We start from the raw sequence: 72,089 nt of genomic DNA, 5'->3' as shown, positions 1-72,089 counted from the left end.
CCTTAAGCAAGCCCCTAGGGCATGGTATGAAAGATTAAGTAATTTCCTAATTGAAAACAAATTTAAGAGAGGAAATGTAGACAAAACCCTCTTTATTAAAAGAAAAGGAAATGACTTATTGCTTGTACAAATTTATGTGGATGATATAATTTTTGGTGCTACTAATGATAGTCTTTGTCAAGAGTTTGCCAAGCTTATGCAGGAAGAATTTGAAATGAGCATGATGGGTGAGCTCAACTTCTTCCTTGGGCTACAAATAAAACAATCAGAGGAGGGCATCTTCATCAGTCAGTCCAAATACATCAAGGAAATGTTGGAAAAATTCAAGATGAAGGATGCAAAGGAAATCAGCACACCCATGGGCTCAAGTTGCAAGCTTGACAAAGATGAAAAAGGTAAAAGTATAGACTGCAAATTGTACAGAGGTATGATAGGCTCTCTACTTTACCTTACTGCTAGTAGACCAGATATATTATTCAGTGTTTGTATGTGTGCTAGATACCAAGCATGTCCTAAGGAATCACACTTGCAAGCTGTTAAGAGAATTTTTAGATATCTAGTAGGGACATCTAATGTAGGCTTATGGTATTCTAAACAATCTGACATAAATTTAATTGCTTATTCCGATGCTGATTTTGCTGGGTGCAAACTCGACAGAAAAAGCACAAGTGGCACATGTCAATTCTTGGGTGCCAATTTGGTTTCTTGGTTTAGCAAGAAATAAAATTCAGTTGCCTTGTCCACAGCTGAGGCTGAGTACATTACAGCTGGAAGCTGTTGTGCCCAAGTTCTTTGGATTAAGCAACAACTTGAAGATTTCGGTATCAAAATGGATAATATACCAATTAAATGTGATAATACAAGTGCAATTAATTTAACAAAAAATCCTGTCCAACACTCTAAGTCAAAGCATATAGAGATTAGGCATCACTTTATTAGGGATCATGTGCTGAAAAATGATGTGATGATTGAATATGTATGTACTGAAAATCAATTGGCTGATATCTTTACAAAGCCCCTTTCTAAAGATAGATTCAATTTCTTGAGGAATGCTTTAAGCTTGTATGATCCTAGCAAATGAATTGAATTTGTATTGCATTGCTTTGCTACTCAAACTAGTAATCCATCTCAAGGTCAATATAAGTGAAAGCATGAATCCATCTAATCTAAATGACGAACTGTTTGACTTTCCGGAGGATGGTTACCCTCCCTTGGACTCTTCATAGAGATATTTTCAGAGCCTATATCATAGGTATTCGAAATTTGGTCAAACATTCCTCATTTCAATATTAATAATTCAAAAATCATAACCAAATTATTATAGGGTGTATTATTAATGGGGAGGATCACAAACAAATTCACTCTGTGTTTATCAAAAAAAATCATGTTGTTTAGGGCGATTAAATAAAAATTTGGAAAAAGATAAAATTCAGTCTGAAATTTTTCAGTGCCGGAGACGTCTCTGGCAAGTCGCAGAGACGTCCCCCCAGGCGAGACGTCTTGCCTTAGTCGCGGAGACGTCTCGGGGACCGAACTAGGGTTTTTAAAATAAGTGAAACAGCTCGAGCCGACCCGAGCTATCTTCTCTCATCCCCGACCAAAAACGAAAACCCTAGCCTCCATTTGTTCTCCATCACAAACCCTAGCCTCCTTCTCCACTTTTTCTTAGGATTTCCAATCATGGCACCCAAAAGAGCTAGGACAACCCGTGGAAGGCGACCTAGGGCAGCGGCCGACGATGAGGAACGGAGGGAAGAACATTCCCCGCCGTCTCCTCCGGTTGCTCCGCCAACCACGACTATTTCCTGTGCAAATCGCACAGTCACGACCGGAAGGTACATAGATTTATCATTTTTAGATCATGAGGGGTTCTCTATTGGAGAGAGACTCCGAGCCCAAGGGTGGGAGCACCTTTGTACCCTAAATACCTCGACCTACCCCGGCCTAGTTAGAGAACTTTTTAGCAATATGGCCTTAGGGGACCAAGGGTACACTGCATATGTCCGGGGGACATTAGTAGAAGTCAATGAAGATGTCCTATCCACTGTCTTACAAATCCCTAAGGACGGTGAGGCTCCAACCTCACATTCCCAAAGGGAATCAGCCCTAAATCTACTTTTAGGAAGAGAGGACTGTGGCCCTCTTGATGTTGTCAATTCCCAGGACCTAAATGCAGAGATGAGACTTCTTTTAAGTATTGTCAACCGGGTCCTATTTCCCAAAACCGGTCGCTTCGATTTTGTTTCGGAGCGAGATTTAGTTATAATGCACCATATCCTACTAGGGATACCCCTAAACCTCCCTAGACTTATGCTAAACTACATTGCCCTATGTCATAGGTATTCTAGGTTTAGTTTACCCTACGGCATGATCTTTACCTTAGTTTTCAAACACTTCAAAGTTTCCATTCCAACAAATGAACCTGCAAAGCCCTTAAGAAACACCGACTATTATAATGAGGGCACAATGAGAAGAATGGAATTTCATAAGATAGATGGGTCGTGGGTGAAGGTACCAAAGAGAAAAGCCCAAATCCTAGAGCCCGAGAACCCACATCATGAGTCTGACCATCACTCTCCTCCACCTAGCCACTTGGATATCCCTGATATACCCTCCAGCTCAGCTGGACCTTCCACATCCATGCCACCACCTCCTCCAGTTAGCGGGCCCTCCTTTCTTTCAGAAGATCAGATGCGCACCCTAGCATCTGCCATTTGCCAACAAATGAGGGAGGAGATGAGATCCATGATCTCTACAGAGTTGGCCCCCTTCAGAGCTTCACATGAAGTGCTTCTACAAGAGCTGAAGGACATTAGAAGTCAAATTGAAGCCACAACACATGAAATAATTGGTGTGGATGCCTCCCAAAAATTCAGATCAATAGAGCTCAAGGACAGCTTGAAGACCATTTCCAAGAGCCTCAAAGAGTTGACAAGCCCAGGAGGCAATGTGGGCACTTTAGTTGCCCAACTTAGAGGGAGGATTGAAATGGCAACTGAAGAATTTGAAGCACTTGTGGCAGCCTTCCACAAGTCACAGGGAGATCAATTTAAGACCCTAATGGATTCAATCAATGCTTTTATAAATGCAGCTTGTAGGATTTATGAGCAACGTCGCCGATAAGGGACGCTTTGTAAACATCTAGGAATCTTCTTTTTGTAAACCCTAGGCTATTTTGAAACACTTTTTGTATTAGAAATCAATACTTGTAATGATTTCTTCTTTTGACTATGTACTGACTTCAAAGGTTTACAATGACATATGAATGACATACAATCTCTTTTGAAACCCTGTGTACATTTCTAACTCTGTGTATGTGATTGTGTATGTGAGTTTGTGATGTGCCATAAAAATCTTATCACATACCTTGAGTGTTCAAATTTGATACAAAGAAACAATGCATATAAAACAGAGGGAGCACATCTTGTGATAACTATACTAAACAAAAAGATGAGTCTGAAATGAATTCCAAAACAAAGGGGGAGTGATATGAATGACTGAATTCATTAATAGAAATGACTTGGACAGGGGGAGCACAACTTGAATATTCTTGAGTCGTTCATGGAAATATGCTGAATCTTACTAGGAAGTATGCTTTAAGCACCTACAGATAATTTGTCCCCTTCATTGTTGATGACAAAAAGGGGGAGTAGAACCATAGAACCAATATGGATAAGGGGAGTAGAACCAATATGGATACATTGGAATGCAAAATACAAAATTCATGCTTAAAAGTTGAATTGGAAGAGATAAAATTGAAGAATATTGGCTTTAAGATAATTGCCCTTCTGGAAAAGAAAGGGGGAGTCAAAAAGAACTTAGCTTTCAATTATCTTTATACCTGTACATCTGAGCAAATACTGTGTATATGTTTAAATTTCGAATTTTGCATATACTCAGTGTTTTGTCATCATCAAAAAGGGGGAGATTGTTGACCCCCTAATGGATTTTGATGAATACAAAACACTAGAGTATAATTCCATTTATCTTAACAATTTAATTGAGAAATTCATGTGTTTTATTAAGAATATTGTTAAGAAATGTCTAGGCAAGTTTCCATAATTTTTATGAATTTATTGAAGAATTTTTTGAGATGAAAGAAAAAGTTCAGGGACAGCCGAGACGTCTCCTGATAGTCTCAGAGACGTCTCTGGCACAAACAGGAAGAACTGGCACACTTGGAGACATCCCCGGCACCTGCCGAGTCGTCCCCACGATAGCGGAGTCGACTCTCTCAGTAGCGGAGTCGACTCTCTCAGTGGCGGCAGAAAGGCAGTTTTCAAGAGATATGCGCGAGACGTCCCCACCGCAAGCAGGGTCGTCCCCACAAGTAAAAAGGAGACTTCTCGAGTCGTCCCCAAGATAGCGGAGACGGCTCTCTCAGGGTTTTCCAGAGAATGATTTTTTCGGTGATAAGGCAGCGGAGACGTCCCCTGGAAGAGCGGAGTCGGCTCTCTCAGGGAATTCCAGAGGACATGTTTTTCGGAGATAAAGAAGCGGAGTCGACCCCGAGACAGCGGAGTCGTCCCCATTCAAAAAGTGCAAACAAGCAGAGTCGTCCCCGTAAAGTGCCGAGTCGACCCCAGACAACGTAAAAAGTAAAATCTTGTAGCCAAGACGTCTCTCGTTGAAGCGGAGACGTCCCCGGAACGCCTGGGACGCGACTGACAACTTTTACAGGTTTGGTTTGAATTTCAAATCTGTTTTACTTTATCTCTAACGGCTATATTTGCTTTTTGGGCTATAAAAGGGAGCTCTTAAGTGCTTCAAAACAACTTTTCACCAACCCAAAAGCTAGATCATTTAAGAGAGAAGCAAGAGAGAGAAGTTCAAGGGAGTGAGTGCATTCAAGTGAAGAAATCAAGTGCTTTCAAGCTTCCCAAGTGATTTCAAGCTCAACCACTCTCTTCCGCTCGTGCATTCAAAGCTTACACTCAAATCTACGCGATCCACATCGGAAGAATCACCATTTCCCACGCTTCCAACGGCAAAAGGATTCTTCCGGGTTCTATTGTTCATCATTGCCATATTTGCTTTTCTAGAGCTTTTCTTTTCTGTGTAAACTCTTTCATTGTGGTGCTTGTTCCAGTCAAGGGACTTGGAACAAGGGAAAGGCGTCCCAAGCCTAAGTGAAATTAGGGGTGTTAGGGTTTGTTGTGAGCCCGGTGTAAAACAACGAGTTAGGTAGTGAACTCGCAAAACTACCGTACTGTAATCTTGGATTATAGTGGAAATTCCCAAAGGTGATTTGGGGAGTGGATGTAGGAGCAGTGGAAGCTCCGAACCACTATAAAACCTTGTGTTTGCGATTGACCTTTCTCATTCCTCCTTCTTTACTTTAGTGCATATATTTGTGTGTTTTATTTTTAATTAGGCGATAAGTTTTAAAACACCCAATTCACCCCCCTCTTGGGTGACCATCTCTGGGCAACATAACCCTATTTGATTTTGATGAGCTCAAAGCATCTGAGTATATCTCTTGTTTACTAATGAATTCAATTGAGTGTTTCAGTGAAAATCTTGTCTAAAGTATTTCTAGACTTGGTTCATAATATTTTGGATAAGTTAAGAAGTCAGTTTGAACCAAAGTCTGAGACTCTAGTCGACTCCAGAGTATTACGAGTCGACTCCAAGCGTATCAGAATCACTGGCACGGGCTCGAGTCGACTCCGGATCATTACGAGTCGACTCCGACTGAGAACAGACAGACGAGCAGAAAGCATCAACTCAAAACCTGTCAGCGAGTCGACTCCTGAAGTGCGCGAGTCGACTCCGATGTTTACCGAGTCGACTCCGGAGTAGTATGAGTCGACTCCAAGGAGTTACAGACAGAAAAGTCAGAGAGCGAATTTCGACCCTGAGATTCGAGTCGACTCCTGTGGAATGCGAGTCGACTCCGATGGTTGGTAGGTCGACTCCAAAGAAAGCGAGAGTCGACTCTCAGTGGTTCACAAGGCAAAAGTCAGAGAGCAGTTTTCGGACTCTGAGATTCGAGTCGACTCCCGCAATGCGCGAGTCGACTCCGAGACAGCGCGACCCCAAAAAGACAGAAGACCGAATTATTGTCTCTGAGAGCCGAGTCGACTCCCAGACAGCTCGAGTCGACCCCAAGGCAGCGCTACACCAAAAAGGCAGAAGGCCATGTTTTGGAAACTGAGAGCCGAGTCGACTCCAGAACAGTCTGAGTCGACTCCAAGACTGGACGAGCCAAAAGACAGAAGATCGGGAGTTCGGGCTCTGAGCGCCGAGTCGACTCCCAGGATTGTCGAGTCGACTCGAGTGAGCCAGATTGAAAATTGGCTCCGTGGACTTCATGGGATGAGCCGACTCCGAAAATGCCAAGTCAGCTCCAGAAGTTGGCGAGTCGACTCCGGGTCAAGTCGAGTCGACTCCCAGTCGAAGAGGCCACTTTAATTCAAATTCGGAACAGTTGCCGAGTCGACTCCAGAAAAGCATGAGTCGACTCCCGCTACAGCCGAGTCGACTCCTGATCGCGCGAGTCGACTCCGACCCCCAACGGACATATTGTCAGGTTGTGCAGAGTGTGCAGAACGGGCAGAAAAAGGTGTCTAACGGCTAGTTTCCGTGGGGGATGGCTTAAATAGCCACAGAGGACTGTAGCAAGGCAGAAAAGCACCATTCCATTCAAAGAAATCAAGCATTCATTCTCTGCATACTTGTCTTCAACGAAAAGAAGGAAGAGCGCCATTAACTCCATCCAACTTCCTCTTCCCAATATTTTAAAAGAAGCCTCCTCCTGCATTCAAGTCGACCAGACATTCCAGAGGAGACTCAAAGTTCAAGAAGCCCTACTCTACTCCAACTCAAAAGTGTTTGAGGGCTCTTAACTTCTCTCTAGTTTATATTGTAGCAAATCTGCTTTTTAAGAAGCTCAGTTTTTCTGTTTGTTTCTTATTCTTTCCATATTGTCTTTGCTTGGTTCAATCGGAGGATTGAATCAAGGGTGTAGAGGTTGGTTGGTGAGCCGAGTGTAAAACCAACGTGTAAGGGTTCGATTGTAATTCCGGAAAAACAATCGGGGTGGTTCTAGTCGGTGAGCCAGGGAAAACCGACCGAGTTCGTTGTGAGCTCGTAAAACAACAAGTTTGGTTGTGAGCTTGTAAAACAACCGGCTGTAATCCAAGGGGTTATAGTGAATTCCCAAGTGAGACTTGAGGAGTGGACGTAGGAGCAAGGGTTAGCTCCGAACCACTATAAAAGCATTGTGTTTGTGATTGTTTGTCTCTTTCTTTTACTCTCATTTCATTCACAGCACATAGCAATTAATTAACCATCTTGGTAAAGCATTAATTAGTCATCCACAACGTTTTAATTACAAAATTATTTTAAAACCCAATTCACCCCCCCTCTTGGGTTGTCTATCTGGGCAACAGTTTGGGATCGCTCTAAGGCAGCCCATCCCTTTTAGAAGAGATACCGATGGGGCCTTATTCTACTTTCCTTCTTTTGTTGTTTAGAGTGATTCGATAGATGGACCCTCTCTCTAGCCCAGAAGGAATAGGTCTAGGACTTTCAGTGGCTTGTTTACTCCCCCAGTTGATGGACTAGGTTGGGTGGTTGATTCTTTCTTTCCCCCACCTTGGCCCATTCAAAAAAGGGAAGATCGAAAGTCTAAGGGGAAGGCTAGGATTGGGGACCCTCTCTAAGGCATAGGAGGACGAGGAGATTCACGAACAAAAGAAGGCACTTCATATAGGGAGAAGGCTCACAACTACCTTTGGCAGAGTGTATCACTACACAAGGGTTTCTTTCCTTTTCATCCTAAAGAGGGGGTACTCCTCAAGAAAAGGTGAAGAAAGAAAAGAGTGAGATTGGATCGATCCAAGTTCATTCGAACTGAGCCAGCGGCGGAAACAGAAGGGAACAGCTATGTATAGGGTTTAGCATTACCAACAGAGGGAGGGTGGGTGGCGGATGAATCCAGAGATCTTCTTTCCAAGAGTTGGGTTCGAATCCCCTTTCATCCTACGAGGAAGACTCTTTATAAAACATTTTCTATGTCTGGCTTCTTCCTCACTTCTTCGTCACGTAGACTATCCTGCCCCAACCTCGAATCTCTTTCAGTCGGCGACCACTACTCTGACCTCTCCTACTTGGTGCTTCGGCCCATCCTCTGGCTCATTGTAGATTCCAGCCGAGAAGACCAGGAAAAGGAGAAGGATAAAGAATGTCATATATCTCAGGAGCTAGATCAGTTTCCGATGAACAAATCAGAATTGCCTCAAAAAAAATGGATGGAATTGGACCTAAAAAAGCCCTGGTATCACCCTGTGAAGCAAAGTCAGACAAGGAAGAAAGACATGGAATTGATAGGGAACCGTAGCCAAGTGGCTAAGGCAGAAGTCTGCAAAACTTCTATTCGTCGGTTCGAACCCGACCGGTTCCTACAGCGTAACGAACGTGAGGAGCGAAAGGGGTCGGCTACAAGCCAACGAGCGAATGAGCTAACGATCTGACAGAGCTAAAAACCTAGCAAGACTACCAATAATAGAATAGTGCTAAGGCGGATACTTTGGATAGCAGTTATAGCAGAGAGTTTTCAAAGTTCCAGTCCTACTTAAAGTGAGCAAGCTTTAATTACTTTTTTATATATCACATTAGAGAACAAACCTTTCTCCTTCCGAATGCGGCGAAGCGAGCTAGGTTACCGGGATAAATCCTCTTCCCTTTTTTTATGCTAATCGATTGAGTAGTCATAGGAGTCTGAGAGAGACTTGGGGATTAAGATAGAAATCCTTAACATCTCGCTCTCGCCCCTATTATCTCTTAAAGGCCTATAGGATCAATCGTAGAAAACCTACTCTTTGAGAGAGAGTAAAACGATCCCCTGTCAAATTTTTCTATTAATGAAAAATGAATAGGGCCTGTCCCTGCTCAAGAGAATGAAATGTGTCCGCATCAATCGGGTTAGAAAAGAAAAAGGTATTTCTTAAACTGGAAATGTGCTCTATGCTTCAACCACCATATTCTCCCTTTTTCAAATTGGAGTCAGCCTCTTACCCATTCCTTTGAGGTTGGTGGGCCACCAGCTTTCCCCCCCAAAAAGGGGAGATCCGCAGCTTACTGCTCACGGAAACATCCGACCTTATGGTCAAGTCGTCCGCGTATCTTTCTGATCTCCTTCTATTCATCAAATTTTTGGCTTTGCCCAAGGTTGATGGTGTTGGCTAAAAAGGGGAAGAGAGGAATTGATTAAGTTCAAAAAACTTAAAAAAAGTATAGGGGGGTTAAAGGATAGGAATAGACAGGATGCATTTCAGACACAGTACAAATAAAATTCAATCCCTTTTTATTTCGGAATTTCGCTTTTTCTTTTATATTTATTCTATTTCTTCACTCTTGCTTATGTTACTTTGGCCCCCACACGTCCGTGTGCACGAGATCTAGCTTTTCTTGCTTCCGAGGTTTATCTTCTTTGTTGAATGAAACACGCTTCTGCTTTCCAAGAACACAATCCTCACAAAAGTCCATCTCAACACTCCTGAGACCCTGCAGCTTTTCCAACTGGTGCATCACCTCCAGTCCCTGATAACTCATGTGCCCAAGTCTGCAATGCCATAACTTGGCGTCCACATCTGCTGCAGCAACTCCAATAGAGTTCTCCGTGCCGTTGGCGACATAAAGTGTCCCAACCTTCTTGCCACTAGCCACCGTCAACGAACCCCTGGATATCTTCCACTGATCAGCTGTGAAAGTAGTCTTGTACCCTTGGCTCGCCAACTGTCCAATAGAAATCAGATTCCTCTGCAGTTGAGGCCCATGCCGTACGTCCTCAAGCTCAAGTGAAGATCCAGAAATCAACTTCACTTCCGCGCTTCCCCTTCCTTGTATGGTGCAAGGCTCTCCATCCCCTAGGTAGACTTTGCCGAAGTCTCCCTTCTCATATCCTCCAAGAAGCTTCCATTGGTATGTAGCATGGAAAGACGCGCCCGAGTCTATCACCCAAGACTCGTCACAGGTAGATAAAAATAGAACGAGGGCATCCATGTCACCGTCTTCAGCAAGATTTGCCAGATCCTTACTGACTCCTTCGGTGTGGTCGCCTTGCTTCCCTTTAGGAGATTCGCAGTCCCTCCTAAAGTGCCCCGTCTTTCCGCAGTTCCAGCACTTCGCTCCCTTGTTCTGAGGTGCTCGAGATCTGCTGGATCTCGACTTCTAGTCGCTTCGAAATCGACCGTCCTTCTTTTGTCTTCCCCGGTCAGAGGTGTTTAGTGCACTTCCAGACGACTCCGTAGCTCCAGAAGATTTCCTTCTTGCTTCTTCACTCAGAAGCACTCCCACAACGTCATCAAAGATCAACTTCCCCGTCGCCGAAGAGTTGCTCACCGCCATTACCAGGCCCTCCCAGCTATCAGGCAATCCGGAGAGAATTAGCAATGCCCGAATCTCATCGTCAAAACTAATCTCCACTGACTCCAACTGGGCCGTGAGTCCATTGAACTCGTTGAGGTATTTTGCTACGCTGCCGCCATTTTTCATACGAAGATTAAACAACCTCTTCATGAGAAATACCTTGTTTGATGCTGAGGATTTCTCGTACATCCGCGACAATGTTGCCATCAACTCCATCGTCGTCTTCTCGTTTTTGATGTTGAATGCCACTTGGGATGCAAATGACAATCTAATGGTGCCTAGCATCTTCCGATCGAGGACCTCCCAGTCTTCATCGAGCATCTTCTCTGGTTTCTTCGCTCTACCTCCAAGAGGTAAATAGAGATCCTTCTGATAAAGGTAATCCTCTATTTGCATCTTCCAAAACCCGAAGTTCGTGCCATTGAACTTCTCAATTCGCAACTTTCCTTCATCCGCCATCGCAGAATACCAATAGCTCTGATACCACTTGTTGGCAACGCCTGTGCCGGAACCCACTCATACCGGCACCACCACCAACGTTGGACAAGCAAAGAGAGAATAAACGGAAAAGCACTCTCTCGCTTCCTCGACACCGGACTCAAGGATCACCTCTTCGCTCCGCTACGAAGGGCAAAAGATTACCCCTATTATCAATAGGGTAAAACACTTGAGCACCGCAGCGGATTATCAAAACCAAAGGAAGAAGAAGGAAGAAAATAGCAAAGCAAACACAAAGATATAATGAGATTCGGCTACAAGTAGCCTACGTCCTCCACCGCTCCAAATCTCAATTAGGATGAACTGATTACAGAGATAGCACATACCCGAACGATCACAAGCGATCGCTCTACAAGAGATTCACACAGAATTCCCTTTGCACAAGAAGTAGGATCCCAATCCTCTTCTTCTCTAGAATCCTAGCCACACAAAACAAACAAGAGTCTCTCTCAAAATATTGGAATCATCTCCCTAGGGCTCTCATGAGTCCTATATATAGTCTCAAGACCTTCAGATGATCATAGCCGTCGAAACGCTATCAAAAAACACCAAAGGAAACTCGTCCGTCGACTCGGGCACGTCTGGACAAATCCTAGTATAACTGGCACGATCTCGGGTCGACTCGACTGTAGCTCGAGTCGACTCGACGATGCTTCGAGTCGACTCGACCAGCCTTCTAGTCGACTCTTACAGTCCAGACAGAAACATGGTTTTCTCAGTCTTCTGGCTTTTCTCCTTTCGGGTCGACTCGACGGGCCTCGAGTCGACTCGACTTTAGCTCGAGTCGACTCTGACAGTCCACCAGACAGAACTATGCAGAATTGATTCTCCTTCAATTCTCTTCATCACCAATGGTCTCCACATACCCCAACACTCGGCTTAGCTCGATCCTCCTCTAATGAGCACGATCGCTGGAAGGCTTGACCCGACTGACTCCTTTAATTGCCCAGAAAAAAAAAAGATAAAAAGTATAAAGTTGAAAAGTGGAAGAACTGTCGGTGGAAGAAACTCTCGGGAGACAGAGTACCACTGAGAAAGAGAGAGATTAAATTGGATAAGGATTAATCCTGGAGGAGACTATTTATAGACTCTATTTGGAGACTAAAAAGACACGATGGTTTCGAAGATACGTAATGTTTTGGAAACACCGTATCTATTCAGAAACCAATGTTCTCTTTTGAAGAATCACAAATCTTCCGAAAGAGAAGTCTCCCAAAAAGTATTTTAAAATATTTTAAAACAACTAAAATTTAGAAGATAAAAAAAATTAAATCTTTTTTTAAGATAAAACTTCAACAATCCCCCACAAAAGATTTAAATTTTTTTGAAAATCATAATGTAGAATATCTGGACAACTTATATTGTGTAATAGGTGAGGTGTCCTACGGACTTGAACCTTATTTAGTATTGATAGTATTTATCTGAAGGAACCATAGTGTATTAGACCTTGAACTGGGTCCTTTGACTCAAACTTCTACTTATCACACACACACACACTACATATCAATTGGATCTTTATGCGGTTAGCGCCATTTAAAGGCCTTGCATTTAGTACCTTGATTTTTCATCAAAAGTTTATTAGAGTTAGCCCAAACCCCTAGTCGCGGCCTATAAGACACTTCTCACATAGGTAAGTCCTTCAAGGATATTTGTGACCTAATACCATGCAGATTTTCTATATTGGACTTATTAAGAGTATAAACTCAACCTTTCTAATATATATTTTTATTATTAATAAGAGCACTCATCATAGGAATGAGAGGAAATATACTCAAAAAAAGTGCTCTGAGACGATCACTCAATCAGCTTCATTTCTACCATATTGACCTCCTTCATGGGATCTCCAATCACGGAGGTTGGGTATCCACCGTCAGTAATCAAATAGTGGGCTTAAACCCCATCCCCCTCGATGAATCTAGGACTCCACTCCTAGACAAACTCTTAGTTAATTCAAGTGCCAAGTTTTTCTTATACTTGACAAATTTCAAGAAAATGACATTACTATTTTTGAGTTTCCATACAAATTTATGACAAATCTAGATAAGCAGGTTCATCTTTTTGTTAGTATTCTTTTGATTCGTAAGATTTTGAGTTAGATTATAGATTTTGAAATAAATGCAATAAAGAGCAATAATATCAATAAAATTAAATAACCACACTAAGAAATATAACCAGTAATGTAATTTTATAATTTTTGCACATTTTCAAAGCAACAATATATATTTTGAGAACATCTAATAATAAGCACAGTTTTTAAAACAACAGTAATTTCTGCACAGCTTTTAAAAGTGTAGGATTTTTCTGCATAGATTTTAAAGGTACAAAAATTCTACATGACAATTAAAGATTGTAGAAAATAGATTGCAGATTTTTAAGTTGTAAAATATCTGTTTGGATTTTAAAACTGTAGTAAGTTTTCTACACATATTTTTAATCTAAAAAAAATTTCTGCACAGACTTTAAAATTGAAGAAAAATTCTACAAATATTTTAAATTTACAAAAAAAATTTGTACAGTTTTTAAAGTTGCAAAATATCTATTTGCACAATTTTCAGAGCAATATGACTTTCTAAAAGGGTTGATTTTTGTAAAGAAAAAAAAATTTCTCCCTCTTCTAGATGCCCTTATGAATTTGGATGCTGGTAGTGCGATTTCAGCAATGCCTTATAATTGTGGATCTATGAAAAAAAATTGTGTTGGCATTGTCTTGCACTGAAAAACTCATGATTTTTATCTCCAAAATATTTCTTGTAATTGCAGGTTTCTATGATATGCATGTAAGATTGCTAATAGCTGCATATACTCGTATTTTGTTAGGTTCCCTTGAGCCTCTTTTGCTTGTAGTTGCAAAAGCTTTTCATTTAACTGCCCCCCTTCTGAATATATTCCTTATATGCTTTTTATTCCATCCATGGACTACAGCCTTTGTGTTATAGAGCATTAGTGATAGCCTTATCCTTGAAGAATGGTTGCCCTTACACTTCCATGCTTAGGGAACCACCTTATGGGTTCCTTCACATAAATCAAGAAGCCTCAAATCAGAATGGCTTGGGGCCTATTAGTTTAAGATTCAAGATGGATGAAAGGACAGCACAGTGGTCAAAAACAAATCTAGCTCAGAGATATACCTTTGATTTGGAGAATAAATCTAGCTAGTGGTCAGAGGCAAACACCCGATCCAATCTCCCCCACAGCCAGGCTATTCCCCATTGGTTATTGCACCAAGTATAAGTAAGTCCTTTAAGCCCCAAGTTGATGAGCCCAATTGATTGGGTCTAAACTCACGTATATTATGATCTACCCTAAGCAATCTTCCCCCTTTTTTTATGCTCTAGATGCAATATACAATTAAATTGCCCACAAAAAGGTATCAATCACCCTACTGACATTACTGTGGTAACTGATTGCTAAATGATCTTTTAGGATAGACCATCGGTACTAGCATAAATTACCCTCATAATCCAAGTGGGAACTGTGTTTGGTGTAACTCTTCAAATATTATCTATCTGTCAGAGTGAGTAAAGCTAAATTTCCTCATGTTCTTTTTCGACACAATTATAATTCTCTCCCCTCTCCATCCACACCCCCCCCCCCCCCAAAAAAAAAAAAAACCAATCCTTCTGCTGGCACCATGTAGACTTGCCATACAAGATCTAACATTCGGGGTATGCAAGGTAATGCTCATTCTAATAATCTTGTTTCTAAAAAACAATAGACTTCAGAAAATATATATGCAAGGTAATGCTAATTCTGATAGTCTTGTTTCTAAAAAATAATAGACATCAAGAAACATATATGCATAACATATTTTTGAGGTAATTTACAAAGGAGCATTTTGCACCTCCTTTATAATTACAAGATATCATTTTTCATATTTCATAGAGGAGGTCAGTTTAAATGGACTGTGAATCTCCCTATGTACCTCTACCCCTTTCTGATCAGAGTTAGAAGGTTTTATGGTTAACTATATTTTTGGTTTGTATCGTTCCTCCTAATGACTTAGTTGGCCCTCCTCCCTATCAGTCCCATTCTTTATTCATCCCCAATGAAAACTATAATTGGCCAAAATCCACCCTTATTCATTCTCAATGAAACCTATAATTGGACAAAATATAATAAATGTGATTTAAGAACTTTACCCTTGTCATCAACTTGCTCAGTTGCGATATTTGTGGGAATGCCTAGATCAGGCCTTTCGTTTGAAGGTGGTGGGTTGGTCACTCTCCTACAGTTGGCGCCCTCAATCGAAGTTGTATTGGCTGAGTTGACTTCAGTTATGGAAATTGATTGAGGCACTTGGTGGTCGTCATGGTGAGCTACCACCAGGACCTTTGATTATGGAGGGGACTTAAAGCCTCTATTATGTCTAACACCTTGATGTTTTTTTTTGGCATCACTTTTTGCAGGCTCTTCAACCTCCAAATGTGTAAACTTGGAATCTCTTGTGTGCTCCATATTCCCTTCCTTGGCCAGAGCATCTTGGAGAAACTCTGTTTGCTAGCTTGCATGGTAGAGCCTATCTTATTGACTTTGCCATTAAGGACTCCATGACTGATGAAGTTTTACAGTTTACTGCAATTGGTGCCACAACCACAAGATCCCTAGCAACTCAGACCCATGGACAATGTACTAGCTTTGATCCCGATGTTTTTCTCTATTAGTTGGCTTCATAGGCTTTCTTCATATGGCCCAGCTTTTCTTACAAATAGAAGAGGTTCAGCAGTTCTTTGTAAATAAATTCCTAGTAGGCCGTTCTTCCTTTGATTCGAATATTTGTGCTAGGCTATTTGGGACAAGTGAGGTCGATTTGCACCCATATTCAAGTAAAACTAGCTCTTACATGCCTCTGCCCATTCACCTAGAAGCAGGGATGCTCTTGTTACAGAGGCGATTTAGATGATCTTTTCTTTAGGCATGTATAGCCATACCGTAGCATACCAAATATCATCCCTCCCTGGTTAGAAGTTGGGTCTCTAGAGATCTAGGGCTAATAGCTGGGTGGCCAAGAAATAGGGACCTCTAACCATTACCTTGTCTCACACCTCTTTGGTTGGGAGGTTAAAGAGGAAAATTCCCTCTAAGAGCGGCATGACTTGGAGGTCGCCCTCCAAGCCCCACCTAGCCCTCATCTCACGCTAGACAAAGTCTAACTATAAGCCATAGCCGGAAAATTTACCTATTAAAGCCAACATCCACTTTGAGCGAGCTCGATTGATCTCCTTGTTTGAGAAGGCTACCACTCAAGTGAATCTCTTTTGGGGGACTATTACTTCTTCTAAGGTTGACCGTAGTATCTTCCACCAAAATTGATGTGGTCCTTGGATCACTTGCAACTAAGAGAGGTTAAACCCCATGCCCCTAGGGCCAGCACGGTCCAAAGATCTTTAAGGAGGTGGCGAAGCAGCCTCCCTTTTTTCTACTACCACCCGAGTGAATCTCTTTTCGAGGACTACTACTTCTAAGGTTGATCGCAGCATCTTCCACCAAAATTGATGTAGTCCTTGGATCACTTGCAACTAGGAGAGGCTCAACTCCATGCCCCTAGGGCCAACATGGTCAGGAGATCTTTAAGGAGGTGGCGAAGCAGCCTCCCTTTTTTTTATTCATTCATTCCCATAGATTATTTGTCAAATCAAGGTCCATGGCAGACCTGGATGCCCCGAATTTGCTCTCCGGAGGGGCGACAATGAAATTCTTACTCCTTTTCCTTTTTTGAACATTTCTCTCTACTGATAGGACTATTGATAGATATTAATATAAAGAAGAGCTAGGTAATAAGAGATATATTAAAATATTATTGTTGGTTTTCTCATACGATAAAGAAACTATAGATAGGTCTCCTTAAAATGATGAATATGTGACTAGATTTTTTTTAGTGTTGTTAGCTTAAAAAGATTAGAGTATCATTTTCTATCTTGGCCTTCCATCTTATAGTTTATGGTGAATTTGGTATATTCCTATTTTGAATTTTAGTATATTCCTCTTTAGATTTTATCTTCTATCCTTTTTAGATGAAAATGCCTTTAGATATTTTTTAGATCTACCAACATCTCTTCATCAAAATTCAACAAAAACAATAACTTAGCCAACTAAATTGACATTTATATTTTAATTTTTTTATCCTTATTGTTATTTAGTTGAGAACCTTTCTTTCCAAAACTAATATTATTTCCTTTTACATCTTTCTCTCCTAGCTAGTCATTTTATAGAGTATTATTTCTTTATTCAAAATAATATCAACTTTCATAATTTATATAGAGTGTAATTAGAAATTTATATTTATATTTGTTAATATTCATACGTATGTTGAACATGTTTTTTGCTTGTTTATTAAAATAAAATATAGTGATAATAAGGATAGGATATTGACATTGTTTTTTTGTTTGCATGTTTTCTTTCTTACGTGTTAGATCAAATGGTGAAAAAATTAGAAATTAATAAGGCAAGGCTTTAGGACATGCAGCATTGTTATCTTTTTTATGACTTTATTCTAGAAATAGCAACGGATAGGATACTTGCAAAATTTGCCCTTGTTGTATCTGAACCTCATTAAAATCCTACTATGTAAACCCATCCCAAATTTTATAAAAATTTGCTTAAAAATTTTAGCCGATCCCATCGAGAAATGGTAAATCCATTAGCTATCCAAACCTACCCAATTAATCTTTGTTTGGTTGGGATTATTCGGGTTGGGGCAGGTACCTAACATGGAATTACAAAAAATACATAAAAGGTGGGGAACAGAAGGAAGAAAATATTTTTTCAACTAATTACAAGCAACAACTTCATCAAAATCTTTTTAAAGTCATCTACTTTCAAGCTTTTATCCATTAAGAAAAGAGATCCAAACACACTCCTCCTCCATTTTCCTTCCTTGAACTCAATGGATCCTAACCCACAAACTTTTAGTGCTCAAACCGCTCATCTGGCTTAAATAAAAACTCTCAAAAGTCCAACTTTTCTCTATTTTTTCCTCCAATCAAGAGGTTAAGAAATGGATAGTGATCCAATGATCAGAGCTATTTGCCAAATAATCAAAAGAAAGCAAGATAGAAAAAGGAGAACGAGAAGAAAAGACATGAAAAGAAAAAGAGAATCATCAATTTATGTGCAAAAAGGATCTAAACTTTCAACTTTTTTCCTCTATTTTTTCAGTCCTCAACCCTCTTAATCAGACGGTGGCAGCTGGAGTGGTCCATGTTGATTGTGAAGGATGGTTATGGTTTTGGAATGTACACAAACACACACATATATATATAAAGTTTAAATTTAAATTAGTATAAATAATTTGGCAAACAATTAAATACAAATAGGTTTTGTACTTAGTGGTAAAGGTAAAGGTAAAGGTTAGATGTTCTAAAGTTTTGGAGTCAAGTCCCCTCACTCATCTATCATATATGTATTTTTATAAAATTTTATAAATCAACATATATTATATATAATTAGTTTTAGGTAACAGGTACCCAAGGGTTCAATCTCAAACTCATTCCAAACCCTGACAAATTTAGTTTTAAATCCCGACCTTTCTAAATTCTATAGGGTTTTGCTAAATGAGTCTAAGTAGGGTTCAAGATAAGTACAATACCCAAAACAACCCACCTAGCTGCCATCCCTAGTTAGAATTTCATCTTGTGGGTTTAGATTGAGCTTTCCTTCTTTTACTTATTCTTCCCTTCCAATTTTATTTTGTATAGACTAAAAATTCCTAATGAAATGTATTATCTTTATTTAAATAATTTGGGCATCATGCATTGTTATTGTATTGCCCAGGTATCCTTAGATATATAAATTTATATTGGTTGAGAAAGATACAAGGTAATATTTGACTATGTCATATGAGTGGGTGCTCAATTCCAACAAAAACTGGTATCTTAATTGAGATGAAAACTTTTGCCTTTTCTGTAATTAAAGTTTACTTATGTCATGCATTAAGTAGCTAATAATAGCTACAACATTCAAATTAACCATTAGGTATCTTTATTTGAAAAAAATTCATGCTCATGTGATTAACATACCGTGCACAATGAGTGATCCATGTAGGTTCAATTAGTGGCTAATCATGCATCACTAAATTGGCACTAAACTTGCTCAACGGGCATGCCGGGCTTAGCGCAAGGTACTATATCATTTAGTCAAGCCTGGGCTCAGCCCAGTCTGGCGTTAAAGTCTACTTTCCAAATTCAAGCTCGCTACTTATCGAGCTTCAGACTTCTAGCTAGGCCCTCGAGCATCTAGTTGGGCCGTTGGACTTCCTCTCTCTCTCTTTTTAGCTCATTGGCTTGGCCTCAAGCTCTTGGGGTCTCCATTGCATAAGATCTCTGGCTTTGAGGAAACCTATTTGCAACAATCACATGCTTGCAAGTAACTGTTACAAATCTAGTTTCAAACCATTCAAAAGGGCATAACTATTCTATCTGAGATCATTTATAATCTATTAAAGCAATTGTGAATTCCTTGACAACTATTCAGATGTAATGTTAGAGCAGTTTTGGGGAGAGAACCCATGCCTGCCGTGGGACCAAAACTGAAGGCTCTTGACCTTCGCAAAGAGCATGATAGCCTGGTAGATATCATGATTGTTATCAACGGCATGGTAGTCATGGCCAAAGAGGATGCTGCTTGAGCGGAGCAGAGCATAGGCCATGTTGAAGTCATCCCAATCGAAGTGGAAGTTATGGTCGACGTCGACCTCGCTGAGATTCACATCAACGCCTCAATCACAAAGGGCGGTGAGAATAAAGATAGTGGAGAAGTGGACGGGGATGACTCAATTAGCCTTGTTGGCAGTGATAATGGTGAGCGAGCATGACCTGAGGGAGGGGGAGAGTATTAACATGGAGGAGAGGAGAGAGAATATTACGAGTGAAGCAGCGACAGAAGCTTGGCCAACCATGGAAATCGTTCAGGCATAGAATGAGGGAGGGAAGGGAAAGGTTGCTAGAGAGTGGGAGGAGGAGGAGGTGGTGGTGGAGAGGAAGCTAAGGGTGTAGCCAAGGAGAAGATGAGGGGGAAGGAGATGGCTCTCAGCCCTTGACTTAAGAACGAAGACCTAATGAGAGGAGGAGCTAGCTTTCGTGATATGGTGGTTCGCTAGATTTAGTGTAGGATTGAGGCAAGAGGAGGTAAGATGGTGAGGAGCTCGGTGCTTAATCTAGCCGTTGCCTCCTCCTTTCCTCAATCAAAAATAGGCTTAAGCTGTGGAGCATGGGCTATGGGCTTATATTATATATAGGGTCGATGTAAATCCGAGCTCGGCTTATTTAATGGGTGCGCTTAAATTTTAGGCTTGCCCGATTGTCAAATTTAAAAATCAGATCTAGGCCCATTCGAAATGGTCCAGATGCAAGTGGATTGGTTGGGCTACCCGACTTTTGAATCGGACACAAATGATAGCATGCCTCTACGAGCATGCTTGAGCATTGAGCACTCTTATTTTGAATGAGAAAGGATTATGATTACCATTCTCAGTCTATCAATCAAACTTAGTTACATTAATCTTATGGGGAGAATTTTTATCTTTTATTTCTGTCGAGGAGCCTGATTTGTTAAGAATACAATAATAAAAAAATATAATACTCGACAAATTAGTATTAGAACAGGAAAGAAATAAAAAGAACAGGTAAAGTAGATGCAATGAACCATGATAGATGCAAATTAACCAAGAACGTCAATGCAACTTAAAGGTCCAATGAATTGTGATGCAAATCAACCAATGAAATCAACGAATGGAATAGATCTACATTCTCCAGTAAGGCATCAACGGCTGCAACGACATGGGCCGGTGTTACCCATTTCCAAGGGGCCGCATGGCCCGCATCTCGTATTCGGCATTTCGGCTACCAGGTACAGCACATGTCACATTCGGCTGCCTATTATTGTAATTATATATACATATCGATGAATCACCAAGGGACTCTCTCGGCTCTGGCGTCCTACCCCGAACACCGCCGCGGCTAGTCTCCTCATCTTCCCTTCCTCTCCGCTGATCTTTTGCCACCACATGCACACTTTCTCCAACTCATTTTTCTCCTCCTATTCTAATCGAAGCAACTACTATTGTACAGAGATTCACACATCCATCTCATTTCCCTCTCCTTCGCCTTATATATGCTGTTATTAGGTTCGAGATTGGGTTAGGTGGGGTTTTGGGAACAAGGAAAAGGAGTAGCAGAAGGGCAGTCCTCTGCTCCCTTCCTCCCCCCTCTCCTAATCCATGGGCCACCGGAAGCGTAACCCTCACCAGCGACCCGCCCGCCCCACATCCGACGCCACCGCCGTCGTCGTCGTCGCCGCCGCCGCCACCGACGATGCCTCCCCCTCCCCGGCTGCCGACGCCCCTCCCCAATCCGATTACAAGGAAGCGCCTTCTTCTGCTGCGACTGCAGCGGCGGCGGCGGACGATGTTCCCGCCGCCGTGAAGGCGGAGTGCGAGCGGGCGCTGACCGCCTTCCGGCGAGGGAACCACAAGAAGGCCCTCCGGTTGATGCGGGACGCCTGCGTCCAGCACGAGTCCTCCCCGCTCCTCCACCGCGTCCATGGCACCGTCCAGGTGAAGGTCGCCGCTCTCCTCGACGATTCCAACGCGAAGCTGCGGCATCTCCGCGCCGCCATCGACTCCGCCCGCCGCGCCGTCTCCCTCTCCCCCTCCTCCATCGAGTTCGCCCACTTCTACGCCAACCTCCTTTACGAGGCTGCCACCGACGGCCGCGGCTACGAGGAGGTCGTCCAGGAGTGCGAGCGCGCCCTCAACATCCTGGATCCCATCGACCCCGCCCGCGAGAGCCTCCAGGACGAGGCCGCCCACAAGCTTTCCTCTCCCGAGTCCCGGATCGAGCAGGTCCGCCAGGAGCTCCGCGCCCTCATCCAGAAGTCCAACATCGCCTCCATCTCTACCTGGATGAAGAACCTCGGCGGTGCCGCCGGCGAGGAGAAGTTCCGTCTCATCCCCATGCGCCGCCTCTCCGACGATCCCATGGAGGTCCGCGTCGTCCCCGCCGCCCGCCGCCCCAACGAGATCAAAAAGGCCACCAAAACCCCCGAGGAGCGCCGCAAGGAGATCGAGGTCCGCGTCGCTGCCGCCCGCCTGCTCCAACAGCATTCCCCGCGGCCCGGGGGCGAGGATGACGCCCGCGCCGGCGACTCCCCAGTGTCCTCATCTTCGGGAGGCCACCGGCTGGCCGAGCGCCGCAAGGCAAACTCCCGGAAGCCTGCCTCCTCGACCGATCGGATGGATCAGATCCGGGCCTACTGGAACTCGATGAGCATCGAGAAGCGGCTGGGATTTCTTGCGGTCAGCATCCCGGCGCTCAGGGCACACCACACCTCATCATCGGCCAAGGACAGCTTCGCCTCCGACATCCTCTCGGAGGCGCTGTCCTTTTCAGAGGCCAACGGGACGTGGAGGTTCTGGCTCTGTTGCCGTTGTGACGAGAAGTTCACGGATTGCGATTCCCACATGCAGCATGCGGTCCGGGAGCACATGGGCATCCTCTCGCCGAAGCTGCAGTCGGTGCTGCCTCAAGAAGTTGATGGAGAGTGGATAGAGATGCTTGTCAATGGGACCTGGAAGCCTATTGATACCTCCGTTGCTCTGAAATTTCTTGAAGAGGAGCAGCTGAAGTGCTGCACGCTTGTCAAGGATGTAGACCCGGATGCTGGCAGCAAGGATAAGCACTGTACATCAGAGTACTGGAGTGCTAGAGAAAAATCAGATTCTTCTCCTTCATCCCAGCATGGAGGGTTGAAGGACCAGGATGCTTGCAATGGGTTTACCATGGAAGGAAGGAATGGCGATGCATCCAACTTTGATGATGTCTCCCAAAGATGGCCTTTGTCTGATGATACGGAAAGGAGCAAGCTTCTGGAAAGAATTCAAGGCATGTTTCAGTTGCTTGTCAAGCATAAGAGCCTCTCGGTGAGCCATGTGAACAAGGTGATACAGTTCGCCATGGAAGAGATTCAAGGCTTCCAGTCCGGTTCGCTGCTGCTGAACCACTCTCTCGACCAGTCACCTATTTGTATTTGCTTCTTGGGTGCTTTACAGCTCCGAAAAATCCTTAAGTTTTTGCAGGAGTTGTCACAGTCCTGTGGGTTAGGGAGATACTCTGAGAAGGATAGCAATGCTGGTGATGCAGATACTGCTGGACAGGGGAGTGAAGTTCTTGATGCAATCACTCTGAGTTGTGACTCATCCAATCTCCTTCTGGATGGCCGTTCGTTCAGCAGAAAGATTGGTTCTGGAAATGCTGATAATTATGGCTCTGATGAGGGTACAGAAAGCGCGCCTGATACTAATGCTCTGTTTTCCTGGTTATATGCTGGTCCTTCAAGTGGGGGACAACTGTCAGCTTGGACTCGTATGCGAGAGGAGAAGTCACATCAGGGTATGGAAATCCTTCGGATGCTTGAGAAGGAGTTCTACCTCTTGCAAAGCATGTGTGAGAGGAAATGTGAACATCTAAGCTATGAGGAGGCTCTGCAGACTGTGGAAAATCTTTGCTTTGAAGAGCTCAAGAGAAGGGAACATGGTGGGAAGCTTGTGTCTCAAAGTTATGAGGCTGTTCTGAGGAAGCGACAAGAAGAGCTTGTTGAAAGGCAGAATGATGAGATGTTCATCAGCAGTAGATTTGAGTTGGATGCCATCTCTAACGTTCTTAAGGAGGCACAAGCTCTGAATGTCTCTCAATTTGGGTATGATGATACTTTGTCTTGTATGACATCCCGTCTCTGTGATCTGGACTCTGGTGAAGATGATGATTGGAGAATGCATGACTACTTGCATCAAACAGACACTTGCATAGGCGGAGCTATTCAAAGACAGAAGGAGCAATTATCTGTCGAGGTGGGTGGAATTATCATCTTTTTATCAAAAGGTTTTTACAAGCTCTATGTGCTTGATATCAGAGACTCATCCATTACGTTCTGGTTGCAGCTTAACAAGATTGATGCAAAGATCATGCGAAGTGTCACTGGCATGCAGCAGTTGGAGCTCAAGCTCGGGCCTGCCTCTACCTTTGATTATCGGACGGTTGTTCTGCCTCTTGTAAAGTCTTTTTTGCGGGTCAGTATGCATGCTGTTCCAATTAAATATTTCAAATGCCTAGACATCATGTAACTGATTTTGTACTTACACCTTTTGCTGCATTCTCTTTGTTGGGCAGCTGCACTTGGAGGATCTGGTAGACAAAGATGCTGCAGAGAAGTCTGATGCTGCAAGAGAAGCTTTTCTGGCAGAACTTGCACTGGATGCTAAGAAGAATGTTAATAAAGGAGGTGATTCGAAACAAACAAACGAGAAGTCAAAGGACAAGAAGAAAAACAAAGATTATAAAAAGGCTAAGGATATAAAGGTTGTAACAATCTTGACTCTGATTCGGTTAGTTTTACTGAGGTTATGGTATCTGATGTCTTGTAATGCTCTAGTGCTGATGTTGGTTGATGCTTTCCAGGCTGTGAGCTCTAATGATCAGCTTCCATTTTATCAGGAAACTGCAGAGCGATCGTAAGTCTTTCCTATCTATCACTTGTAAATATGTGGCACTAGTTTGTAATGTTAACTACACCACCCCTCACCATCACGACCAATCTTTGCAACCTTGAGCATCTTATCCATTTTTATCTTTCTTGTTATGTGGATGGTTGCATGCCACTATATGATAGATACTGGTCATGTTGAGTTATTTCTAACTTGCATCTGCATCTAGACAAAATGTGTTATTGATTGATTAATTGCTGCATGGTCTTTTAAGAAGCCCTGCTTCGAACATGAATTTCTGTTGACATGGCTTAAAACCATAGGTCATCATGTGCATCTTGAATATGAAAGAGTAGAGATCCAACATGTGTTTGTGGCTTCATGGTTATGATTTGGTCTTGAATCACAAATAATATTGTTGGACGACTATGCTTGTAATTGGAAAAACTATTATTGAAAAGAATAGCCATAAGGGGGTGCCTCTCTCAAATAATTGAGGGGAGGGGGCGCCGAACCGCCCCATACTGGTGCAAACCGGGTAGTTCACACCTGTAGCGCTCCGAACCATCTAGTTCGGAGCAGTTTGGGTGATTTTCCGAACCGAAGGGCATAATTGTTTTGGTGGTTATGCTTTGGTTCGGTTCGGTACACCCCAAACTGGGTAGTTTAGGGCAGTATCGCTTTCCTTGTTTGGTGATGTTGAGACTAATGGACAACGGGATAATTAATTTTAAGTATATAAGCTTTTAGAGAGCATAATTTTTTCCTTGCTGAGATCAGTCTTTATTCCTTATTGGATATAGTTCACTAACTAGTTCTAGTTTTAGATGAATAAGATGAATGTTGAGTCCTTTATTAGTCAAGATGTCTTGTAGACTCTGCTTAGAGGCAAGGGAAATTGGAATGAAGAAGTAGACCATTTTATTGAAGCAAGAAAATGATTTTTGTGCTCCACAAATGAGATCAGGTATTTTACATGTTCGATCACATCAAGTTCTTGGGGAGCATTTGCTGAATTTCTTGAAATTGATTGGTTAAATGATTTTGGACATGCAAAGCTTTGTTGAAGCGCTTATGCCACCAACCCCGTGTATGAGATGAGTTGGCCTACTCAGCTCAGTAAATTTAATAACATAAGTCTTTCAAAAAGAAAAGGTTATGCGTTGTTTGCATGACTTTCCTATTGTTCTTCAATCTGCAGCCTGTAGAGCATTAGTTGGAATGGGGAATAATAGGAGAATTGCATAGCTATTTAAGTTCTCAATTCTAGAATTCTATGTTATTCTATCTCTTCTTATTTTGCTAGATCATTAAATGGTAAAGCCCCATTTTGTTCAAGGTTATTAAGATGAAAAGGCGCCCTTAAGGCGATAGGACCTCTATGTCGCCTAAGGTGCTAGGCACCAAAAAAGGTGCTCGCCTCAAGAAAGGAAGGCGCTAGTTTAAAAGAAAATCAGTAAATGTATAGAAATAATTACTGTATGTATCTGAAAATAACACAAGCATTATAGGATTAGTCATTCAAGTTTCCACATCAAAAATCATAATTGTGTTGTACATTAGGTATTGTGTTTCACATCTTTCAAAACATCATATCAAAATATTACTTTTCAGTTTTCATATTATATTTTTAAACAAAAGTCCATAAAATAAACCACTGGGCACCCTTTAGTAGCTTCAAAGTTCAAATGTGATAACAAAATACCACTTCCCAAAACATATTTGATATTTCCAAGTAAAATATAATGCAAAAGGCAAATCATTGAACAACAAAGTGTCTGTTCCTGTGTGTAGCGCTTTGGGTAGCAAGGCTTTGAAGTTCATGTGGTTGCTGGGTACTTTTGTCAAGCAGTTGGTGGGTAACCACAATGGCTGACCGAAGTGCAAGGCCGATGAAGGGGTCTTCCGGTAGTGAGGACCGGCTGAACCATGGGCAAGATGAGGACAACCAGACGTGGTCCGGTGTGGTGCAGGGCATTCCTCAGCAACCTACGTGGACGAACCACCGAATCTCCGAGGAGGAGATTGAAAACCTCCAGCGGTACTTCGTGGAGGTTCTGGATCTATCGGAGGAGCGAGTGGAGATGACAAGGTAGGCGTGGGAAACGAGGGTGGTCGTCGCTTGGAGCCTCGGGCGAAGGGTTCCTGTTGAATGGTTTGCTCGGGATCTCAAGATTGGGGGAAGTTGGAAATCATGGTGGAGGACCACAATGTCTTCCGGTTTTTGATGCGAGGATGACCAAAATGCGGCTTTGATCGGCGGGCCGTGGGTAGTGGCCAGGCAACTGCTGGGGACGAAACCATGGGCATCGGATTTCATCCCCAACGTGGATAAGGCGAAGAGGTCGGAGGTTTGGGTTCGGCTACCCTACCTTCCGTTGGAATACTGGGAGGAGTCGATTATAGAGATAGCGGCGGTGGTGGGCCGGCCTATAGTTCTCAACGGCTTCATCGAACATCTCCAAAATCTAGGCTATGCTCAAGCCAAGATTAAGATCAATGCCCTAGAATCGCTCAAACTAGGGATCTTAATCTGGGGGCGAGGTAGCTTCTGGCAAAACTTCATCTACGAGAATATTCCGGCCTTCTACTACTAATGTGGCAAAATCGACACAAAGATGAGGACTGCCTTTTTTCGCTACTGGTGTCGACATTGAGGAAGGAAAGGCGCAATAGGGTTTTCCCTGCCCCGATGTGGTGGAAACGGACCGGGAGGTGGTAGCTTGGATGGAGGAGGGGTCGGGAATCGAGAGTAGGTTGGTGTTTGGCCTGTGGCTGGTTACGACCAAAATCTAGCAGTCAAGGGTTGCCAGGAGCGGGGTGTAGGTGAGAAAAATGGATGAGTCCACCTTAGGGCCGAGCTCGTCCCAGTCTGGACCGAGTTCCTTTAGGAACAGACTGAGTTCGCTGGGTTTGCCACGTAATTCCAATAGATGGCAGATGTCGCCCAAGGTAACTCATTGACGCTCACCAGAGAAGATAATCCTCGCCCCTGAATCGGCGCAAATCAAGGTGAGAGCAAATCAACTCAGCTCTGATCCCGAGTTGGATGTTAAGGCGGGTAGGACCATGGGATGGCCCCAAAGGAGCGGCAATGTGGGTCAGGCTAGTGGGCCGGGCATCACGGACGCAGAGATGACTGAGGCGAGCTCTAGTGTGGGCCAGAAGCCCACCCTCGGAGCGGACTAAAGTGGGCTATGAGGAGACCGATCAAGCTTAGCATAGGGCTATGATACGCCTCCCCCCAAAAGCCCACGCCTTCTTCCCCAAAAGGTGAGCTCGATCGACACCACCGCACTCCACCGACTTTGGCAGTGGCTTCTTTGCCTGGGACGCTGGTCGCCACTTAGGCTAGAGGTAAAGCAGACCAAGCAGCGATGGCTGGGAGGATTAGGGACTCGGAGTGTAGGGGGCGGTGAATGGGGAGCGATGCGATAGAGTTGGGGCCTAGGGTGTTGACGATGACTGGTGAGGCGGCGGAGACAGAGCTGGTTGGACCGGAGATGACGGTCCAGGAGGAGGTGGTCGACGGCCATGTCCAAGCTGTCTGGTAGCTCAAGGCAGCCTTGGCGGTTGGGCTTTAAAACCCGTGCAACGGTGATGAGGTTCAAGGTGGTGCAGCGGGTGGTGCGAGCATGGGCGGGGCCGGCGAGGGGATCGAGGGCGGCGATTAGCTGGAGGATTCTTCTTCACCAACATAAGCTCTTGTTTTGGAACTGTAGAGGGGTCGAGAAGCCTTTCTTCTGAGCCACGTTTAGGAGGTTAGTGCAGTTGAATGAGCTGGATGTGTGTCCTTTTGGAGACAAGATTGTCATGTCGGAGCGTTCAGCGAGCTAGATGGCGATTTCCTCCATTATGGGGCTTCTATGCAATTGAGCCTTAGGGCTTGTCCGGAGATGTAGTGGTGGCGTGGAAATTGGGTTTTGCCAATTTCTACAATTTTCATAGGTGTAATCAGCAAGCTATTATGGTAATTTTCGAAGGCAATGGCAGTCCTTGGTTTTATTTACAGTCTGTGCTAGCACAGATTATAGGGGGCGTGGAGGGTTATGGTGTGAGGTATCTTGTATGGTGCAATAGGGTACCTCCATTGTGGTTGGCAGGCGACTTTAACTGTATTGATGGGTCGCAAGAGAAACAAAGGGGCAGGGTATTCTCGGGCAAGGCCGAGGTCAGGAAATTTCAAGACTTCATCACTGCCAATGGTCTAGTGGACCTTGGGTTCGTCGAGCCGAGGTTCACTTGTTGCAACAACTGCCAGGGTTGAGCGAGGGTTTGGAAGAGGATTGACAGGACTTTTGCTGTGGTAGGATGAATCCAGCACTTTCCGGATTACCATGTATGTCACCTACCCTGTATTGGGTCAGACCACAGCCCTATCCTCGTATGCACGCAGTCCCCCATTTCTTATTGTTGCCTCTTCCGCTTTGAGAAGATCTGGCTTTCGTACACGAGGTCTTGGGACATAGTCAGGGAGGTGTGGTGTATGGCAGTGCGGTGTGACGTGATGTATCGGGTGACTCGCAAGCTCCAGTTACTCAGGCGTCGACTCCGGAGGTGGAACCGAGAGAAGGTGGGTGATATTTTTAGGAGATTTGAAGAGTCTGAAGACTCGATTGCCTCTCTCTAGTCCAAGGAGGAGCAGGATCGGGGTATGTGTTTGGAGGATCTGTCAGAGCCGAGATCAAAGCTGTCTATGCATCACTCTTTCTTATGCCAGCAGAAGACCTTCTAGCAGCAAAAGTCCAGAGTACAATAGATTTTGGAGGGCGATTGAAATACTTTATTTTTCCACCGATCGACAATAATTAGGAGGCAAAGAAATACTATCTAAAGCCTTAGGGACAGTGGTGGAGTGATGACGGAGGATGCAGGGGCCATTAGTTTGGAGCTTTTGCAGTTTTTCAGTTAGAGTTGGTCGACCTAGCCTGAGAGCAGAAATTCTATTTTCAGCCTTATACCTAAGGCGAGAGCGGCTTTCTGGTCGATGGCGGAGGACAAAACGCCCTTATTATGCCTCGATTTTGGAGGGCGGCCTTCTTTAGGAGGTACTAGGCTATTATCCAACACGAGGTGGTAGCTTCTATTAGTCAGTTTTTTGGCACGACATCGATGCCGAGGGAATGGAAGGAGACGTTCGTTACCTTGATTCCTAAGCGGCAAGATGCTACTGAGTTAAGTCACAACAGGCCTATCAGTTTTTGCTCTACTCTATACAAGGCTATCGCGAAGATCATGGTGTTTAGACTTAGAAGGATTCTTCCTAGTCTCATTGGCCTCGAGTGGGGAGCCTTTGTTGGTGGTCACAACATCTCCGACAATATTCTTATTGCTCAAAAGCTCATGCATGATTTGCAGAGAGCCTTGTGTTGATGGAGTCTCATGGCTGTCAAGCTGGATATGGAGAGAGATTACGATTGGATGAGCTGGTGCTTTCTCTCTTATTTCTTGGAGAGTTTTGGGTTTCATGAGGACTAGATCCGTTGGATTATGGAATGCGTTTAGATCCCGTCCTTCGCCATCCTGGTGAATGGCATGCCCACTCTCTTCTACTCCACTATTGGTCTTCATCAAGGTTGCCCCCTCTCCCCCTACTTATTCATTATTTGCGTTGATGCCTTATCCCGAGTCCTTTGGGCCGCTTCTTTGACATAGGTCATTGAGGCCTATAGGCCTGCCTCGATAGTCGAACCAATCTCCCATCTTTTTTTTGCGGATTATTGTATTCTCGTTATTCGAGCTATGAGACAGAGTGCCATAATGATTAAGAGTATCTTGGAGGACTATTGTGTTGCATCAGTCCAGCGAGTCAACTTAGCCAAGTCAGTAAGAGAGATTTTGGGGGATGGAGAACAGGTTGGCTGCAATAGATATTTGGGGGTATGCATCATGGGGAGACGACTGCAGAGGGCAGAATGTGGTGAGATTGAGCAGAGCATCAGTCAGAGGCTGGAGGGGTGGCAAGTAATCGTCCTTTCTATGATGGGTAGAGTGATGGTGAGATCTGTCCTCAGCTAAGTCCCGGTCTACCTTTTGTCCAATACGATTCTGCCTAAGATGCCGTTGTTGAGATTGGAGCGGATGTTCAGAAATTTTCTTTAGGGAATGCAGGATGGGAAGGGAGGTGTTCACTTGGTGGCCTGAGAGGTGCTTTGTCAGCCTCGCAGCAGTGGGGACTTGGGCATTTGCATTCTACTGATGAGGAGGGTGGCTGGCTAGACTTGTGGCCCAGTATCTGCTTGAGCCCGAGGGCCTGTGGAGTGCTTTGATGAGAGCCAAGTATGGCAATCAGACCATAATATTTGATTTTCGGACTGATCGACACTGCTCCTTCATCTGGCGTGACATGTGTTTCCGTGCTCCGAGGGTGCTACCTTGGATTAGATTGGTGGTCGGCAACGACTAGTCAATTGATGTGCAGAACGATACTTGGATTTTTGACCTACCTCTGCAGTTATGGCCCATCATATTTGATGTAGATAGCTCAGTTCTTAGGGTGTGTGACCTTCTTAGCCCAGGGGAGAGGAGATGGGATGTAGCGATGGTTCAACTGCAATTTGGGGAGCAGTTGGCAGAGAGGATCCTAGCCGTGCCGATTCCAAGGGGGGGTGGATTGGATAGGACTTGGGGCTCGACCTGCAGATCCAAGGTGAGGATCTTAGATCTCGAGAAGCTGTATAGAGCTATGGTGCCACGTTCGATCGATAGGAGTTGGCTATGGAGGCTTCACATTCACCCATGAGTCGCCTTGTTCCTATGAAAGTTGTGTGGGGCTATCTTCTGACCAGGGGTGTGCTCTGCTGAGGCTTTCCCCTACTTGTGACGGATGCCCAAAGGTGGAGGAATTAGTGGAGCATGTTCTATTTGGCTCCTCGAGGACAGTCTTAGTGTGGCGCTTAACAGGTGCTGTCTACTGTTTCCTATAGTCTCTGACCTCGGTGGCGACGTTCCTAGATTACCTAAAGAGCTCCGTGGAGAGATCAGTCATTGAGGCCAGTGGTGTTAGATGCGCCTATGTTGCTTATCATATCTGTGGATAGAAACACTGAAGTTTTTGAGGATAGATGGCAAGAGTCCGAGGATTGTTGCTGATAGGGCGCTTATCCATGCAGTAGGGTAGACTCAGGCTCAGACTGTTCAAGGAATCGGGATTGTGAGAGACACATGGGGCTCCCATTCAGCTCTGATAGTGCCTTGGCCGATATTTATCGTCTGAGAGCTCCCTCCCCGAGTTTTCTTAAGGTAAACTTTGACGACAATGTGTCCGATAACGGAAGGAGAGGTGGGGCTAGGTTTGTTATCAGAGGCCTTGATTCCAATTAATCGCGACAAGGGATTTGTGATAGTTCTGCTGAAGCGGAGATGAGGGAAGATTGGGAGGGCATCTCTTATTTTTTTCTCGTCCTAGGGGCTGATCGAATTCATCTTGAAGGGGATTCGGCCACTGTTATTGGGTGGATCCAGAGTCACACTAGGGCAGGTGTTGAGCATTCTCTTCTGTACGATATCCGTGGTCTGTTGTGGGACTGTGTGGATTCCCGTCTCAGTCATGTTTACTGGAGGCGAATAGGGCGGCTGATTAGGCGGCTTCGTACGTTGCCTAGCACTCCGGTGGCTTTTTATGGGATAGTTATGAGTCTTCCCCTTCCCCTCTTCGCCTTCTTCTCTTTTCTGATTTTGTTGGTTGTACTCATGCTAAAATGGTATGAAGTTATCCGTGTTATCAAAAAAAAAAAAAAGAGTAGCCTTTTATTTCTAAGGAGTCAAATAGACCAAAATAACCCATAAAGTAAACCTAATAAAGCTCTAAAAGAATGGGCAGGAAAGGAGTAGGAAGAATATTTCTGGATATTAGAGAGGCGCTAGCCCACGCACCTCTTTGTCCCAAGCGTTTTCCTTGGCATTGCCTCAGTAAACTCGCCCTGCTTGGGGACTTTTGAGGTGCTAAGGGGCTTCCTCGCCTCGTCTTAGTGCCTAGGCAAGCATTCAGAGCTTGTTACTGAATTGTGTCAATCCTTTACCTGGGCCTTATTGATGTGCAAGAATTTTTCATTGCATATATTGAGAAATTAATGGTGAGTTAACCATCATAACTTATAATTGTTTCTTGACGTGTTCGTGTGCCTCTCAGAAATATGTTATAGGCTAAATCCACTCTTTCTACTGTATCCTGTTATTTTGATCTGTCTTCCTGAATCTTTTATCCTCAATTAATATGCTTCAACTCATTGTCTTTCACCTAATTCCTTGGTTTTGTCAACGTTTTGGAAATGATCATGACTTCATTTCCAGAAAGTGACATGTTGCTGGTCCTTTAACACAAATTTGCCTGTGTCGGCTTCTTTACTTCACTCAATTTGCTAGTTAAGCTTTGTTAACATGTATAAAGGCACTCTGTAGAGTTTCTACATGGTGAGCGACTTAGCATCTATACTTGACATTATAGTCATTTTTTAATATGTTTATATTACCCATTGTTGGTCTTTGCTGAAGTTCATGTGTTGGCTGCTGGAACCAACAGAATCCTCTTAAAAGCAAGCGCTTAATTAGGCATAATTTCTTTACTAGCAACCATATTTTCATGCCACCTTTTCCACTAACAAGTATAAAGTTCACTCTCTAATGTGCAATCTTCTATCGAAACATTTTTTGGTGCTTGACTTTCATGCATTGTCAGATTTTAGTGCCCCAAAAAACAATCTTCAAAGATAAAACAAAGGAGGGTGGCCTCGAAGCTCATGGGTAAAAAGTGAGCAGTGTCTGCTCACGTGTCAAAAGGCAGGTTTACTCGCTCGCGTCCCTTGATTCTATAACTCTCTTTCTAGGGGGTAAAGTTGACTGCATGAGAACCTAGTACTCTGATGATTTTTAAACTGTACATGAACTCTTTGATTATTGTGATTGATTATTGTATCACAAGACCCTTGAGGGGTGTGCTGTGTACATGGTCCACACAAGTGATAACATTTATACACATGCCTACCTTATTCAACATGCATTGCTGTATGTGTGAGGGCCGCGACTAGGTGCTATCCACATTCATGAGGGCCATTACAAGTCCAGAGATTGCTATTTATGGAGCCCATTGCATGTCCAGGCCTTAATGTTTCCCAGTAAACTCTGTACCAACTTAAAATGGGTCAAGCTGAGTTGATTTTAAGCTCATATAGTTTTTGCATGCTTGTATTGAGTAACAATACGTGTCATGCAATATTCCTAAGAGTCGTGCATCAAGAAAATGAAAAAATGTACCTACAAATTGTTATTTGTCTTGTTGTAGCAAAGAAAGAAAAGTCTAGATGGACGCTTTTGACCTCCAAATCCTGGTTTGATGAGACACTTTTTATGCCAAGCCCTCTATAACATAGTGTTTTCTCTTTTTTCCCTTTTTCTGAGAGAGGCATGAACCTATACCATTATTTTAGATCATCTCTGAGTGAATATGCTCACTTTGCTTGGATCTTGGACCATGTCTCTAAATTGAGATTCACATGACTCATATCAATTGCCTTCTAGAGCATCTGCTTGCTTAATTTATTAAGCTCTCTTCTTCCAACACTTGCATACATAAGCAAGTTGGTAAACTTAAAAAGTTTCATTCTTCATCCTGCTGTACTAATCCTAGAGGGACACAGGAAGCCTAACACAGCAGCACAGCCATTATTGATGGGCTTCATTTTTGAAGATTGAACACTGAACCAAGTGGATTGGATTATCTCCATCAAAATTGGGAGTATTCAAGAATTTTTCTACCAAACTTTATGATGTTCTGTTAGTCTTTCAAGGAACTAAAACTCCTCATCCTTGGTGAAACGAAGAGTTTTGGTAGGGACGCAAGGTGTATATGCAGCAGCTGGAGCTCATTTACTTTAACAGCATCCTCTTCCAACTCATGTTCTGATAATTCAACTTTCTTCATAATAGCTCACAATTTGTCGATAGTGGCTATTTAATAAAATTATTAATCACTTTAATGGTATGTGATAACTTTTCTGCTCATATCTTATCTCGATTCAATCAAATTGTAACTTTCAGTTCTTTTGGGAGTTTCTATCCAAAATTATTAATCACATATTGTACAAGCTGATTTAGGTCATTGCTATACATTCCGGTGATCACTGTAGTATCTGGTCGTTTCTTTTTAACTCTTTTTTTCAGTATAAATATGTTAAAATGCAGAGAGATGCAAGTTGATCCTATACTTGGCAGAAGTTTTGACTTATACAGCTGTTGACCTAGTCAATATGCATATTTTGCTGCAGTGAGTTTCTTGCTGATGGTGACCTTTTTGAGCCTGAACACATGATAAATGGTGATCACTTGAAAAAAAAAGAAGAGGAATTTAGGTGTAGGGTGGAACTCGAGGCAGAGGAAAGAAAGCTTGAGGAAACTTTGGAGTACCAAAGGCGCATTGAAGATGAGGCCAAGAAAAAACACCTTGCAGAGCAGTTTAAGAATGCCACAATGTTCTCAAAAAATGCAGTAGAAGAACCATGTGCTATTAATTCAAACCCAAGTCTGGATTATCTGGCCAGATTGCATAATGATATTCCTCCAGCTCGTCTAGAAGGCATTGGTTTCGGTGATTTTCATTTCTCGGAAGAAGCCATGCACAAGGACCATCAAAGTTTTAAGTTCAACCAGTCTAGAAATAAATCTTGTAGGCTGGATCAGAGGCTAAATTCAGAAGCACAGCAGTTTAGTGGTGACTACAGCGAGAAATGCCATGAAACTAAAACTGATGAGGTACAACCTTTTGGCCAGGACAATGGAATTCCAGACAAAGGGAGCTTGAAATTGAACGGAATAGAGAAAAATGGAAGGCCTGTAAAATATGTCAACAATTCTGGCCCTCAAAAGATCAAGAAAACCAACAGCCAATCACATTTTAAACGCAAGCAAGGTATGCACTTTCTCACTTATTGATTTAGCATCTTGTTCTTTTAAAGATCTTCCAAATGTTTTCTGTGATTCCAATTTCTTACTTGATAATTTAGGAGATTTCTCCCTTTTGTGACCTGTTACTTACATTTATGATTTCATGTGTTTCTCTACGGATGAACAAATCTGCTCCATGGGTTGAAGTTGAATGGTCGATTCTTGTAATTTCAATATTAGTTTTATGTGTCCTTTCCATTTCCATTTGATTATGAATTTGCTTTTCTCATATGACATAGGGAAGACTTGTTTGCCATCTCAACTCACAAGTTCATTCATTATTTTGCATGCAGCACAGTCAAACACATGCAGATAGGTGTCTCTGTATATTTCTTTTCTCTTTTAGAACTTCTAATGATTTTTCATCTTTCGTCAGAGTTCTTAGAAATAAAAAAGGGGCCTTGCTGTGAAATCTCCATGACCGGCTGGCCAACTTTATTAGTTGCATTTTAAACTTATGCAACCACTATGCAGTCCTTTTGAAATGTTGCCCCAGTCTTGGGAAGAGTCAATCTAAGGGGGAAAATTTCTAAGTCTGATATAAGAGCTGCTTTCATGTTTGAGTTGATGATGTTGGATTCAAAAAAGTTCAGATTCATTAGAAATCAAAAAATATATCTGCTTTAACTCGGTTTATTAGAACACACTAGTTGCCCCCCTGTTTTGGTTCTATCTCTATGATGAGATTCTTTCTGGATCTTAATTAAAGTTTTTGCCAAAAAGGAGCATTATTTGCTAATCAATCTTTTGAGGACCAATTTTTAATGAGTGGAATGGCAATATAGGTGCATTTGACTTGATTTCTTAATTCTATCCTTTCAAATGCTTGTACGACTTGGGAAAATTTGGTTTCCCAATTCCTTTAGCTAGTTTTAGTGAAAGAACTACAATTCATTTTATGACCATTACTTTTTACCAACATCAAAACTCCTTGCTGAAGCAAATATAGTGGTTTCCCAAGTTTTTGATTAACTTTTCGCCACTCTTTTCCTCATTTTTTGTTTTTTTAATTAATAAACCCTTTGTCCTACCTAATTCCCATAAGTAAATTTGTTGACATATCAGTAGAATCGAATAAAATCTTGTCTCCATGATGCAAAAAGTAGAAAGTCTATGGTTCTACACCTGCTTAAAGTTTTTTGACCATCCATGGCTCCATTGATGTTTTTGTCAAGCCTTGTCTTGCAACATATAGAGTTTTGGGGTCGCTCCGCAGGTGATTTCGATGATTCCATCTAAAATTACATAATTGACTTTAATACTCTACATGAGCAACCTGCATACTTTATGCTTGTTGAATAGAATTTTTAGGATGATTTTGCACTGAAGGCCTAGGTGAAATGTTACTTTGATTTCATTGATAATGGCATTAGAATCAACTGTTGAACAGATGCCCCAAAACGAAATCTCACCAGTTCCCATGAACAAGATTTAATAAGTGCCAATTAAATCAACCTGATCTGGTTGTTTAAAGGACAGTTGACAAGGATATGATGGAGCCTTTTTATGATTATACACAAATTATAAACAAGAATGGCTGGTAGTGAGGTTCAGTAACAGACGAACCTCTACCATTAAGGCAGTAAGTTGAAATTTTGTTAACGTGTTGCCTCTTAACAACATTTTACAAATGTGCTGATTGCATTTTTCTCTTTCTGTTGATTCCTGAATACGTACATACGTGTATAAAGGTGCCTATATGCATGTATCTGTATATGCACGAACATATACACTTGTGATTTAGTGTGTACGTATATGTTACACATGTACATACACACACACACACACACATGACACACCCCTTATATGTATCTACCTATTTGTGCACGAACATATATATGTGTATCTGTGGGTGTATGTTTGTGTGCGCATATATATTGCTTAATGTCTAATCTGTTCAAGCTATAAATCAAGTCTTGATGAACAGTGGATGGAAGGACTTGTGTTGTGGCTTTTCATAGTCCAGTTATTAAATTGGAGAAGTATTCTAGTCAGCTTAAATAAAATATATGGTACTGTGATATTCTAGTTTCAGTATTTAGTGTGTTTCCAGATCACCTCGTCTATGAAATGAAGATTTGATATAAATGGTAAATTAGTCTGTAATATGTTTTTTACAATTAGCTCTTAAAGGGTAATTGATGTCATACATGTCAGCACCAATCCAACCAAGTCTACCATCTCTTGTCCTCATTTTCTTGTGCTCCGTGCGAACAGAGATAACAGTGAAGCTATATATGTAGAAGCATGCAATAACATGGCATCTTGTCTTGAATTCAAAAATTTAGAGTAGTTAATAGAAACAAAAAAGGAGTCCGCATCCAAGGGAAGAATTTATGGCAGGTTTTCACGGATTGAATTCAATAATTTAATTTTTATAAATCAGAGAGCTAAATAATTTGAAAAAAGGCACCAAACATTGTAAAACTACCAGTCAATAGTGAAACAGCTAGATAGGGCAGTTCAGACAACTTGTGTGAATTTTATTTCCTAATGAAAAATTGATTTCTTGTGGCCAGGAGATAATGGAACAGAGACATTGAGACCATTGCATGCCGAATTGGATGATGAAGAGAGGTTCCAAGAGGACCTAAAAAAGGCTGTACGCCAAAGCCTTGGTAAGCTCATAACCTTGTATTATACGTGTATTTTTTTTTTTTTGAAATTTCCTTCTATATCTTTGTGTATACTACATATTTGGATTGCTAGAATCAAATTAGGTCACATGTGGGCCACTTGTTCTTGTATAAGGCAGTCCACTTCTTTAGCTCTTCATTATTGTCAAGAAGCTCACCATAGATGTTCTTCGGTTCTGAAGGATCTACATTGGGACTGGTAGCTTGTATGGAGGAAATGACAAATCTATAGTACGTATTTTCTGCCGTATTCGCTGCAATATGGCTGAAGTGGAAGCAGGATCCAATAGCCGCCATATATCCTCCTTATTCTTCTTTAGCATGCTGTCACTCCTCTGCTGCTTCGAATTCTTGCTTGGAAAGGCATGTAGATCTAAATCATGGATGGTGGCTCCTGGTGGAATCTTCTTGGAGGATTTCTTTATGCTACAAAAAGTCTCCATCATAGATGCAATACGACCACCACCTCTCAAGTTTTCCTAACTAAGGAGGTCTTCCTGAACTTTGGATCTGCCCTGCTGGTCGCAGAACTGGAGCCCGACTCATAGTGTGAGGGCCCAAATAGAGCCTTATGCCTCGCTACCTTATCGTGCTTCCACTGATCATCTAGGCTCGCCTGAATGGCAGCCTGGATTTGTGCTTCGTCATTTGGAGTGAACACCTCCTCTGTCTCTCTGGAGTGATAGCAAAGTGGCTCTGCCGCTTGGTAGTCCATCTCTACCTTCTTGGAAATCCTCTTTGCTACTGTGAAATTAGTGAAATGCTTCATTAGCTGCGGAACTTCCTTTGGGCATTTTGTCATTTTGGCATTTTGGCACGTAGGTACATTGGGATAATCAACATGATTACTCTTCCTCCCTTAAATTGTGTTGCACTAGTTGCACTTCCAGTAGTGCCGATTCAAGAGCATTTGCCTATGATCCTAACTAATGTCACACATGGGTCTTTTTTTCTCGATATTTCCATTCCTGCAGGTTTATCAAGCATATCACTTTATTAATTATTTAGAAATAGTAAAATTTTGTTCCAATACAAAAAATATTTTTTACTTCAAAAAATATATCCGACTTATCTAATATATAGTACTAATTTTTATATTTTTTAATTTATTTATATATTTTAAAATTTAAAAATATATTTATATATCATAAGTTCAGAAAAATATGTTTTTACTTCAAAAAATACTTTAGAAATATGAAATACATACTACTAATTTTTCATTTTTTTGTATTAATTACATATTTTTAATCTTTTTTAAATTTAAAATTAATTTTTAAATATAAATATTTTAGAAAATTAATTTGAGCTTGGATCCATGTAGAATCTTATTATGGCTTTTATATGTATTTTTTCTAAGCTTGTGGGTATGCATTAAAGGCTCTTTCTTATTTTTAAAAAAAATTAGGCTTAGGTTGCTATGTGCATGATCGTGTCAGAATTTGAATAAATGGACACCAAATTTAGATGAATAGTAGCTTTAGAGGTGGCGATCAGATTGGGTTAGATCAGATACGGGTTGGGTTGGATGCGGGTCGGGTTAAAAATTCATCAACCTAAACCGGACCTATTTATTAAATAGGTCAAAATTTTAAATCTGAACCTGACATTTTTGTTAAATAGGTAATCCGACCGGACCAACATAACCCATTTATGGAACAAGTTAAACGGGTTAAACGGATCAGACGGATTTTTAACGGGTTAAATGGATATAAACATGTTAAACAGGTTTAGCGGGTTGTGTTAAACAGGTCAGAAACATGTTAAGTAGGTTTCAAACAGGTTAAACAATTTTTAAACAAGTTAAATGGGTCGGGTCATAATCCGACCCAATTATTAAACAGGTTAAACGGGTCGAAGGTTTAAACCTAAATCCAACCCATTTAATTAACAGGTTTAGATGGGTTGACCCATTTGCGACTCAAACCAGCTTAAAGCGGATCGTTCGCAAGTCGAGTTGACGGGTCAGGTCATAAATTGCCACCTTGAGTAGCTTGCATGCTCTTAAATAAGCTTGTGCTTTTACAACTAATTTTTTAATTTAATTTAATTTTTTTAATTTTTAATCCAAAATGATATTTTTTAATTTTAAAAAATATATATAATACAAAAATTAAAAATTTTAGTGGGATTGTGTAAATTGTCATAGATCTATAACATATCATAAAATCATGCGAAAACCAAAAATTTTGGCAGGGTTTTCCCTTATTTTAGAAATATTGAGGCATTTTTTGGCATTGAGAAAAAGAGGAGGAAATGAGGTAGGGGGAAGCATATCTGATTTTGGGTTGGATCCTTCTTGAATCGTCGCATTTTTTTTGGCTGGGGGGTTGAAGAAAATTTGAACGAAGGCCTGAGAGGCCTTCCTAACACTTAGAGAGGAAGGGAGGGAGAACAGATTCGGACCGGTTCGATCTGGTGCGAATCGGTTGGTTCGCACCAGTTCTGCATGGGATCGGCCGGTTCAGATGGGTTCCGAGCAGTTCGAGGCTTGTTCGGACCGGTTCCGACCGGTTCGGGGTCGGTTCTGACTCTCACAGTCGGTCGAACTGATCCGTTCCCACGCCGGATCGGCTCAGTACGGCTTGAACTGGATGATTCGGCCTGGTTCGGTAGACCATGATTGGCTGGATAATCAGGCTAAACATAACTTGTAGGTCTACATTGCTTCAAGTCTTTATTGAAGCAAACTTGGCCCACCTTGGCTTGGCCACCTAGATATCTATGTACATTAATATTTGTTTCTTACTCCATTGGCTCATCCAGGTCAATCTTCCTTTCTTTCCTTTTTGTCTAGCTGTGGCCTCAAGCTTTAATGCCAAGCTCTCTTTCTCTTCATCATGGCCTACAATGATCAAAATTCGAAGTCTCCCTTGGAGAATCTATTTAAACATTAATAACAAAATAAAATGTCAAACAATGAAAAATAGATAGAAGAAAAGAAAAGAGATAGATCGAATAAATGCATATGATTTAACATATTCTCAACCAAGGTTCGCTGTTTCAGCACCGGATCCCGTACCGATGCTATCCTATTATAGTGTCAGTACACCTGGTATGGTATCCGGTTCAGCATATTGAGTGCGATATGCCCTCTGTACCGCATACTGGCTCGATACCGATATGGTACGGTACGGTCAGTATGCACCGGTATCGATTGGTATGGCAAACTTTGCTTTTAACTAAGTCTTAATTCTAAACTAGTTGAGGTTGACTATGTGATCCTTTCCTCCAATTTTTGCTTTGTTTAGGGGCACACTTTTTGAAAGATGCGAGGATGTTAAGTCATTCCTTACTACTCATCCCATATGATTTTCTGTCTACCTCTTAACTCTTTTCTTTTACAGGTTCAAATCATTGCTTTGTACTGGTGCATCCCTCAGCTTACGTTTTATATGTCTAAACCATTCAAGTCATCCTTCTCTCAATTCGTTCTCAATTGGTGCTAGCTCTACTTTTTTATTAATGACTTTAATTCTTGTTTTATCTTTTTCTATTACCATACATCTATCTCAATATTTTCATCTCAAACACACTCATCTTGAACATACTAGGCCAAATACTATTCTTAGACTCCTATTTTTTCTTCATGTATCCCTCTCGTGGAAACATGATGAAATTAATCCTGTTTTAAACAAATTTTGAGGAACTGATTTTAAAGTGGTATGTGCTGCTCCTTATAGTGGTTTGTACTGCAGTATCTAGCATGCTGTATTGCCTGGTATCAGCAAACCATGAGCATATATGGGGATCCTCCACTATATGTGGCCATATTGATACATGATCAAACTGCTCCAATACCATGTATCTAAAACCTACTTTTAAGGGTATTGTTACATGAATTAATCAGGTTCAAGATGATCCCTTAATAATCCCATCAATACATGACCAATTACATATCAACCATTAATCTCCCAAAATACAATTTTACTTGAAATTAACAATATTACATCAAGAAATTTCTAACATTGTCACCTCTCGAGTTGCAGTATGGATAATAAGACATCTTAGCCTCTAGCCATGGTGAAACTCAATCAGTTGTTCTTTCCTAGCAACTTGGATAACATTGTCTTCAGAAGACTATTTTGGCAGCTTATTGTAATAAGGGTAAAATTAGTTGTAATCTTGTAATAAATGCAATTAGTCAGATCAAGCTGGTTTTTTCCAATGGAGGATGCAAGGTGGCAAACACCTTACACATCTCCCTTGGCCCCAAATTTGGCTTTAAGCTCTTTCCTCAGTTCCATCAACTGTGCATAGGGGTGCAAATGGGTCTGAAAGATCCGAAACTGACCTATACCTAACAAACAAGCTGCATTAAACTTGACATACCCAAATTTAAGACTCATGGATTGAAGATAGGTTGCATATTAAGACCTGTATGCTATTCCATAGAGTATGAGCCTTGAAATAATTGGGTTCAAATTGAATGCCAAATGGACTCAACTTACTGTACAAAAGTTTGTCAAAATATCTGGGCCTAACTCCATAAGCTATGACCAACCTAAATCCAACATGTAACAAGACCTAGCTTCACCTAGACTCACCAAGGGGGTGGGTAGGTATTGTTTCTAATTTGACACTAAGTTAATATAGGTTGGATCTAGGTCAAGCTAGATAAACACCTGACCCAACCCACTCGTATCCCTTGTATCTTTCACATGTGATAGTCTAAGGCCATTGACAATTAGCCTTATAATCAAGGTGTGCTGTCTCAGTACCGGGCTTTGAATCGGTGCTACCTTGTTACTATGTTGGTACGCTCGATATAGAGGCATTTTCGGTGCACTGAGTGTCACTATGCCTTCCGTACCATGTATCGGTACCGAACCAATATAGTACGGTACGCTCCATATTATCCGGTTCGATATGGTATAGCATACCATGCTTATAATATAGTAAGGAACATTCAGAAGATGAATGACGACACCATCTTAACTTGCAAGCCTTATATTGTTGGATATCCAGGGGACAATAACAACATCTCTTTCTCCACCTTGTCCACCCTAAATTATGTCTTGAAGTGACAGAAAGATCTCTCAACAGTCAAGTATATCTATGCAGATCATAGCAATATCAAGATTGGAGATTAAAATAAAGATGAAAATGAGCCATTTCACACATATGGCCAAATTTTAGATCTGAAACAAAGTAAAGTGGGAAGGCATAGAGAATGCTAAAGAGAGATTTCCAAGTTAATTTTATGCTGGAATTGCTCTAATAGCGTAAAATACTCTATGTTCAGTTCTATAGATGTTGGGAAATCATATCTTGCCTTATATCTATAAGATATGAACACATTTTTAAGCCTAGCACATATGTGAAGACTCCACCTGGAGAAGAATTAATTGTGCCTAAACTTCTAGAAAATTTTTGAATTAAGAACAAGAATATTAATAGAGAGAATACCTATGGTTACCTTGAATTCATACTGAGCCTAATCTTATCCATATTTATGGTTTTCTATTATAATACTTTATTAAATATCCTCCAACTAATTGTGGAGGCTGACAGAAAATAAAGCTGGATAACTCAAAAAATTGTGTATAGTATCTGAGACCAGCAATAGATACGTTATCTAATTATTTTTTAGCCATAGGCTATTCAAATTGTATGTTTATGGGTGGTCAAATAATGATGCTACAGTTCTTATCTTTTTATTCTTCATTTGGGGGAATTCAGTGACTAGCCTACATTATGTTATAACAAGAACAAAATTGTTTGTGTTCTGTGTGAATATGTTGAAACACCTGTTCAGTGATCATTACAGTGCTTAATATGTAGTCCTCATCAGTGTACAATTTAACTGTTTCCTTATGTGATCTGGCCTTTATATGCCCAGAAAATGATTATGCGGCCTCTATTACTGAAACTGCAAGCATTCCAGGCAGAAAAGATATATTTGGAACTGGCCTGAAAAATGCAGTTGGTGAATACAATTGCTTCTTGAATGTAATTATTCAGGTGAGTATCAGAAAAATTCTCAGTGACATCTGCTATACTTCTGAACCTCTGATTAGTTTGTTACCATCTAGTTCAAACCCTAATCATTCTTTTCTTTCATTTGAACATTCAGTCGCTGTGGCATTTAAGACGATTTCGAGATGAGTTCCTTAAAACATCATCAATGCATGTGCATGTTGGAAATCCTTGTGTTGTCTGTGCACTACATGATATTTTCTCTGCTTTGACCAAAGCATCTGAAGAGGGACAGAGAGAAGCTGTTGCGCCTACTTCTCTGAGGATTGCTCTGAGCAATTTGTATCCTGATAGCAAATTCTTTCAGGAGGTAATTTCAAAGAAGCTTGCCATTTATGATTTTGTTTTTTATCTTGAATTCCCAAGTAGTTTGGACAAGCTCCATACTTAAGGTTATCCTTATATAGCATCTTATTGGATGAGGTGGTGCTGATGGTCTTTCAGTTTGCATGTAGTTTTGTAAACATTTTTGATTTCTTCATTGTAGGAGACTTGACATATCTAATTTATGTTGACAGGCTCAGATGAATGATGCTTCTGAGGTTTTAGCAGTAATCTTTGATTGCTTGCATAAGTCATATACATCTTCTTCTGGTGAATATGATGCTGAATCACTTGAAAGTAATAGCGTGGGTGCATGGGACTGTGCAAATAATTCTTGTATAGTACATTCTCTTTTTGGAATGGACATATATGAACAGATGAACTGTTACAGTTGTGGCATGGAGTCCAGGCACCTGAAGTATACTTCATTTTTCCATAACATCAATGCAAATTCACTAAGAACAACAAAGGCATGTCTTGCACTATTAAGTTAATGCATAAGCTTGTCAGTTGTTACTATGATGGTATATGATAACATCAGCTATCTTCCTTTTCGTACTAATTATCTCCAATTCTTTGTCAGATTATGTGTCCAGATGTTTGTTTTGATGAGCTTTTGAAGATTGTGGAGATGAATCACCAGTTAGCTTGTGATCTAGATGCAGGAGGGTGTGGAAAATCAAATCATATTCATCATATTCTTTCAAGTCCACCGCATGTTTTCACAACTGGTAATTTTGCTGGCTTTTAGATTAACTTATTTCTACTCGTGCTTAGGAGTGCAAGTAGGTTTGTGGACTTTGGTCTGACACAAGCTAGACCAATGCCATAAATCTGTACTGAAGCCATATTTGAGTCCCAATCGCAGGACTTTAGAGTTACTTTATATTCATCTTGCTCAATGCAAGTAGGTAGAAACATGTGGACTCTGAAACAAACCAGAGTGCCATAAATTTGCACCTGTGTCCCAGATTTTAGTCTCACTTGGAGGCCCTGTTTGCCAACAGGGTTATGGTACAACTCTGAACCAAACTCTAAACCAAACTCTACCGATATAGAGTTGGGGTTGATATGGTTTGGTCCGTCAATTTGCCAAGACCTGAACTGACCATGTGCACCCTTATTTTTGCATTGTGCTAAACTATAAAGATATATTTTTGATGGCACTTTCTCATTGATTGGTTTTATTTTGTAGTCCTAGGTTGGCAGAATACAAATGAAAGTGCAGATGACATATCTGCAACTTTGGCAGCTATTACTACTGAAGTAGACATTGGTGTCCTCTACCGTGGTCTAGATCAAGGAAGCAAACATTCCCTTGTTTCAGTGGTATGTTCAGAAGAAAGCCAAAAGATTTCATTTTTTTTAGCAGTATGCTATAGTCTGAGTCTACTTTTGGTTCAATTCAACTTTTTTATATTTTATAATTTGTGCTACTCCTAACTTGTATTAGAGGTGAAAGAATGGTACAAGTCCAAAGTACTCCTTGTCCATGCTCAAATACGAGATGGTACCTGGAAGGTGCAATAATAGTAAGAAAACAATTGCCACAAGGGAGAGGAAAAACATAGAGATGTGATTATTAGACAACTCCCTCCCCAAGATGAAACTTTCAATCTTGTTGTAGATGATCAACATTATGATATTCTCTTTATGAAAGAGGCACCTTCTGCCTTCAACTCATACTTAACCTTTTTCCAAGTCTATTTTTAAGTTGAGGAAAGAAATGTTTGATCCCCTTCTTTTGAATGGTTGGGTCTTCATTTCTCATCTAAAATGGAACATAACTGCTAGTTTTGTCACAAATGAGCTTCCAAATGCTACATTTGACACAATTGTTCCGTTGTCTTTTTTATATTATATTCTATATAGCAAACTTTGGTGCAGGAAACGAGGCTTGGTGTTAGCAATGGTCTTTTTTTTTTCAAGGCATGACCTAGTTGATCTAATCAATAATAGGTTTGTCTTTCTATAGCCTCAAACCAAGTCATTCGTTGTGTAGTTTTCCCCGTGGTGTCCCTGTATTGTGATCTTCCATGTTCTTCATGTACATATCCACATATGTTTGGCTGCAGGAATGATGTAACTGATGCAGCTAGTGTTTGACCTTGCTACAAAACTGATGCGCCTAGGGTTTTCATCTTAAGAATGCAAATAGGTTTGGAGAACTTTACGCTTCGAACTGAATAAACCTTGTCTTTCAGTACTAAATATATTTTAATAGATTTTGGACAGCAGTGAACTAAACAATTAGAAAAATCGCACATATCAGCACTAAGATATCAAAGCCACAGGAATGCGACATTGTTACATTAAATCCACAAGTAATATTCCAGAATAATCTAAAGTATAAGATGATGGGACAATGAAATTAAAGGATCTGATATACAAGCAGAAAAAAGCTGGGTTCAATGATCCAAGAGTCAAACTAATCTGAAATAATGGGGAAAGGAATCTCAAGCAACAACACAAAAGGAGAGAGGTTTCAGGGAGTGAAATAGGAACGGGATACTAAAAGAGAGGAAGAAGGAACAGTAAGGGTGCATAACAATGTATAAAAGGAAAGGTGCCACAAAATGGCCAAGAATAAAGAGATGAGGAAAAAGGAGTGAGCAAGCAAGAAAAAGATAGAGTAGAAATAGGCAGAAAAGGAGAATAGCGAGAGCATGGTTGGCAAATAAATAAGGTTCTGATAGTTCAATATATGTCTCCAAAAGAAGAAGCGGAACAGAAGGGTGATACTTGGCGCATGAGGATTCATCAAGCTGACCCTAAATAGCTGGGAAAAAGCTAATTGATTATGATTATGATTATGTTATCGCATGTCTTTTCAACTCCCCTGCATGTCTCTTTTTCTCCTTCATACTTCCCGCTAAGGTTTGCCATAGCCGGTCGGCATCTTACCATACCGGTACCAAACTGGAATGCAGTCTTGTACTGTACCGACCAGAGTCTGCCATATCGGCCCGTACCGGCTGGTACGTACCAGTACCTCTCTGAATTGGTACCGGATCAGCATGTAATCTGGTACTGGGTTGGTTTTTTTGGAGAACCAGTTGGTACATCTTCTGTACCGGTCGGTACCAGCCTGTACCGGTCGGTATCAGCCATGTACCGGTGACGTATCGGTTCGCACCAGTACGTAAGCTTTTCAAATTTTTTTAAACCACAGCGCGGCGCGCTGTGGTTTTTCAAATGAAGTGGCCGTGGTCGGAAGTAATAAGATGCATCATCGTCTTCAACCCTAAATCTAAACATAGAAACATCAAAAATCATAAAAAATGCAATAAAAAAACATCAAACTTCACTTAATTTCACACAATAAGATCCAACAGAGATAATTTCAAGAAAAAAAAAACCACTGGAACCCAAAATCCGGTCATTCAACCGGGACCGGTATGAGACCGGTACATACCGCTTCGGGCCGATACCGGTGTGCCGACCGGTATCGGTATGCCGGACCTTGGTACCGACACTTAGTGCATCTCGCTATCTTGTACCACATCGCATATTGATACTATAATAGGACGGTACTGGTATAGGGTCTGGTACCGAAATGGCAAACCTTACTTGTTGCTCGTTGCCCTTCTGTTTCTCTTCTCCTTCTCCTACTTTTTTTTTTCCTTCTACTGCAACAGCCAGCTATTAGAAGACTGCACATCATTCTGTTCTATTTAGCTGTAGAATCTTGCTCATTGGATCTGTTTACACATCAGATCTGTCCTTAATTTAATGATGAGCAACTGAGTAATCAGCACTTGCTGCCTTTGCTTCTTAAGTCGATCCCTATTCTCCTTCTAACCTTACTCCTTTGAAGTTTTCTAAACAGACTTTATTTACAAAGATGTTTATCTACTCAGAAAAGGGCAGACTTTTTCTAGAATATTGTGACTTCCCTTTTCTCACAGCTTTGCAGATGGGCTGCTACCTATTTCAGTTCAACTCTAACCTGAAAACCAGCCTTATAAAATATCCTCTTGCTTTCTAAGGCCTTTAGATCTCAAATTTTCATGCTATTACCTACAACTCAACTATTAAATATCATGTCAGATCGGACCTGTTATTTGAGTTAAATTTTGCCCCAATACTTATATAGCATAGCAACCAGTACTACCTCTATACTTTTCTTTGACTAGCAGCCCAGTCCATTGCTAAATCAGATTTCGTATTTACTTTTAGTGCATCTATACCAAACTTGTGTGGCCCCCAAAACAGAGCATGGATTTTCTATTATAAGGAAAAGTAAGAACAAATGAGAAGAATATGGATAAGAAGAATATGAATGCATGACATAGATCCTAATAATCCACAACCTATATGTCCAATAATAGGTTTCCAGAACAATCAAAATATCAATCTTCTTAATCAAATAATCAAAAGGATATTTATGAAACTAGTATTCGAATTCATGATTGGAAGAGTTTTGAATAAAAATTTGTGAGCACTTCACTGATTTGAGTCCTTAATTAAATCTGAAAACTACAGAAAAAGAACAAACAAATAACTTTAATCTTGGAGAACTTCTGTAGGCAATATTAAAAGAATGAAGAACTACAAAAACACTAATCCGATGTTAGAACCTAACGAAGCATCAAAAACTCTCAAGGCGACTTCAAATCCTAAAGAGCATAATTCAAAGTCAATATGAAAGATTGAAAAACAAGGTACCAAAGCCAATATGGGAAGGTGGATATGTAAATATGAGGAGTACCCATGAGCAATGATGGAATAAAGGATAGGTGGACTCAAGGTCAGTGGTATTGGTACTAGGACCTGTACTGGTTGTCTAGTAGTACAGTACAGTACCATGCTATGCTGACTCACTGCATATCGAGAAGGGGGAGCCAAAGAGAGAATGGGACAGGGAGAAGAAAAGCGAGGAAAAGAGAGAGGGAGGGGGGGGGAGAGAGAGATGTCGGGAGAGGGAGAGAGAGGGGGCTCATAAGCCCTCCTCTCCTCCGGTCATCTACAAGCCCTGCTGGGCGGAACTCCTGTTTCGAATAAAACAGAGGCTCAACAAATTTTTCTTGGTGTTCTTTAAGTGAAGTCGGCACAGTTCGCCTTGAACCAGGCAGTTTGGGATGATACAGTGAACCCTAGGTGGATTAAAAAGATCAGCAAGGTGGATAATGCATGATATATATATAAGATGATGAGTTCGCAAGACGAATAGAACTATAGGTTCCATGGGACAATTTTGTAGCAATGTGAGCCATTATAATGATACATCTAGCAATGTGGAATATAGGGCAGTTGATAGGTAAATTTATAGAACTAATAGGTACAATGGCTAGGAGGAGAGTTAATATAGTTTGCTTGCAAGAGACTAAGTGGATAGGAGAAAAAGCTAAGAAGTTGGTAAGACAATTTACAAACTTTGGTGTACCTGGAAAGATAGGAATGAAAATGGAGTAGGAATTATTGTAGATAAAAGTTTAAAAGATGAAGTTGTAGACACTAAGAAAGTAGGAGATGGAATGATTTTAATAAAATTAGTATTAGGATAGGAGTCTATTATCATCATTGGTGTTTGTGCTCCTCAGGTAGAATTGGATAATGCTACAAAGTAACACTTTTGAAGGACATGGATGTACTAATTCAAGATATTCCTAGTGGAGATACAATATTTATTGGACGACTAGTATTCAAGATGGCATATGACCTAGTGTTAGATAAAAACTGCTTTAAAAAGGACTCTCACTCGATAGCATTTTTTTAAAATGGGCCTAATACTAGTCAAATAGACTTTTTCATTACTATGAATACCGATCAAATTTTGTGTCAATATTATAAGATTATACTAGGTGAGTTTAACCATCTGGTGTATATTGGTGGTTTTGGATGTGTGTGTTGGTAAATGGAAGAAGACTAAAAAACATAGGAATCTGAGTGCTAGGTGGTGGAATTTACAAGGAGAGATAAATCACTTGGAGGGTAGAATTTTGAAAAAGGAATATGGGATCTAGATGGAAAAATCAATATCATGTGGGAAGAGATGGTTAACAATATTAAGAAAGTGGCTACAGAAGTATTAGGAGAATCAAGGACACTTGGTGGTGGAATGAAATAGTTTAATTAGCGATTAAGGCTAAAAGAGAGTACTATAGAAGACTACCTAAACATGGGAGTAAAGAAGCATATGAAAGCTATAAGGTGGCTAAGAGTGAAATTAAGAAGGCACTACGAGAGGCCAGTAAAATATATGAAGAGTTATATCACAAGTTAGAAACTAAGGATGGAAAGAAAGATATTTATAAGATTGCAAGACTGAGAGAAAGGAAAACTAAAGATTAATTCAGGTTAAATGTATTAATGATGAAAAATCAAAAGTTTTGATTAAGGTGGACGAGATCAAAGAAAGATGGAGAAGTAATTTTGATAAGCTATTAAATGAAAATCATATAAATGATTTAGAATGCCTTGTTTCATTGAGGATAGAAGAGTTAAGTATACATGTGTTTCAGATAAAGGACGTTTTGAAAAAGATGAAAATAGGCAAAGTAGTTGGATATGATGGAATCCCTATTCAGGTTTGGAAGTGTTTTGATCAAGGTATGCCATATTGTATTGTACCAAACGGTACGAAGTGTATCATACCATTCTAATACTGAACCAATATGCGGTATAGGGGGTGTATCAACACTTGGTATGCTGAACCGGTCCCCATATACTGACATAGTAATAGGGTAGCATCGGTACATGGCCTGGTATTGAGATGGCATATCCAAGTTTAGATGATGTGGGAGCCCAGAAGATTCTTGATATATGAAGAGCATGGCAGTACCAATTTAGAAGAATAAAGGCAATCCTAAAAATTATTCTAGCTATCGTGATATCAAACTCATAAGCCATACTATGGAATTTTGGGAGGATAATTGAGCACATGTTGGGGTGTAGCACAAAAATCTTAGAGAACTGATTTAGTTTTATGCTCTGAAGGTTGATTATGGAAGCTTTTTTCTTTTTCCTTTTGGAGATTAATAAAGAAGTATAAAGAAAAGAGAGAAAATTTTCATATGGTTTTTATTGATTTATCGAAAGTATATAATAGAATACCTAGAGAAGTCTTATGGTGAGTGTTAGAAAAGAAATAATTTCAGTTAGATATGTTAATGTGATTAAGGATATGTACAATGGAGCAGTTAGTAGTGAGAGAACTACTTATGATAATAATGAGTATCTATTCATAAAATGTTTACACTAAGAATCTGCTCTAAGTTCTCACCTTTTTATGCTAGTCATAGATGAGGTTACTAGGAATACTTAAGATGATATTTCTTGGTGCATGCTCTTTGTGGATGGTATAATCTTAATAGATGAAACTAAGGCTAGGGTTTATCGCAAGTTGGAATTTTGGAGGAGTGAAGTAAAATCCAAAGGTTGTAGGTTAAGTAGGACCAAGTTAGAATACATGAAATATAGTTGTAGTAAAATTAGAAATAGAGATAAAGATGGAGTGAAAATTGAAGATCATGAAGTTTCTAAGACCGAACATTTTTGATATTTAGGAGCGATTATTCATAAGAAGGGGAGATTGAAGAGGATGTTATTGATAGGATTAAAACAGGATGGATAAAATGGAGAGTACAATTAAGATATTATGTGATCATAGAATACCTGCCAAGTTGAAGGAAAATTTTATAGGACACCTATAAACCAACTATGCTTTATGGTACAAAATATTGGGTAGTTAGAAAACATGTGCACAAGATAATATGGCTAAAATGGGAATGTTGAGATGGATGCGTGGTAATCCAAGAAAAGATAGAATAAGAAATGAGGAACTAGAGAAAGGTCCTCTGAATGCTCTAACATCCTCACCTGATTTGGAGTGAACTGTCTCACGATGTTTTGAACCCAGGTCCCATATTGCTTCAATGGGTAAACAACCAGCTCTTGGAACATACTACAACCCCAGGTGGCAAAGAGCCGACATCGAGGTGCCAAACTTTTCCATCGATGCGAACTCTTGGGGAAGATCAGCCTGTTATCCCTAGTTGAGGACAAATAAAGAGGATGATTGAGATGGTTCAGAGATGACGATATAGGCCTTGGGGTGAACCAGTATGAAGGAGTAATTTGATACTTATAGAAGGAAGAGTGGTAGAGGTAGACTGAAAATTATATGGGATGAAGCAGTAAGGAAGGATTTGATATTTGTATATTTTCAGAAAGTGTGGCCCTAAACAGAGCGGAATGGAGGGTAAAGGATTTATGTAGCTGATCCCAACTAGTCTAGGATTAAGGCTTAGTTGTTTCAGTTATGAGACAAGGGCTACCTAAGGAAAGGGCAAAGACATGTATACACACAAAATTTAAAAAAAAGACAGAAAGGAACATGTCTACATTGTGCCAAGATAAAAGAGTGCAACTACAAATAAACAATAGGTAACAATTTGGGATTCTCTGCAAAAAAAAAATGTGGAATTCACCAATCTGAAATGTAGTGCAATAACGAGAACATGTTTAAAGTGCAAAACAAATGAAAAAATATTCCCCTAAAGTTTTCATAATAATCATGAACAAGGAGAAAAGAGACATGCTTATTTGCTTTGGTGATAACCTATTGCTACAGTATGTGCTGCCCCTGCCCTAAAAATTGGTCCATGTGACAGCATATGCAGTTCCATTGTTCTCCATTCATGGGATCATGGCAGCTTTGATGTACAACCATGTTTGTTGGTGGAGCATATTGTTTGTAGAGTTTGGAGGCATGCATATGCAGATTGAGCGGGATGTGGGCTGGTGGCAAATGCAGATTGGGTGCTATGTGGTACCCACCTCTCCTCCAGCTCTACCTTGTACCCTCCTTTACATCCCTTCATTATCTTTGCCTCCACCCTCATCTTCCCCTACCTATTCACCATATTCACCATCTCTCCTCTTTCCCCTCTTCTTTTGCCTAAAGCTTGCTTAGGTGGTATATGATTCCTCGGCTATCTGCATATACATCTGCCTTTTAGTTATGTGTGTATCATATATATAGTATAATTTAGACAGACACTTTAAACCTTGCATTAACAATATGATGCATATACTCACACCTTTAAAATTACACTAAAAAGCATGTCAACCCTTTGGGGTGTATGTATAGCTGTGACTATCAACTTATACATAGAACCTTGCAAATAATGAATACATTAAATTATATAGCTCCATGACCAACATATTGAACATATAGATGCTAAATATATGCTGATCAAGAAAGGTCCTTCTCGCCACCAGAACATTTAAATTCATATGATTCATTATGTACAGTATACATGTATTTTGACATTTTACATGGTGTCATACATCCCAAGTGATGTGTACATAAATCAATGTATTTTAATATCTCATAACCTGTTTAATTCGACAAACGAAACCCTTGAAGTAACTCTGACATAAGCCGAAGTGCCATGCAAATGAATTGAGAAGATAACGACATCATCTCTAGCTATATGAGGTTTTAGAATATCTTAGGATACCGGAATATGTCACTGTTAGACAAGACAAGAATTAAAAAATAGGAATTCCTTAAAGATTTAAATTTTGGCTAGAACCAAAAATGGTTCAAAATTGATTAGGAACCATGGTTTTAAATACTGCTAGAAGGGACAGTGTCACTGGTATTGTACTGTTCTAGCAAGAAGACGACACCAGTATGGGTGCCAGGATTTTGAAACAGTATATACCAGTAAGTTCCTAGCTGCACCTATCGGAATTGGTATGCTGGTGCTTACCAATAATACATATTGGCCATGCATGGTCATACTGGTATGTGCTGGTGCATACCGACCATATCGGTTGATATCGACAACTTTTTATTCTTTTGAATGTTCTTAGTTTTGGTAAATGCTGTCACTACAGGTACCATACCGTTTTTATGGAAAAAATATTTGGGGTTTGATACCGATATTTAATACCTTGTTAGGAATTTTATGAGTTTCAGTAATTTTGGTGGTTTCGATTCATTATTGTCCTTTTTAGTTAGGCTTCATCATGTATAATTAATAAAGTTCCTTAGAAGAATTTCACAATAGAACTTGAATTTGTGAATGTGCAGATGTCGTCTGCTTGAAATTTCAGGGATTCATAAACCTGTTTTCATGTCTTGTTCTAGTGACCTCTTGAGATTGTGTGAACTGATCTAGTCATTATAGTCCTTAAATTTCATGAAGCAATATCACAGGATAATTAAATTCGCAAACTAAAGGATGTAGTTTATAAGAATAAGAAGCTTTTGTTAGTTTGACAATATATGGTATACAAGATTCTCATCAAATAGTACATTTTTTTGCTGAACGATGTTCCTTATATTTTTCTAAGCTGAATTTTTCTAAGCTTTCTTTTTTCCTTTTTATTTAAAACTTTGGAACTCAACCTAAACTTGTCGAACTGTCAGAGCTGCCTAAACCAATATTTGCCCTAGCCAAAACCAAAAGTGAAATCAAGATTCCAATTAAGCAAGTTGATTGTATTCAATATAATAAAATTTTTGGCAAATCATCCTGCATTTTATCAAAATGATAATAATATAAAATGAGGTGTCCAATCGAAGAGCATGTTGATCTTTTTAGGCATAGACGGTGTTAGTTGTCACTTTTTTATAAAAAAATCGAAACAAGAATTCTATGTCTTTTTTTACAGATTTCTAAGAACAAAAAACATGTTGGTTCACTCTTCCTTTTTTTTAACAACGAGGGAGAAGAAAGGGAGATGGGCCAGCTATGTGGGGATGAGGGAGAGCTTGACATCAAGTGGGGAGTAGTCGAGGGAGTGGTAGAGAGAAAGGAAGTGGAGATGCGGCTGGCGATGTGGCCTGGGACAAGGGATAGCTCGGCGTTGGGCAGAGAGATGCTCGGCGAGGCTTGGGGAGTCGGTGTGGTTGGGCAGGAGCGCGGGGTTGAGGGCAAGATCGGGCAGAAGAAGAGATGTCGGGAGGAGAAGGGTGAAAACTAGGGGTGGCAAAATATGACCCGACCCGCCAACCCGACCCGTGTTCGACCCGCCATAAACAGGTTTGGGTTTGGCCTAAACAGGTTCGGGTCGTAAACAGGTCGACCCGTTTAACCTGTTTATTAATTGGGTCGGATACGGATTTTAGATGTCTGACCTGTTTAAACCGTTTAACCCGTTTAACCGTTGGGCAGGTTAAACAGGTCTAAACAGGTCTAAACGGGTTAAACAGGTTAAACAGGTCTAAACAGGTTAAACGAGTCTAAACAGGTCTAAACAGGTCGGGTTGGGCAGGTTAAACAGGTTGGGTTGGACAGATTAAACAGGTCTAAACAGGTTAAACGGGTCAGGTTGGGCAAACAGGTTAAACAGGTCGGTTCGGGTTGAGTAAACAGGTTAAACGGTTCGGGTCAGATTACCTATTTAATAAACAGGTCAGGTTCAGGTTTGTAATTCCTGACCCGTTTAATAAACAGGACGGGTTCAGATTTATAGTTTTCTGACCCGACCTGTATTTGACCCGACCTGTTTATGCCTGATCCGACCCGATTGCCACCCCTAGTGAAAACTCACTTTTGAAAAAAGTGGAAGTGAAAATTTTTCACTGTCACTCTTTCCAGAAATAATGGAAGTTGTTTAAAAAAACAAAAACAAAAACAAAATAACCAAACATACTTTCTGCATCGGATTCCGTGTTTCTGGTAAAAGAAAAAAGAAAAAAGAAAAAAAAGCGTACCAAATAGAGCCATAGTTGATGCTTTCAACCTTATTGACAATCGGAAAATATAGTATACAAGATCGATTAGTACATTTTCTTTTCTAAATGGTGTTTCTTATATTTTTGATTTTTTTCTAATTTTTTCTTTTATTCCTTTTTCATTTAAAACTTTGGAACTCAACCTAAACATGTAAAACCGCCAAAGCTGCAAAACCAATATTTGCCTAGCCAAAACCAAATTTGAAATCAAGATTTCAATGAAGCGAGCTGATCATATTCAATACAATAACATTTTTGGCAATCATCCTGCTCTTTTATCAAAATGATAATAGTAAAATATGTACAATGAGGGATCCAATAGAAGAACGGGTTGATCTCTTTAGGCGTGGTTGATGCTTTACACCTTATTGGAAATCAGAAGATAAATTTATTTTGGTCATCCTTGGAATCTTCATGGACTTGTCTTCTAGTTAACCATACAAAGGGTGTCTTATCCGCTTCACATTGAAGTTTATTGAAGTTTTATTGTCATGCTCGACAATCCAAGCTTTTCTGAATCCAAAACTGATTGAAACTAACATAAAAGTGCAACATAAACAATAAGTTCAAATAAAATCCATGTACAAATCAAGCATATCATGCTCAATGCTATACCTCTAAACAACACAACAATAATATTCTATGATTCTCATGCTGCTTCAAATACCATTCAATCCAAAAGCAACTTCAATGTAGAGAATCCATCTCTTCAAATAGATCCACTAGGGCTTTGACTAATCACTTTGAAAATTATATAAAAGATGAGGTAAGCTACAAAGCTCAGCAAGTGAACTTCGACATTGCTCAAAAGAGTTCAAGCATCTTTGGTGAAAACAAATGACTTAAAAATAAAACATGCAATCAACTTATCACTAGGAAAGCTCAAATAGAAATCCACTTCAATCATTTTATTATAAAATCCCCAAAGCAAAGTTTTCAGCAAGCTATAGGATGCTAAAAAGGGTTTGAAGCACAAGTTTTGAGCAAAGTTCAATTAATTCACAAACTATAAATGGAATATTGATTCGAGATAAAAAGGTCTAAGCACAATTTATATCGCAAAACTCTTATATTCTGTAATTTCATAGTCTTACAGAGTTTCAGTTGTACTCACTTCAGGCAAGGTTGTGTAAAATCCTCAATTAATTGGATGAGGCCACATGAATCTTCCCTACTAAGGTAGATGAGGTAGATGAGGCTACATAAAATCCTCAAGGTCCACATATATTGCTTGGCCAAGGATCCACATATCCTCGCTGATAATTCAGATATACCACCTAGTCAGTGGCTGGAAGAGATCTTCATTGCTTATTCTAATGAGGCTGAATATACCACCTGGTTAGAGGTCCATATATTTTTCAAGTTCGATATTATCTTCAGATTTGAAAGGAATTTTGTAAATGCCATTTAAAACCATCCACTTAAAGGATCATATACTTTAAAAATTTGCATATTGAAATCAGAAAAAATAAATTCAAACAATCATGTGAACAAACTTTTCAAAGGACAATAATTCAAATTCCTTGCAGTGGAAAATATATGCAAAGTACCGAATAATTTTAAAGCTGAAAAAGAAGTTGGAGTTCAAAAGTTCGAAAATCTTTGTAAGAACTCATAGGTTTTGAATTCCAGAACAACTTCAAAGTTGAAGCCGATTTAAGAATTCAAAATATGAGAGAAACTTGTAATCTTGAGACTAGCATATGGGTACATACGATGAGCATTTCATAACAATTAAATAGTTTAAAAGAAACAAAAATGCTTGGTGAATAAATAAAATAAAAAATTTAAAATAAAAAGGGTAGATAAAGATTGGAGGTGGATGAAGTTGTTAGGGAGAGATAAAGATAGAGGGAAATTAAGTTTGTCAAAGAGTAGTTGGGATAGAGAGAAAGGGGTTTGGGGCATTAGAGAGATCCCATCAAATGCGTGAAGACGTGTGATAGAGGATTTAAATTAGTTGTGTATGTTTACATTTCCATAAGTACCCATGTCAATTATTATTATGTAATATAGTTTTGTTTGTGACTCGGATAATAATCTATTCATGTGCAAATTTGACTGACCCAAAGGATCCCCTAACACTCTTTTTATATAGTATAGATTTAAAACCTTGAACTGATATGTTAACCGCAAATAGATTCAATCTTCAGAGAATATAAAATAGGATTTTTTGCATGAATACCCTCCTAAATATCGAATTTTGCATGAATACCCTTCGAAAATTGATATTTGCATGTATACCCTCATAAAACACTTGTTTTGCCATTCTACCCTTTTTTTTTTTTGTTTTTGCATATGTACCCATACTATTTAATGACGTTAAAAAATTAATGGTTTCAAATTAAAATGACTAAAATATCCTTAATGGGTAGACATGCAAATAGATCGTGATTCCGATAGCAGGAAAAGAAAATAGGGACAATAGCGTAATTTTAAAATTTTATTTTACTCTTAATAATATAAATATGGTTTTTCTTAACACCATTAGAACAATTATTATATTACGGGCATTTGTACAATAACAGAGTTTTATGAGGGTATACATGCAAATATCAATTTTGGAAGGATATTCATGCAAAATCCGATATTTAGAAGGGTATCCATGCAAAAAACTCGATAAAATAAACCCTAAGTTTTGAAAATTGACTAGGTTTTATAGCTCTCTAATGTTTCTTTGTTTTGAAATTAACTTATTCAAAGAAGACCTAGGCTTAAAGATCACAAAGCAGCACTTGGATTTAAAAAGATAGGAAAGTTACATGAAAGGATAACCGTAGATTTTGAAAAAGTTCATGTAGTTTAGAAGTTCAAAACCATACATATGCACAAAAGTGATTTTAAGCCACTAACAAAATTAAACTTAAACTCAAAGGCATGGAGAAAGTTACTTACCTTATGATGCAAAAGAAATCCTATACCTCCTTATCTGAATCTCCTTCACCACCACTACCATCATCATAATGAACCTTTTCCTTCTTCTTCATCTTTGTCTTCTTCTTGGAGCCTAGCTCCCTTCATTTCCTCCACCTCTAGCTTATCCTCCCTTGCCTCTGTTTATAGGCAAGGAGAGTCAGCTTAGTGCGGGGTTCACTTGACTAGATAGGTCCACCCCACCACTTAAGTAGGTTGGTTGCTAAGGTTGGCTAAGTAACTCAGCAGGCAGGCTACTAAAAGACATATAGACAGAGGGGCAGTCATTTACATGCAATGCCATCTAAGTAACTTATAAGCAAATAAAGACGTACGCCTGAACTGAATTCAATAAAAATACTAAAAAAAATTCAATTCCTTAAGGATAAAAAGTTGATCCTAAATTTCAACTAAAATGCAAAGATATTTCAACTTTCTCCATTATTTGAGTGCATCCGGGCTGCTCCCCAACTAAAAATTTCAACATTCCAATGCTAAGTTATTTCTCAAATATTAAAGTTTTATAAATTCTATTATTGCTACTTCTTGCTAAAAATCCAGAAATCTCGATCGAAAAATAAGTCTTGAAAGCATGCATCCAAAATTATGCTTAGAACCAATTAGTGCTTCTGCAGATTGTTCCATTTTCGGATTTTCACATGCATTTAATTCTATGCATGTTTGCATGTGTCCATTTGTATGTATGCATTTTTCTAGTTATTTGGTTGGGTTGTTACATTTATATCAACCTATTCTTGAATAATTTTCCAAGGTCATTTCCTCGTCATGTTATTGTTACTCTTTTACCAAGTGTTCCATGCCACTTCTGCAGGTGACTCATCTGCAAATATGAGAACACATTGTTAAACTCGTTGTCAGTGTAAATGTTTATTCTTGATACTTATTCATGCTTCAAGTTTATTTTTAACTTGGTGATCACCTTTTTTTTTTTGATATTCAGGTCTGTTACTATGGTCAACATTATCACTGTTTTGCATATGAACATGAACAATGGGTTATGTATGATGACCAGACTGTCAAGGTAACTTCCAGATAAGTGCGGTGCTGCTTCTTTACTTTATTCATGTTTGATCATTTATTTTGACCTAAGTAAATTCTAACAGGTGATTGGTGGTTGGGATGATGTTATTAGCATGTGTGAAAGGGGACATTTGCAACCGCAAGTGCTTTTCTTTGAAGCTGTCAATTAGTTGATTCTTGCAAGTAGACATACCCGAAAATAGATGGTCATCATAAATCTCTGCTTTTCAGCTGCTGTTTGTGATCACATCATCTAGGTGCTATAATGGATAGATTGGCATCCTGTTTCTGCCTTTGATCATCGGAACGAGCATGGCCAAATTTCACTAGTATGCTCTGGCGATCGCATGAAGTGCTGGTGCATCAATAGATCAGCTTTTCTGGGTTTTGCAATGATCCTTAAATACCACAAGCATAAGAAACTTCTTCATGGACAACAATGATTCAGGCAATCGATACTGAAGGAACAAGTAATTTCCTCCTTTTTATGAGTTAAACTCAGGTCCTCATCCATGAAAAAGGCTTTGTTTTTTTCTTCAATAAACTGGTACATATATAGGACTATGAGTTAGCCTTATCTATACCATCTTGAAGTTGAAGGTTACTAATTGCAGGCAAGACCTGCTCAATTTGATACAGTTCATAAGTAGTCATTGTTCAATCTATACCTCTGACTTGAAGTGCAATCTTGTGCATAGAATCTTTTACCCCAAAAAAAATCCTTATTCTGATTTTTCTGTGCATCATGAGGATGCCAATGGAGAAAATGTATTGCTTACTGCTTCATCCTTCGCTGAAATATTTTGAGAATTATGGTGATCTGATTAGCTCACTACCAGACACTAGGGAAACTAAGGAGCATTTACTTTTTCCTTTGGCTTGTACCTCAGTGTAGCGGCAACAGTGTGAAGAACTTATTACATGATGAGAAGAATCATAATAATGGTTGGCTTTTCATATTCTCCTAGAAGCCCTTTTTTGAGGAAGCTCTTAGAAATCAAGTTTTGTATCTTTTTGTGTTTTAGGGACAGTGAAGATGTGATGATGATGATGATGATGAAAAGAGTTGTAGCAGTAAGTGGCTTTTCATGTTCTTTTAAAAGTTCATCTTTATTGCTCTATTTTATTTGCCGAAGAGTTTGGTGCATGTTTCTTTCTTGCCAAATAATAGGTCGTTTTAAGATTTCCCGTCTATGTTTCCATATTTGTAATATGTACAAACCTAACAAAGATATAGGTAAGAGCAGCAAGTATTATTCTCTGTATTATTGATTTTTATTTCTGAATCCTGATAACCATGACAGCCCCATCGTCTGGCACTGGTATTCTGAGTATGTGTTTCATTGTCATATCTGGTCATTTACGTACAGCAAAGATTGAATGAAAATTATGATGATGATGATATAAATCAGAGCCATGCTCAGGTTTTGCTACTTGAGAAGATGGTCTATTTTCTTATAACATGATTTCCATTTTGAAAGTTCAGGGAGTACTCTGGAGTATGTTAAATGTACTCTTTTTGGTCCCAGGTGACTTCTGTACTAATGTTATTGCACAAACCCATGGTGTTATTCTTTTGTGTTCTACTGAGAATAGATGAATATATAGGTAAGAGCACCATTTCCATTGTTTGGATGATCTGCTGAACTGCTACTGCAGTCATGATTGTTCGGTAAGTCTTGGAACTTGTGGATCTTGTGCAAATAATCGGCGACAGAAGTACTTCGTGGTGTATATATTAATGATGTTATCAGTTATTGATGCCTGTTTTATAGCTATTTGTTTGGTATTACCCCCACCCCCACCCCCACCCAGCCTGATTTTATTACATGGTTAAGCCATTAATTTTGGCAGCGTTTTCTGAGTTTTACTATTTCAACCTAATTTTATTGGTTTCTGGAGCCCAACCATATGGCTCTGGATAAGAGTGCATGCATGTGGTGCTTGTCCAGATTGTGTAACGACTATAATGCTACCCTCAAAATAGTGTCCAGATTGTCCCAATCTGCCAAACAAACAGGTCCTCGGGTCTTTATGCTTGAGCAACGGTAATTTAATTCTCCAGTTGGTTGATTTTGTCATCTGAATAATGTAACAGAAACATCCCTCCCATATGGAGTAGTAGAGATGTAAGTAATTGATCCAAGCTTTTTCGAGCTTGGATCTGATCAAACTTGGTTTGCAATTTACTGATATTTGAAGTATTGTTTGGGTTTTATTTCAAATCGAGTGACGTGAGCTTATTTGATCGCTGGCAGAACTGTGGTTGAAATTAGATGTCCTGAGTCATCTGAAATAGCTCGGTGAGCATGTTCCTCCATGGCCAGGTGGCTGACCTCTTTGCATCTCTCCTCCAGTCCAACCTCTAGAAACTGGATCCCGGGTTCCTCTCCCCTTCTAGCCACCATCACAGCCGTTGGAGTTCTGCCTCCTCCGAGGTGCCATGATCGTAGCTGCAATCGTTGGTCCTTTTCTCGCCTGTTGTGCCCTACCTCAATGCCTCTATAACGGGTCATGGAGTCCCATAATCGGTGATCGAGCCGAGTCTCGAATCGACGTCGGTAGCTCCCTTCAATGCCATGTTTCTGGCCAAACTATGTTTTCTTGATTTCACCAGTTTACACCATCGGTACCGCTTGATCTCTCGGTCCTTAGACCGTGACCACTGTGCCACCACCTGTCACCGCTAACTCCCTTCCCTTCTCCTAAGAGAGATGGAAAGACCTGTTCCACCTCCCCTCTCTCTCCTCCTCTCCTCTCTCTCTCTCTCTTCCTCTCTCTTTCAATCTCTTTTACTCTCAACATCTCTTTTCGGACTGGTGGACCTCAACAGAGGCCCCTCCCCTGAAATATTTGGCGACCCTGGTAAATGGTCCTGGGCTGCACTCCGACCCTCATCTAGCACCACAAGGCTCCATCCGTTGTGTTATCATTATCCTGGTTTGACCTTCGCGACTTGACTGGTTTTAGAATGACCCAGCATGGCAAGCACTGCTACTTGGCCAACTCTATTCTCTTCTCCACCTTTTCATCCTAATTTTTCTACGATTGTCTGTATTTTTTCTAATTGTTGGACTTCATTCTATGTAGAGAGTGTAATCAACTGAACAAGAAGAGATCCAGCTAGGGGGTACTGCATTATAGTTCTTAAATCAAGATTTTTGAGGATTTTTTTTTAGAAATTATTTGGATTTATCTTTATACTTGCAAGATAAGTAATGATACAACTTTCAAATATTTTTCAATTAATTAATAAATTTTTTAAGATCAAATAAGTTATTTTTTGAATGAAAAATAAATTTGTAATTTGGAGGTAATATTTTTATTACGGAATATTATGCATGCCATAATTGATCTTATATGGAATATGCATTTTGATTGCAATATGACTTATATTATTCTTTAAATATAGCTTTGATACATTTCGGATTTGGACCCTCAGTTTGACTATATTGTGTTGCCGTACTAGTGGGAGATTATTTATTGGCACTTGATATCCTGCCACTCGGGGTTACACAGTAATATTTTAATACCAGTAGGGGTTATGCATGGACATATCGATACTCTACCAGTGGGTTTATGCATTGGCGCTTTGAAACCTCATCAATTAGAAGTTATGCATTTAACACTTTGGCTATTTTTTAGCTTACTTTTTCAGCCCGTCTATAGGGTACAAGTGTGATCATAATCAGCAAGGCAGTTGAGGTGAATTATGGTATTTTTAAATTATTTTTATGAAACAAATATGAACATGGATATGATGTTTCAAATTGTTCTTGTGAACATAAACTGAGTACTTGAGAAATTATGGATATTCTTATTCTTGCCATATTTAAATTTATTGATTTTGCTTATACTTAGTATTAATTAGAAAATTTGTTTAATCTATTACTTGAATTATTTAATTAAAATATTCATTATTTACTAGGTTGTTGAGCATATTATTTAAAATCTCTTTTCATTATAGATTCAGAGAACTAGATGGTGATGGGTACTATTAGGACATGCATAGAAGTGAGAGTCGATCATATTGACTTAGCTTAGAATGAATACTTTCTTAGTTTAATATTGGAAATGTTTATAGGTTCCTTATTTTGATTAGAGTTTGAAGAATAGTTGATGTAAGACTCTTGTGAGCAAAAATTATGGATATTTTCCATATTAATTATTAGAAGTAGAAATTTGGATTTTAGTTTTTTGATTTTATTCTATTGTGTTATTACGATATTATGATGAAAACATTCTATGCTTGTAGAGAAAGTTTATTGTGAGTATGCAGTAGTTGCTATATGCTTGGTTTGTGATTTCAAGTTGGAGGTGTGACTATCTTATAGTGCCGATATTGACTTTGCAAATTGACGTACATATTCTCAATCTAAAATCAAAAAAAGACTGGATCCTTCGATTTTAATGATAGAGAAGTTCACATCAATCCCCATCTTCAATTCATATTAACTCAAATCAATATCGTGAGCCAAAATTAGTAGAGCTTGAAGGAAGCCTTTGCTCACCGATTCATTTGCTTGCCACTAAAAGTGGATTGGATAATATTCATTCGGATCTGTTTTCATATCCCAATCTATCTAAATTTAGATAGAAATTTGAATATCCAACTGATACCCATATCTGTATTCATATCCGTTAAAGAAAAATAGATGTGGATAAATAACTATCCGATATGTATCTGAATATCCGATTCTATTTATAACCCTATTTAATTTTACATGATACTCATATACTTTAAAAAAAAAATCATATTAATATGCTATTTACTTAAATTATCGTCTACTTAACAATATTTTTGATTCTGTAATCATAAAGTTTAATTATCTGATTTATATTCGTATTTATATCTATACTTTTGGTATCTGGTTTATATCCGTATCCATTCAAAACAAATATGGATATGAATTTTTACATTCAACTAACATCCACATATATATCTATATTCGTCAAACAAAACAAATATAGGTATGGATAATTGGATATGATAGTATCTAATCCGAATCTGATCCAAGTTTAGCCCTATTTGCCACTCAAGCTGTACCGACATGTGGATGTTAGAGGATGCCTTGAATAGAGCCCGGGAGTATAGATATCATGTTGCTCTATGTAGTTGATTTGGAGAATCACCAATTGCGCCCATCTTGATCCACTGGGTGAGCTTTTCGTACAGTAGAACTAGGATTTATAGTATCTTGATCTTGAGAATAGGGAGGCGAGCTCAAGAAAGCTCCTCGAAAGTACCTGTATCTATATGGTCACTCTGGGACTGGGAGCATGTGCCATTGGACCGCAGCAGTCGCCAGCATTGGTCACTCTGGGACTGGGAGCACTGCCATTTCCCTGCAAATGACACGGGATACTTAAGATATTCATCTCATTACAAATCTTGAATCTTACCTTTATATAAACTGCATGCAAAGATCTCAAGTTTTATGCTGTTTTACTTGGTACTCTGGTAGTGCGAGAAGTATACTCTTTAGAAAGCTTTGCCGCTAATTTACTTTATTCTTAACAAAATAGCCGTTGTAAGACAGTTTATATATCTCGACTGATGCTCCACTCACAGTTTTGGGACTCCTGAAATTAAAAATCTTGAAACTTTCTGCTAGCCTAGTGATGCGGCTGATCTAGGAGATAACAATATTTTGGTCACTGTGTGTCACACTCCAGGGCTGGAGGTCATGGCAACTGCCACACACTCATAGGGAGCTCTTTCTATAAGCATGCAAGGCATTTCAACGTGATATCATCAAATATGCAGCAGAATAATTTAAACTAAAAATATGCCATCTTTATTTTATTAACTAACTCAATTTACAATGTCTCATAGTTCTAATATTAGTTTAAAGTAATACATCAATATGAATATACTCCAATCTAAAATAACTTGTGCCATAGTTCTTCTAGTCGCTCGTCTAAATTGGAAAACCCCTGTAGGCTATTTTTCGTAATCTGTAAAAAAAAAAAAGAAATCATATAATGAGCTAAACAACCTAGTAAGCAATGAACACTTTATCTAGATAGATTAGGCAATCAAATAGATAATAATATATAGAAAATAAGCATATATGTAGTACTAATATACGAATTAAATCTTTCTTAATATCTTAAATTTTTTTTCGTGGATTCAAATTATTTCAAATATTCATTTCATCTTATCGATCCTGAGATATGTCTGGATTCCCAGTGGTAGGGTCATAACACCGACTAATCATCTTGCAGTGAGCAGCGCATCATCTTGCAGTAAAGTTCTTCATGATCGCTGGTCAATAGGCAGTACGTCACTAATTATCTTGGACACAACCTTCAGGACAAATCATGTGCCAATGTATTAACCCCTATTGTAGGGGTCCTCAAAATAGTCAGGTCGAAATTCATTTAGTTCTCAGTTTTATATTTTAATTCTAAAATCATGCGGTGTTAAAATCAATCAATCATATCTATAATTAGACCATATGTTGTTATATTATTTCAAAATAATATTTTTCATGAAAAAATACTATCCATCAAATTCATGCACCATGAATAAACCACTCAAAAGTCATAAATATAATATTTTAATGATTGCTGATACTATTTATAAATTAATTTTTTTTTCAAATCATCAAATTTAACTTAATAGTCAAGAACTGTGACCACATATTTCCTGTGGCAGGGTAATTATACCGACTAATCTTCTTGCAGTGAGTTGCACATCAACATGCAACAAAGTCCTTCAAGACTGCTGGTCTGCTGGCAGTATATCACTAATTATCTTGGACACAATTTTTAGGATAAGTGCTAACGTATTAGCTCTTATTGGTGAGGTCCTCAACCCTGCTGAGTCCAAATTTGTTTTGATTCAAAACTCTCTTTCTCTAAACATGTTCAATATTCCAAATCAAAAGATGCGATATCAAAATCAATCAAACATAATCCATATCTAAACCAATACGTTCAATCAAGAATCATAAAATATTCTAAGATAAGGCATAAAACACCATGTATCAAATTCATAAATCAAGAATAATTTGATTCAAAAATATATGTTTAATTCACCAATAAATCTAGAAAAAAGTTACATTACTTATCTCGCATACAATCTAACTAATAGATCCAATAATTTCCAAAAATCCTTCTCAGATGCTGATATTTAAAAATTATATTTTTAATTAGAATTTATCATGATTATTTCAAGAATAGAACCATAATTCCAATATTCTCACAGGACTGACCAAGCGGGAGTGCCCGACACTCCGATTAGTTTAATTAAAGTGAAATTCATTGAATCATGCTCGGACTAGGATATAGATGGTTCAACAAAGATCGAGGCGATCAAATCTAATAGTATTTGATAGGGGCCAGGGTGGGGTTGACATGCCTTCCAATGACCCGGGATCAGGACCCTTTACCAGGGTCAATTCAAAATCACTATGAAGAGTATGTACTGTATCCAACTACTTTAGAGAGAGTAAAGAGAGTATAGAGAGAAAGTCTAGATAGAGAGAGAAAGTCAGTGGAGAGAGAATCTCAGATCGAGTTCAATTGGGGGTCTGAGTTTGGTTGTCAATGGCATGATTAACCTAGATCAATTAACATATTTAACCATGAATCAAGAGAGAGAAACTTTTTATGGAGATAAATAAGAGAGAGAAAGCATGGGGAAGAGAGAGGAGAGAGAAAGAGAGAATAAAGTCTCTCTTAGCCAAGGAAGGAGAAAGGAGAGGAAAAGGGTGGCGGTGGATGATGCCCGGGGTATGGGACCCATGGCCGCCCACTATGGATGACAACCGATGGAAAACGGCAACCGACATTGAGAAAAAGCCTCCTTAAACAAGTGTTCGACCCCCTTAACCCATGGAGCATAGGCATTGCAACGGCAAGGACTTCGACCATAGGTTCCAACGACTGTGAGGAACTAAAGGAAGGCCCCGACGACAAGCACCGAAGGCAGAGGGAGCCAAAATCGAAAGAAACAGGGCCAATTTTTGAAAACAGAAGAAGCATAAAAAATGTATCATTCGTTCTTAGCTTCTGCATGAATTTACTCACAACTCCAACAACATAGGCAATGTTGGGTCGTGTGATGGTTATATACACGTTAGTTACTCCCAACCATGCTGCTGAACTGAGACAATCTTCAATGAACTCGCCGTCCTCTGAAGTGAGTCTATGCCTCTGTTCTATAAGAGACGCACAAGGCGGCCTACAATGTTGAGACATGTATTTGTTTGAATTTTATTTTCTATGTTTAGGGATTTTTATCTCCTTTTTTTTCCAATATTCCGCAATCACCAGCCACCATCAAGACTCCAAAGAACCCAAAAGAAAGAAAGATAGTGTGGCTTGAGGGGGACCAGGTCTTTACCTAGTTCCGACAGTATTTGGACATGGCGGCGGCGCGACGACGACCGAGCTTCAGAGAGTATACCAAAGAGATCTCCAGCAAAGAGCATTGATTGGGGCAGGCTTTCCAGTGGGTAAGGATGGAGAGGATAGGGAGGAGCTCTTATAGAGCTTGATTGCAGCTAGAATCCGACCTAGAGTCAGATACCGTCCGACCTACTCAGGGAGGAAGAAGACTCCATTGGGAGTCTTCTTCTTCCTTGGCTTGTGTGCAGCACGTGCCGATTTTTTTTTCCTTTTCTTCTCTTTTCGGCTGAAGCGATTGGGCCAGTCAAGTTGAGCGGGCCTAGTTTGCTGGGCTTTACATTCTCCCCTCTAAAAAAAAATCATCAATGAAATTTTCTTGTCTTGCATTTTCAAAAAGGTTGAGATACATAGTTCTAATCTCACCCTCAAGTTTCCAATAATTCTACTTATCAATACAACTTGATCTTTAGTTTTTATTAGAAGAATAAGGTCCAATACCTCCAAACTTGATTCCTTTTGTAGACGATGTAAATCAAGCTTCTCTCTCTCATAAACAAAAATCAACATCTTAATTTTGCATAAAAATATCAATTTTTTTTTGTCAAAATGTCAGTTGTTCTTAATTAACCAATCTATCACATGATTAGATCATAAATAATTCTAATCCACTCTTAGTAGAATATTCATCAAAGTCAATTGATAACCGTATTTTCTTTCAATCAGATAGAGGGTTGATATAAATTGAAGAAGTTCAAAGATATCAAAACCAAAATATTCTAGACCCAAGATCAAAATTGATAATCCATTAATTCTAGTCTCAAGATGCTAAGAATTTTCTTAGCATGACATAAAATTGGAGAACCTAAGATAGTGCAGCGACATCCAAAAATCAGAATATTTTTCTTTCGTTTATCAAGAAAATCTAACTATACAAGAAAATAGATCACTTCTTTTGTTATTAAAACTTGCCAAATGAAAAAGGATAATACTTCTGACCAACTTGAAAAAATAATTCAAACCATTATGTTTTCACTGCATGCTCTGATTTAAACCATCAAAATCCTTTGGATTTACTAATAATTTTTTTATCAAAATACTATCTTGTATTATGAACTAAAAAGGTCGAATACTTAATTTTCAGGTAAAGCCCAAAAAGGAACCTTTGATTTCTCATCCTCTAATTTACCTCGAGCACATGCATCAAGATTAATTCTCGAGTCAATTGATATATTCAAAACCATCATATAGACTAGTTATTATAATTCAAAATAAATTGAATCTTAATTCTCTTATCAACTCAACTAAATAATTCTAAGTCAAACTCCTACAAGTAAAAACAACCAAAAGAATTTTCTAAATGCTCCACCAAGTTAGAAGACCTTAAATCAATAGATATAAGTAAAATCGACTCAATCATCTCTCCTAGAGTTTTCTTTATCAAAACCTTTAGCATTTGTCAAAAATCTTCTATGATAATTATGCAAGCCTCAAAAATTCAAATTCTTTCCACAAAACTAGATTTCATCAGCAACCTGACAAAAGATCACCAGATCAACCTATTTGCCCAAACTTTGAATTGAAGTTTATTACGCACCACATAGTCTCTAATAGACATTATTTTGATCCAAAGATGGTGATAAAAAATATTAATGATTCCACCAAGATGAATACTTTAAGATCTCAAAATAAAATCAATTCTTCAATAAAAAAATAACCTTTTTGCAGAATTATCCAACATATTACAATTAGCTACTTATATTTAGCACCAGTCTTGACAAGCAGACTTGAGTAATTACTGCATATGTAAACAATCAGAGAGTAATTTAGGAATCAACAAATGACCATGGACATCTGAGGCAGAAAATAATTCAATGGATAGCATTTTAATTTTCATTGAATAGAGTGTCAACTGTTATATTAATAACATTGGTTAGTCATGGCTTTCGATGATCGACATAATGTACATCAAGAACCCTCTAGACACTTGATCAGGATATGATTTCTTGCTGCCATTCAAATAATTCTGTACTTCTACTTAGAATGAAGAACCAGTCTTTTTGCTACAAGCCTGATGCCAGCATGCAGCTGATAATCATACGTCTCTACACAGAAATAGGCATCTAGAGTCGCTCCTGGAACAAATAAGGAATCAAGCTTGACGTCATCATAGTTGCTGAATACAAGCTTCTGCATGTTCCTAGAAGGCTCTTTCTGGTATAGCTCTGTCGAGTAGATAGCAGCATCACCATTTGCCATTACAGGTATGCTGCAAAGAGGCAACAATAGATAATTCAGCAACTTCCATTACCATCAAAATCATAACATGAGAAGTAGAGATTCTAATCACATGCAGACCCAGATAGCTGATAAAACATCGAGAAACAGAACATTCTTTAGCAGAAATGCAATAAATGCAGTAAGAATATAATGGAATTGGGATGCCTGAAACCTTGAGTTACAATATAGCACATGATTCCATCAGCTTTTCATGTGGTCAGTAGGGAGAGTGAAAAGGGAAAGGACCAGGTTTACTGGATTTCTAATCAAAGTATACTTGGACACTTGTTTATTCTAGTGAGCACTTGGGTGACAGGGTGAAAACATACCAGATATTTGATTTCTTTGTAGTTTCTATCAATAATCCTGATGGTAGCAAAAGGCCCAAAACAAGTTAACTAGTAGTGTAAGATCAGGTACCCAACAGCCTTCCAATCTCACCACTTTATGTTAGGGAAAGAAAAGGTGAAAGAAAAAGTAACAGGAACTTACTGCAATCTGATGCTAGAAGAATTTGAGTAGCTGTTTTTCATTATCAGAGGTCTCCACTCAGACCTGCTACCAGAAATCTGAGATGAAATTTGGGCAAGCCTGTCACAGACACCCAAAACCTCGGATAGATTTTCAGGGGCATCAACCACTATATTCAGTTTTGGCCGGCCAGCATGATCCATAAATTTTTTAGTTGGCCCAAACTGAACTCTGAGTCCCATACAACAAAGCTGCAGGGGGCAATCTCTATGAAGTACAAGTATTTTGTGACCCCATTTGCTAAACGGAACTATGGGTGCACTAATATATTGTGTTGAGATTTCCTCAGGCTCTTGAAATCCAGCAAAACCGCTGCAACCTTCAGAGGTGGGAATAGTCGTGCAGACCATCTCAGGTGGCTTGGTTGCAGAATTTCCAAGGACGGCAGCATCTTGTTGTAGAGGATCTATTCTTATTTGTTCAATGTGAGAAATCAAGTCAGAACAATCCTTTTCTGGTACAGGAATGATTGATCCGGCCCTATCATTGACGTCCGGTATGGTCTTGCAGAACAGATTGGATGGAGAGTTCAACATTGGTGTTGTTCCTTCACAAGGAGCAGTGGCATCACGCTGGTTTCTTGCTATGGTGTTTTCATTCAAACTATTGATAGACAATACATCTGGGAGACTTGCTTCCTGCAGGAACCTCAGAATTCAGAGTCACATACCAATAAGAAAAATCTCGGTCAAGCAGTTGTATGCAACACATCGCTGCAACAGAATTCAATTTCATCGAGAAGATAGGAGCTATCAAGAAAAGAAGAAGATAAGAGCAACTGCTTTTAATCTTCCCAGAGCAAACTAGGGTCATGCCTAGGTGCAAATATACATTTTCTGCATTTTCAAATCATTGATAGAAAGGACATTGACCAATTATGGTCCTGGCAATTCAGGATCTTGGGAGGGGCGAACTGGGACAGTCCTAACATTTGGCATTCTTTTTTCTTTTTGCACAAAGTGGCTGCCCCAGTACTTGAACCTGTACTATCACACTTGTCGGCCAAAACCTTTTATTATTGCACCAAGCAGTGACCCCAATTTTCAAATCATTG

General features: G+C 39.7%; 2 protein-coding genes and 1 non-coding gene across 6 annotated transcripts in view; 2 read left to right on the top strand and 1 right to left on the bottom strand.

Annotated features, from left to right (window-relative positions):
- The first annotated feature begins 8,334 nt into the window (after positions 1-8,334).
- TRNAC-GCA lies at positions 8,335-8,407 on the top strand. Its single transcript has one exon. It is a non-coding gene; the product is annotated as a tRNA-Cys (tRNA).
- Positions 8,408-20,782: 12,375 nt separating this feature from the next.
- Positions 20,783-60,990, top strand: LOC103721233. Of its 3 annotated transcripts, none has more exons than XM_026810081.2 (13): positions 20,783-23,713; positions 23,804-23,932; positions 24,033-24,221; positions 24,321-24,373; positions 34,609-35,249; positions 37,804-37,902; positions 43,805-43,881; positions 43,994-44,206; positions 44,415-44,690; positions 44,804-44,951; positions 45,416-45,549; positions 59,790-59,870; positions 59,953-60,990. In XM_026810081.2, the coding sequence occupies exons 1-13, from the start codon at positions 21,086-21,088 to the stop codon at positions 60,037-60,039; spliced, it is 4,755 nt and encodes a 1,584-aa protein (XP_026665882.1). In that variant the 5' UTR covers positions 20,783-21,085; the 3' UTR covers positions 60,040-60,990. The 3 variants fall into 3 exon arrangements, with proteins under 3 accessions (XP_026665882.1, XP_026665883.1, XP_008809576.1); XM_008811354.4 differs by having other exon boundaries at positions 20,784-23,713; positions 43,760-43,881; XM_026810082.2 differs by lacking the exons at positions 59,790-59,870; positions 59,953-60,990 and adding an exon at positions 59,661-59,722 and having other exon boundaries at positions 43,760-43,881.
- Positions 60,991-70,082: 9,092 nt separating this feature from the next.
- LOC103721232 (protein NEN1-like) overlaps positions 70,083-72,089 on the bottom strand; it is a 6,946-nt gene continuing 4,939 nt past the window's right edge. The window contains exons 5-6 of one of the 2 annotated variants that reach the window (XM_008811352.4): positions 70,997-71,673; positions 70,083-70,493 (exon numbers count right to left, since the gene is read on the bottom strand). In XM_008811352.4, coding sequence (XP_008809574.1) covers positions 70,259-70,493; positions 70,997-71,673 — 912 coding nt within the window. In that variant the 3' untranslated portion in view covers positions 70,083-70,258. The remainder of the gene's footprint in view (positions 70,494-70,996; positions 71,674-72,089) is intronic. The other variant, XM_008811353.4, reaches the window with a different exon arrangement.

Source organism: Phoenix dactylifera, unplaced genomic scaffold (genome assembly GCF_009389715.1).
Source record: "Phoenix dactylifera cultivar Barhee BC4 unplaced genomic scaffold, palm_55x_up_171113_PBpolish2nd_filt_p 000051F, whole genome shotgun sequence".
Lineage (NCBI taxonomy): Eukaryota > Viridiplantae > Streptophyta > Magnoliopsida > Arecales > Arecaceae > Phoenix > Phoenix dactylifera.
This window is presented reverse-complemented; position numbering and strand designations above follow the sequence as displayed.

What these genes read in the sequence shown, in the direction of transcription:
- LOC103721233 (XM_008811354.4), top strand. Translation starts at nt 21,086, where the DNA reads ATGGGCCACCGGAAGCGTAACCCTCACCAGCGACCCGCCCGCCCCACA. An exon ending in AGGAGCAATTATCTGTCGAG is followed by an intron (nt 23,714 to 23,803) that starts GTGGGTGGAATT and finishes TTCTGGTTGCAG; the next exon opens with CTTAACAAGATTGATGCAAA. An exon ending in AACATTCCCTTGTTTCAGTG is followed by an intron (nt 45,550 to 59,789) that starts GTATGTTCAGAA and finishes TTTGATATTCAG; the next exon opens with GTCTGTTACTATGGTCAACA.